Below are 72,089 nucleotides of genomic sequence, written 5' to 3'. Positions count from 1 at the left end.
AATCAGAGAGGCAGTTCACCATATTTCGCGACAGCCTCCTTAAGCATGAACAGTTTTCAGTGACACAAAATCCGCTCTTCAGCTACTTAGAGTTGTAATGAAAAAAAAAAAGCTCGTACGGAGCGTTGGCTCTTCAAACTGCCGAGCTATACACTCTAGCAAAAGAGAATGACCAACACATTACATCGGCAACGGCCATTTGGCCGATGCCGAAGCGAAGAAAGCACGCGAAGAACCAGAGTCACTGCTTACAATTCCGTTTTCAAGAGAGGACGCCAACTGCCTTCTCTCAAGAGTCATCCAAAAAAAACGACATAAAAGCATTGGGACAATAGGGATAATCCCCACAGACGGCTCCAGAGATTGTGCGTTACCATGAAATTTAGGCTACAACCAAAAATTCAACGTAGCTATGGCACTCTGCTGCACAGACTAAGGTGGGGGGTAGCGTTTACGCGTGGGTACGTGCACCTCATGCGACGAACCAAGTCTCCAGACTGTGAGCTGTGCAATGTGAACGAGACTATAGGTCATGTGCTGAGCGACCATCCTAATTGCGTGGAAGAGTGACACAAGTTGAGAAATACTCTTATGCGCGTCCACAGCCCACCGTTATCGTTGGACGTTATTTTGTCCGGACGTTAAATCATGTTTTAAGGCCATCCAGGTGTTACTTGACTTTTTAAAAAATACGGGTCTGTACTGTACGCTTTGAGTAAGCCAAATTGCTTGCTGTATATTTTGTATACTCCGTCTGTCGTCATGGTCACCCATAATGTGCCTATTTCTTCCCTCTTTCTTTCCTTCTTCCCCTTCCGCCAGCGCAGAGTAGCTGGCTAGGGGAATGTACCTCAGGCCGACCTCTCGCAATTTCAAATCATTAAACTCTTCTTTCTCTCTTGCCCTCCGCATACGCCTTATTAGGAACACATTGGCACTTAATTAAACATGATTTACCTTTTGAAGCAGCACACAGGCAACAACTTTCGATGGGGGCGAAATGCGAAAACACCCGTGTACTTAGATTTACGTGCACGTTAAAGAACCCCAGGTGGTCCAAATTTCGGGAGTCCCCCACTACGGCGTGCCTCATAATCAGAACTGGTTTTGGCACGTAAAACCCCATAATTTAATTTTCACAGGCAACAACAAACTTGGCACATCAAATAGTAACACCAACACATTGCTTCAATATATGAAGTTTTTCGCGATTGATTCAGGAACCTTTCTATATAATGTTGCCAGAAATAAGTACCCTCCTGCATTCTTTCACCCCGCAAAGAATAACTTCCAACGGAGGGTTTGGGGACCTACGAACGACACATTTTCATTAACAGAATTTGTTTTGCATAAACTTGACGCAACGCTCATACAATCACCAAACGAGCCCTAATTCATAAAGCTGACGAGAAATTCGGGAAAGTTGGCAGGTATGGCAATAGAATGACATGCCCGCGTCCTTCGTTAAAAAGCTGGCAGGTGCAGGATAACTGCAACCGCAAGTTTTTTGAACGGTATGCTCACGTGGACACTCGTGATAACCCACTGGCGTCGTGCACGCGTACCGAGCAAGGAAATGAATCTGCGACAGATGTGTTACTTTCCGTTCCGACACGTACGAACCGCGGCGAGGCCGCACACCTAAATTACGTGATGTGCAAGGTTTTTCGGTAATTACAAACTTCTGTGACGAGAGTTCTTTCGGAATGCTACACTTTAATAAATGGTCTATAAAATTAACGGCTGTTTCAGGGACATATCGTTTGTGTTTTCTTCTAATTTCAGTTCGTGATTCTGTCTATAATTTGACTAACGCCTTTTTTAATGGCTTTTAACGTTATTTTACAGAAGAAAAAAAAAACGCTTCTATTTCAACCTGTGAAAGTGCATGTACAGTGAAGCTGTTGGCGACGTTAGACGACCTTACACAAGCATCACCACCACAAGCTATGTACATCACGCGCGCACGCACGTGTGCGGAAGTGCAGCATACTTCCGCATTCGTCTAGGCCCTCCACCAAGCGCAAGTGCCTTATTGAACTAGATGAATGTTGACTAGTTAATAGCGCCAGAAAATGCGTAAATACGACTTACACGAAAGCTGCACGCATGATAGCTTCGGAATGTCATTCGAATATGCGGGAAAACCTAAATGTCTTGCGCGAAAACTAAAAGACAAAGCCCTTTTCCCGCAGCCGTTTGAGGTCTGTCTGAGTGGGCGCTAGGTGGCGGTGCCGTTTTACGCGCAAACGTAATGCGCCGTCGGTGAAATCGTCGAAATTACGTTTGCCGCCGCGAGGGAAGCGAGTACCTGAGGAGGAAGGCCCCTGTGGTGGTATTCTGTAAGAGTTCACCAAGTGGACTGTCCATTTCGGCTGTCGCTGATTGGCTGCAGCTGTACGAGCGAGAAGGAGACTGGCCAGCGCACCTGTCTCCTCCTCACTCGTGCAGCTCTAGGAAATCAGGAACGGCCGAAAGGGACAGTCCACTCATACAGAATACCCCTCCTGGAGGTGTAGAAGAGAATCGCCGTGATCGCGTCCTTTCTGTTTGTGCTTAGACACCGCGGTGCTCACTGTGCACGTTCGCGTCGTCTCTTCTTTGCACGTTTTCCCCGTAGTAAAACAGCCGTAGCATCGTCGCACGGTGTAAGAAATGTACTTCAGGTGTTGAGACTCCGCCCCACGGCACGACCACATATTGTTCGGCGCAATGGCCTAGGTTGCTTGGGTTAGGGCTCGGCCTCATCGGCCCTTGAGCCGCAGCGCCCCTCACACCGCTGCGGCCCGCGTATGTGCTACATTTTAGTAATGTAGTTTGCTGCGCCATTTGGTGCATGATGACACTATAGGGGGTTCGAGAAATTATATACACGAGCGCAAAAAAAAAAAAGAACGGCAGCGTTGTCCTGTGCGTTTCTTTTTTCTCGTGGTCGTGACTATAATTGCTGGAAGCCCCTATACTGTATGTGCTACAGCCATGGAAACAGGAAAAAGATAGAAGGGAGCATCGCGCAGCGCGGTTGGAGCTGAGTGTGGTGGCCCAACGCGTGGTGAAAACAACAGCTTGCACCACCTGCCGCTTTTTCCAGCGCAGGAAAATGAAAATTCCTCGCCGTGCTCGGCCCGATCAGTGATGTTGATGTTGCAATAATGGCCTCCCCTTTGAAACGGGGCGGTGAAAAATAGGCACCTAGCCTGCGTGATCTACGTGTTTCAAGACTGAAAGCCGTATTCTGAAACGATCGTTAACTCAGACCATTTCCTTACCTTACGTAGGTGCCCTTCATGCCTCCTTACCTCAAGGAGCTCCTTCAGGGCTACAGTGTATTCTAAAAGCTTCCTTCAACGTTCCTTTGGAAAGGGCCTCCTCAGTGAGGTAACGTGCGCTATTTCACGAGTCTAGGTTCGAGGGTAGATGTGAAATATTAAATAAACGTTAACTTTGAAGCTAGAATCAAGCATATGTGTAATATTTTGTTATGCGCACCGATAAATGCTGACGTGCGCACTGCTATTTTGCTAGGCAGGTGCACATATTGTTCTGCTTTATTTATTATTCTGCTTTTGCGGCAGCCAAAAATGTTGGTCTAGCAACATTGGCGACAACCTTCTGAACATTTCTGACAACGCTAACCACGCTTCTCACTGCTTCTGACCACGCTTCTGACCAACGCGTCATTGTTCTGACAGGTTTTGATAGCCGCGTACGCCAAAAGCATGCCCGGGAAGCTGTTCGACCGCGACGTCGAAAAGGACCTCGTAACAGAGCTTGTACGAAAGTACAAGTGTTCAATCGAGAACAACAAATCCGATACCGTGTCGCTGACGAGAAAGTTCAAGGCATGGGAAGCTTCGACTGCCAAGTTCAACAGCACTGAAAATGTGCGGCCGCGCACTGTCGCCCAACTACGGAAGCTATGGGACAACATGAAACAGTGATGGAAAAAAGAAAAAAGCAAAGGAAATAAGGGATGCCATGGCTACAGGTAAGATCGTACTATATTGGAGTTTGCAATTGTCTTCGAGCCGGTGTCTATCGCAGGAGGTGGGCCGCTGCCGGAACCGATGGTTGATCGGCTGTTGCAGATCGAGGCTGCAGTTCCCGATCTATCGGAACGGGTCAACAACCCCTACGATAGCAACCGACCACCATCAACGCAACCGGGCGATCGCGTGGCTGATATAATTGCCAGAATGACGCAGAGCAACGCGGAGGACTGTGACGACCGGCCTCTATACGCAATATTACAGTGTGTGTTTCTGTGACATTGCTAGGTTTGATAAATCGTTGTGCAAAGCTCACCGCTGTATACGGTGTGTCGAGACAGCTGCAACGCATCTGCACAGAATGCCGCCGAAGCGTGTATTCAATGCTGTTTAACTTCTACTTATGCAACGACCAGTTATTTCATGCAAATGGTAAAGCCTCGCTTTCACTGATTCCCACAGTGTGTGGGATCTGTTCTCTTCACGGTGTTGAGTAAATAATAAAAAAAACATGCAGGCAGAGTGAGGGCAGATGCACTGTGTCACATTGTTGTCACAATGCACTGTGTCACAGCGGTTAGCAGGCGTGCGCTTTTGCAGCAGAAGCTATCCACTGAACTGAACTCCCGGCTGCAAGCGTTGCAGGATGAAAGATGCCAAAGAGCCACAGAGCACACAGCCAGAATGAGAATGATGGAAGAGGAACATGAATGGAAAAGACTGCAATATGCTGACGAGGAGAAGAAAAGAAGTTCTTTGCACAGGATGCAATTGCGGCTTCTGAGGGATAAACTGAAGGTCTCCTCAATGAAAGCGGAAGTTCTTGCCAAGCAGCTGGCTGGTGATGAGGCAAACAGTAGCTCTAAATAAACAAGTTGTTACAGTATTTCGTGTAATGTGCCATTTGAGCCATTGCTCAACAATTATAGATAGGAAACAGGGCATACACATTACATAAGACGACGAATGTTTACATGTCCTGTAATAACACACTAGCGGTGTCATCATGTTATAATGGTCTGTGGTTTGCTCAGTCTATGTCCCCATTCTGGTGAGCTGCAGTGCTCGAAAAGCGTCTCTCAATGAGCCGCCTTCGCAGCTGGTTGCCTCGAGGAGTGTCAGCTGGTGCAGGCCCTGGTTCACTTGCACCTTCTTCTTCATTGCCATTCAACCACAAATCACGCAATTGAGACGCCACATTGTGAAGTGATGCACATGCTGTTATTATTGCACATGTCCTCTCCTTTTTTTGTTCGCAGCTTTGTCTTTAGGCAGCCAAACCGCCTCTTCCAAACTCCAAATGCTCTCTCTATTGAGTTCCTCGCTTTGATTTGGCTCTTGTTTTATCTGCACAAAAGTACACAGTTACAGCAGAATTAGTTCACATAAATCAGTCGGCCTGTCAGGCCACAGATGAGCTTAATTATTCGAACTTGCTCTATACAAACAGCTGTCGTACATTCCCATCAAAACTGTATGTTGAGTAGTGCGTTATGGCACTACATAAAGTGCATGGCAGCTCTTGAGGAACATGTAACAAGGGGTACACTTTCCAGCTGCATTGTTTCGTGCACAAAGCACTTTTTTTAACTGTATATCCTTTAATTCAAGTGGTGCATGTTCTCTATGGCACTCACCATAAGATACCTGTACACCGCCAAACTGCACAGAATCAGTAGAGGTGATAAAGTAAAATATGCATCCTGCCTTTTTTCTGCAGCTGTCTGGGGCTCTTTCAGGGGCGGCATGAGGTACGGCAGACAGGCGTATCCCTGGTCTCCCAGAAGCACTCCAGACACGGGGTAATAATGACAGACTCTTGTCCTTATTCAAACTAAACTGTCCCATACCTGCTTGCAATACCCAAAATTCTGTCCTATGGTGCCAACCTTTTTGTCGCACTACATATCGCCAACAGTCTCCATCATATGTCTTACCGAGGTACCTTAATATTCTTCATGCAAATAACATTTTTGTTGAACAAATTTCAAACGGCATGCTGATTAACCACCTTTATATCTTTGAAAATGTTTAGCAATTATTTCTGTGACCTGTTTTAGCTGATGAGTGTTGCACATGCCATTCCTTTATTTATTTATACAAATGGTTGTAATATTGGCTTACTGATACCAGCACGTTTCAGTAGAAGTGTCTATGTTAGATATGGGATGTATATTTCATTTCGTTAGCTTGTGTTTTTTTTTACCGATGCAAGTATGTGAACTCAAGTGAACTTTAAGTTGTAGTCTTAAACAATCGTTGGTGTTGCTGTTAATCCATTTTGTGCGTACAATGCATCTGTTTGAATGACGTGTGACCTACGGGCGCAGGGCGTTTCTCAAGCTGCAAAAAGCAGCTTTTTGCTCGGCGTCCGCTCTTTGTGTTCAAACTGTACCACAAAGAACAAATAAACTTGTATTGTATTGTATTATAAGTTAATGCCTAGCAGTAGCAGCCAGTAACACTTGAGGATTAACACTTTCGCTGTGCCTATGCTTTGCACGACCGAGCGCAAACTTGCCCGTTTTCCTCAATGTCTACCTTGTACCTCTACCTATGACTAAGCTATCAAATCACATCGTCTCAATCTCTTCCCTGATTTTTTACCCGAAGCCGCAGCGCCCCCAGGCAGCTGCGGTCGGTGCATCTAATACAGCGAACACGATCTGTGCGCGTTCTCCGCCGCGGCGGGCGGCGAGTGTTATATTTTTTACACCGTACACCGTCGAGAGTAATGTATAGCGTCCCTGACCGCGTTCGCGCCCTTTTCGTTTGTGCCTCGACGCCGCGGTCACGGTGTAAGATATATAATATTTAGGTGAGGACATTCGGGAGACGAGATCGACCAGATAAAGTAGCAACGGCGCCCATCAATCGGCCCCATCCCGGCAGCGGTTCCATGTCGGCGAGATGAAGCAACTTCAAGGCAGAAAATATTTTAGCAGTTTTAGTGGTTTTATAGGTTTTTTTCTCTCGGCGCTTCCCAGGAAATCCGAAATATTTGACTGACGCGCAAAAGTAGATCACCGTGGTGAGGGGAGAGCGTTGGGGAGAGGGGATCACCTCGACGGAGCCGATGCGGTGACGTGACGCTGACCGTGCAGACGCCGCTCTCTGGTTGCTGGTGTTATGTGCGCATTCCTCGTGTGCCCAAGTTCTCGCCTACGTTATAACTTAAGTTGTGTCGTCCCGCCGATAGGTATCCGCTGCCGTCACCGGGCCGATGGGCGCGTGCCGTTGCTACTTTATCGTGTCGATCGTGTCTCCTCAGCAAGCCGAGAAGTGTCTCCACGTGAAAGTATATGTTTTACATCATGGCCGTGGTGTATGTTCGCAGCATCCTTATGCTTGCCCGTTACCCGCGCTCACAAAGTGAAATGTCGCGGTTAACTTTTGACAAGTAAGCTGTTATTAGCCCCGAGAACGAACAAGAGGGGCGCTGCGAGAGCCGCTCGCATGACGTCAAGGCAAAGATTCGCGCCTGTCGTCTGCTACTGTTCGGGCTGCGTCCGGGCGCATTCCGCGGTTCCGTTTCTTCGCTCTCGTTCCCTATGCAAGTACACTTATGACAGTCCTCTCAAATATATTTTTACGATATATTCTTTTTTCAAAATTTACTGAACGAGCTTATTTCATGACAACAATATATTTCTCGAAGGCGACGTTAAAGTGCCGGCCAACGGATCTCAGTTCAGAGCGGTGTGAATTTTTCATGCGCCCTTCTACACGCTGCAGCGGCATCTCAGGTGGTTTATAAAAGCATAAACGCGAAGGCATAGCATCAAACAATCCAGTTAAGCGACCATACTTGCAGTGGTGAAACAAGCATGTAAGAAACGCTGGCTATATATGACTTCTACAACATTTACGTTGATTTTAACTCGCTACAACTTGTTTGTTCATGACGAGCTCTTCATAGTAAAATATCTAATTTTCTCATTTATTCACAGAAACGTTCTGCAGTAGCACGAGGACTAAGCAACACTGCAGTATTTAGATTCTACCAGTGCCGTTTCATTTTGAAACTGCTTAGCAAAATGAAGCCGTTCTTAACCGGTTAATTTTAAGTGGCGGTAACTTTAAGTAAAGCTAATTGAGGCTTTAAGCTGTTTGCCGCACACAAAAAAGGCATGAACCAATATTTATTCTCTTTTCAGCGCTACGCGCTGTACTCAATTCAACAATTTACCAGTGATTGTTGCTTGGGGAACGGTTGCGACTGATCTCCTTGGTTAAAATGACACAGCTGCCCGGCGCAATGTTTGGGTGAAATATGTCTTTAGACCATGTGGTTGCAGCCAGCAAGAAGCCGAAGCTTCATTCTTTAGTGGCATACGACACATTGAAAATATCAGAATTCACTGAAGGAGGTCAAAAATCAAGTGAATTCATATGAGTGTCTTCTTTATGAGGCGGGTATAAGAGGTGGTATTTTATGGACTGAGGCAGCTAATAGTTCTCAGCTGGTATAGTTAAACACCATTGTGGTTCGACACATCGGCATGCAAACGGTGGTCGCATTTTCCTCTTCCAGGCAGCCGAATCTGCATCCCAGTACCTCGAGTATATTAGAGGCCTTCCACTTGGGACTGCAAAGCACTGCTTCATGGTTTCAATTCGAGGTTGTAGCGAACGGATGGGTTTCGCGAAGAATGCGTGCCTCGCCATAAGGATAGTCGGTTGCTGCCATTGCGGGAGGCGTCTGCCATTTTGTCCATAAAGACCGCTTCAGGCCACTATGAAACATGACATGGCTCGCAATGGCGTACCTTTTGACGGTAGCCACGATTCGTTTCTTTCAGGTGATTGCTACCTATATAGGCGGACAGTTTTCATTTTTCCGGGGTGGGGGAGGGCTGGGGCCCGACCAGCTTTCCGAAACCTACCCTTTTATATATATATACATAGTGGAATACTCCAGAAAGTGGATGGGAAAACGGCTCCGCGGTGGCTCAATGGTGAGAGCATCGCACGCGTAATGCGCAGACGTGGGTTCTTTCTCCACCTGCGGACAGTTGTTTTTTCATCCGTTTTCATTTTCATTAATTTATCATTTCTTTAATTCAATTAGTAAGCTCAAGTAATTTCCCCTATGTTGTCCTTGGTGTCATTGTTTGTTGGCTTCTTATGATATGATTCATAAAAATCGGGCCCCTCGGTTCCCTTTCTTCTCGTTCATTACACAACGAGGGCTAGAATCCGGCAACATTGATACCTTCAGGTAGCATATGTGGGTTTACTGATCAGTTGCCATCACCCAAAAAAATCACGTGCTCGTGACGCCTGTGGCAGAAAGGATATTTAACATTCGCCGCCATGGTGTGTGAGTGGTGGCGCTGGCTAACACTCCCAGGGTTTGTTCTAGTTGTAAACCATAAATACCCCAGAAAGTGGATGGGAAAGAGACTCCACGGTAGCTCAATGGTAAGGGCATCGCACGTGTAATGCGAAGACGTGGGACCGTTCCCCACCTGCGGACCGTTGTTTTTCATCCATTGTCATTTCCATTTATTTATCATTTCTTTAATTCAATTAGTAAGTACAAGTAATTTCACCTATGTTTTCCTTGGTGTCATTGTTTGTTGGCTTCTCATGATATATACAGGGTGCTTCAGCGAACACTTTCAAAATTTATTTAAGGTTGCCTGTGGCAGATAGCCCAATTCTAGTTAATGAGCTGGTCCACTCGAAGAGGCGGACATAACTTGCATAAGAAATTGAAAAGCATAATCGAATCATTAACAATAATTCACCAATTAAGTTTTTAGCTAATTACCTGATGGCCCATATTGCAATTTACAAAATATAGCCGGGGAGTTCGCAAGGCGGATCCACTTAGAATTAATTCTCAGGATGACACCAGTTTCGAGATATTAATTCCCGAACTTTGCGAAGAAATGCATTGGCGTTCCAGTTAATTTTGTGCATGAATGAATACAGCGAGGTTTTGTTAAGATACTAACTGCAACGCCAATGCATTTCTCCGAAAAGTTCGATAATTATTATCTCGAAACTGGTGTCATCCTGAGAATTAATTCTAAGTGGATCCACCTTGCGAACTCCCCGGCTACATTTTGTAAATTGCAATATGGGCCATCAGGTAATTAGGTAAAAACTTAATTAGTGAATTATTGGTGATTATTCAATTATGCATTTAAATTTCTTGTGCAAGTAACGTCCGCGTCTTTGAGTAGACCAGCTCATGAACGAAAATTGTGCTATCTGCCACAGGCAACCTTTAAGAATTTTTGAAAGCGTTAGCTGAAACACCAGGTATATATATCCATATATATATATACACCCTTTGCTAACAATTTTCTATGTCTCGCTTTATGACGAAAGCAATTATATCCACACTCCAGGACAATTGTCGCTGTTGTCGTCGCCGGGATGTTCCTTGTTACATCCAAAAGTAATATAAATGAGCAACCCATACGCATACGCACGTAACAGTGAGCCGAAAGGGATGGAGGCCTGATGGGCTTTACCTTCCCACGCGCTCAATATTCGGGTTAATTGTAGTTCACGCAATGAAACGTGAATGTGAAGGAGAGCACGCGTCTTGTGCTGTAGCCCTGCCGTAGCTGTGAATGACTGTGCGCGGTTGACGCTTATGCGGCCCAGGTGCCATATCTGATTGTTGGTAATCATTGGTGGGTGCAATGATAAAGGGCGATCAGGGATGGCTGCTAACTTCATACGCGCTGTCTTCCTTGCCAGGCTGTCTTTTCGCGCCCCTAGTGTTGCACAGTTAAGAGACAGAGGCCATTGCAGATCATTGACAGAGGCCGTGTGTAGTGGACATAAAAATAGGCAGATAATGATAATGTATCTAATTTTCGGAGTTGCGGTGAATTGAGCGGCTGTACGAACCGTTCACCCCCGCTGCCGGCGTTCTTCGTAATGCTTGCGTTGTCAAAGCGAGTGCTCGGGGTCATCCAGTTGGGTATTTATATTATCCCTTCATTACACTATCATTCATATTTTAGGTGAATGTTTACTACAATTTATATGGCCACTATAACTAACGTATCGACTCGTGTAAGGGCCGCACTTTCTGACGTGATTTTGACGAGCTTTTCATCGGCCCGGGCCATTTGACCTCATTTTTCTAACTACGAGTATGAAATCCGCCGTAAACCTTCGCGATCGCCTCCTCCCGACATCCAGTACCGACACGCGAAAGAACGCTGCGCGGGACAATTAGCTGCTGAGCCCGATCAGAGTCAGTGAGGGAACGCGATTGCTTCTCGGTTGGATGTCTTTTTTAACACGAAAGTGTTTTATGCCGGGGTCCACCAAGACTTCACTGACGTATTTCCGTCACGGAAATACGTCATAGAACATAATACAAAGGAAGAAACCAGAAGAAAAAGTTCCACAAACATGCAAAATTTGGAAATCGAACCCACGACCTCTCGGTCCGCGATGATAGATCGCCGAGCGTTTAACCCATTGCGCCACAAACGCATTTGCAGAGAGCTACACAGACGCGCCTTATATATCTAACACTCCTCCGTGTACCCGCGCTCTTGCTCGGGGCGGTGCCGCCGCCTACGAGCAGAAAAGAGAAGTACTGCATTATGACACTAACGCGCACCGACAGTGAACGCTTCGGTGGTCTCAGCACTACGACTATAGTGCCTAGAGTATACTTACTAGTGTGCCGACCGCGGGCTTTCCGGTGGCACGGAGAATGATGCCTTCCGCCGGCGGCCACCAGACGGCGATAGCCGTACGGACCGTGCTATGCCGAGCGGCGTCTCTAGCCAACGCGCGCGTGTGCGACAGACGCCAATGGGCTGTCCCAGCCCGTTTCGTTCTGCGGAGCGTTGGTTGAGGTGCAAAGCGTAATCGAAAGAATATGATTTCGTTGCACTTACAAACGATCGTATGCACAGTTATCATTATAACGCTACACTATACGGGGTGTTTCTTCGAAAAATACGTTTCACTTTCGTGTTCTATACCGATTCCTATATAAGAGGGATCAACCACATTTTTTTTAATATTGGCTGTCAAGTTGGGGGTGCAGGCATTACACGGGTGCGATCCTTGCACGGATTTTGACGGTAAGAATATTCCTTCGTGTAATTATCTTCTACTTCACTATCACTAATAGTGCTTCGCCTTTTCGGGCAAACTGCACTTTCTTTTTTAGTACTTTGAGTCCGAGTATAAGTGGTGCTGCACATGTCCTCTAGAGGTCTATTTATTCTCATTTCGAGTGAATACGGCGTGGCATCATTTCGGTTTCTGAGTGAATTCTATATAGAAAATGTTTCAGCGAACACTTTCAAAAATGATTAAAAGTTGCCTGTGGCAGATAGCCCAATTCTAGTTCATGAGCTCGTCTACTCAAAGAGGCGGACATTACTAAGTCTACATATGTCTACAAATCACAAGGCCATGAAATTAAACAGCAAGAAAATGGTTGGAATGTGAGAACGTTCTTTATTTAAAAAACAAAACAATGGGGTTTTACGTGCCAAAACCACGATCTGATTATGAGGCACGCCGTAGTGGGGGGATCTACACAAATTTGGACTACCTGGAGTAGTTTAACGGGCACTTAAATCTAAGTACGCGGGTGTTTTCGCATTTCGCCCCCATCGAACTGCGGCCACGGTGGCCGGGATTCGATCCCGCAGGCCTTGTGCTTAGCAGCCCAACACCACAGCCACTAAGCAACCACGGTGGGTTTTTCAATTCCAATCGTGGCAACTTGCTCGCCAAGGCTGGTGAATGTAGGGAGAAAAGCTCGTTGGAAGATATTATTCATGCAACATGAACTGTGTATTTGTTCCGATGTTCGATACGAACGCTCCATGCACAATTTGAGAAGCAGCAGAAATGCCACACTACCACGAATTGGCATGGCCTTTACCTCTTTGTGCTAGACATTATTTGTGTTTTTGTTTTGTTCTGTGTTGTGTCCGTCCATTTCTTTATTTACGTCTTTTCTTTCCTCCTATATTCATTTCATCTATACCCTACCTCCTGAAAGAGTAGGCAGGCGTTGTACCCCTCTCAATTGTCAGCTTGCTCCCTCCCTATTTCCTTTGTGCACTTGTGTGTATATGTGCACAAACCAAATAATAATAATAATAATAATAATAATAATAATAATAATAATAATAATAATAATAATAATAATAATAATAATAATAATACACGTTACGTTCCGTATTCGGTGGAAATGTTTATACAAACCACACAAAGTTTTGCCATAGCAACGCCGCATTCGAATCTCATAAGAATAAATATATTTTGTGTGGTTATTCAAATCAAATCGCACTGCGCACAAACTTGAAATTACGTAAATAGTTTCATTGGAAACAGTATACGCCAAATTTATGTTTCTTTTTTGTTAGTGACACTCGCAACACGTCAATTTTTATACTTTATACCCACAGCGTACAGCAAATTGTGCCCTTCGTTATAGTCCCTCCCTCCTCCCCCCCCCCAAAAAAAAAAAAAAAAGTTCGGTGTGTTAAATATTGTATCTAGCAGTGGGCAGCTAACAGATTGGGTAGCTTATCTTGAAATTGATAATTTCACCTGAACTTCGTTACGGGTACTATGTCTCAGCATAAATATTATATCGTATATAGTTCTATGTAACACTTGAGGCAAACTATAGCGCAGGTTTCAGGAACACATCGTGGTGAAGAGCGGCGCAGCTGCGGCGGCAACAAACGTTTAGACCAACAGAAACAATCAAGCTTTCATAATAAAGGCTGCAATACAATACACTTACTTGAGTTGTCCACTATTTTCTACACCTCTTGGGCACCTCTGTCAATTTTTTTCATAAAAGTTTGATTTCGTGACGGGTGTTCACGCAAAAAGCCATATAAAAGAAGTGCGCAATATTTGTGACACTCATACGCCAGGATACCAAACTTTTAGGAAAGAAATTGAGTATATACATTTAACAAATTTGTCTCGTGTTCAGAGGCAAACTGAAATAACACATGAGCTGCGCCCGGAATTCACGCCGTAGTTCTCATTTTGACTTTTCTGCAGATCGCTTTGCGCTGCTACCTAATGGCAACTATCGTGGGAAAATCCAGAATGACGAAATCTTGTACATGTAGGTTTTCTGTAGGCTAAGAAGGTTCAGCTCGCGGCTGCTCGTCATCAGGCTGTCGATAGGTGGGACCACATCGTTCCACTTCTTGTGGCTTCGTGCGTCTCCAGTCGTAAACGAAGAACAAGAACAGCACGCCAGCCACGATTGCATTGAGAGCGGCCATCATCCGATAGAAGGGGTCGTATGAGCCCATGGTGTCACGGAAGTACCCTGCAAAGCGAACATCGCGTACAGCTTAGGACAATACTCTTCGTAACAGCTTGCTGTACAAAAACATGTTTTAATGCTTGTTAGCAAAACAGTATTTTGTATCCTTTCATCTCCCAAAATTCTCCGCCATTGCTTTTTGAAGCACTATGTCTTGGTCTACACAGAATAGCAGCCAATAAGGACATGCGCTACATTGTGCTAAGTTAGACATGTGCTTAATTGTTATAAGTTTCTAGGTAATTAAATTAGCAGTATTAAAAGTGAATATATATACATATATATACATATATATATATATATACAGGGTTTTTCAGTTAACTTAGACCAAACTTTAAAAAAATATGCAAATGTCCACGTAGCTGGACTCAATCAAGTAATGTTGTTTGCTGTCGCTTGGAGATCATCAGATTATGTTTTGCAATCCTCCTAATTACATAACTGGTCTTAATTAATTGATCAACTTCTCAAATAATATAATTAGATGAAAAGTGTAAATGAGAAAATTATAGGGCACCATGAAAAACTACCTATACAGCTTTCTGTTCTCAATACGTGCTACATAAAAGTGTTTTTCTGAGCGTGAAATATGCCCCAGAATACATGCCATTTGCCTCGAGTGGACAGTCGCGCGTCAATTTTGCGTGTATTCGCGGGCTTCTTTCACTCTCGGAAAAACACGTTTATCTAGCACGTATTGAGCAACAGAAAGCTGTATCGGGAGTTTTTCATGTTGCTCTACAATTTTCTCATTGACACTTTCATCGGAATATATTATTTGAGAAGTTGATGAAGTATTTAAGACTAATTACCTAATTAGGCAAAATGCAACAAATAATTCGATTATCTCCAAGCAACGGCAAACAACACTACCTCTGTTGTGTCCAGCTACAGAGCATTTGTATATTCATAATGTTTAGCGCAAGTTAACTGAAACACCCTGTATTATATATCAGCATCATCATAGGCCTATATTAATGTCCACTGCAGGACGAAGGCAATCTTTGCAATCACTGCAGGACCTGCAATCTCCAATTACCCCTGTATTTCGCTAGCTGATTCCAAGTTGCGCCTGCAAATTTCCTAACTTCATCACGCCACCTAGTTTTCTGCCGTCCTCGACTAAGTTTCCCTTCTCTTGGTACCGATTCTGTAACTCTAATGATACATCGGTTATCCATCTTACGCATTAAATGACCTGCCAAGCTCCATTCTTTCCTCTTAATGTCAACCAGAATATCGGCTATCCCTGTTTGCTCTCTCATCCACACCACTCTCTTCCTGTCTCTTAACGTTATAGACCTAACATTTTTCATTTCATCGCTCTTTGTGCGGTCCTTAACTTGTGCTCGAGCTTCTTATAATATGTATAATATATATATATATATATATATATATATATATATTACTTATTAAATGTTGCACAAACAGAAATAACATTTTGACTAGGATGACATTTTTGTCAGCTGACCGCGTTCGGGCTTACGATAAGCATATAGCTAAGTTAAAGTATATTTGTGGTGGTTGTAAAAATAAACCGGCTTATATCGATCACTTTTTAACTACATAGCGTTAAGTGCCCCGTATCGCAGAAAATCCGGCGCCAGCGTAGGCATCCACGTCCATGGCGTAGAAATTCACCCTGAACCACCCCGACCATACAGGCCATCCATGCGCCATGTGGCGTAAGGGGTTGGTGAAGAAAAATGGAATTCCTCAAAGTAAAATTCGGCAGAAAAATCGTAAAGTACGACCTAACTACAACCTACAGACATGATAGCATCGGATTGTAACTTGAATGTCCGAGAAAACATAATTCTGTTACGGGAAAACTCAAACACAAGCACCTTTTCCAGCATCTATAACAACAGCGGTACGCTCAGGTATGTTACTTGCGAAAATCCCATCCAGAAGGCGCTCGCCTCCACGGCAGCGTAAAACGGTAGCGGCGCGGAGAGACGAAGGTGAAAAAAAAAAAAAAGCTTGCGTTACGACGCGCAAGGCTTAAGAACAGCGGAGCGACGATCGTGTAGTTGTAGTTTTATCAAGTTTTTTTGCTAGGTTTTGCTAGGTTTTTGGGCTCGAAACGGCCGTACGCTCCTCCCACGGACTTAACAGCTCGGCGTCGTAATGCCTCGGCTTCTGTGTATAGTCTGGGGTTTCAGCGCATGTTCCGCATATCGATCCACCTTCGTTCCCTTTCTCGATCGGCGTATTCGCGATCTTCGACTCTGCGCCTGTCACTTGGCTAAGGCTTCCTCGGCTCTCTGTGCAGGATCAGCTAGGCGTCGGCGATTGTATTCTTGTTTGGCCAAGCGGCGTGATTCCCGGAAAGCGGCCTCTTCCTCGTGAGTGCGGTTCTTCCTCGGTCTCCCCGTGGCTGCTACGACCGCCCGCACACTAGCAACCCTGCATTCACACCAGCTACAGGGGACATTTAAGGCAAACGGAGCAGACGCGCTGCGCGCAATGTCTAGACGCGGAGTCTTGCGAAGCTATCGCACACATGGTATGGAGTTGCTAGGCCACTTTGTGACATCATAACATGGCGAGGTATTGCGTCTCGCGTCACACACTACTACCGGCTTAAACAGCTCCGCTGTTAAAAAAAGGGCTCAAGTTAAAAGAGTGCAAAAATATAAACTATGGATTATTCAAGAAATAATCGGCAAAAGTCACGTAAAAGAAAGCTTATGGCGAAGGAGCAAGGATAACCCGGCAGATTTCATTCTGAAAGTGTAAGCCAAGACAAATCGCGAATAAGCTGGCGGCAACTGTAACGCATTCAGGAAGCACGCTTTACAAAAAGAAGCTTTCTTATTCTAGGCGGCATATAAACAAGTCTTGGAATGCATTGAACATTTTGACAAGGAAAGCAGGGAAGAACTAATATACACGAAATATTTAACGTTAACTTTCGAGGTAGTGAATAAACGAACTAGTAAGCAAAGTTAATATTTGTGGACACAATAGACAGGCTGCAACAGTCATTACCTGAAGCACATTACCTAAAGCTGGCATTTTCCACTACAGACCGATTAGTCTGCTTTAGTGAAATCACACAGCAAAAATTAGGGAATGTTGTTAAAACAATCTCTGTGACCCAGCTACTCACTGGGCTACGGTGGAATTCGCATAGGCGACATTGTTAGCAATTTTGATAAACTTAGGCTGCGGCTTCTACGCACTCTTTCGAGTGCGTATAAAAGTGGGAAGAAACAACAATTGCAGAATTAGAGGTGTATTACAATATTGTCATATCTTACGTGGATTTTCGAATAGCTTCTACAGCGCCGCATGGTCTCTTCTTGCGATAAAATCTCGTTAAATTGAAATGCTCATTATAAGTTCCGGAGTAGAAAAGGTACACTTTTTAGAGGGCATTTGGGATTTCGGGAATGTCTAAATTTCTAAAAGAACAGTTTAATAAGGCCTTTTCATAGACCTTTTAAGTCTATGAAAAGGCCTTATCACTAATTACTCATTTGAAAATTTTGTGTGTATAGTTTTCGAACCGTTTTTTTTTACCATTGCTAGGGATGCTTTCTTGACCGCTACCAAACGGTGAGAATTTCGTAAGGCTTACTGTGAACTCATAACAGTTCAATATGGTGTTACCCAGGGCTCTGTTATGGTGACCTTGTTGTTAAACCTCTACATCAATGATCTTGCTCCCCTACATATAAACGCATCTCTATATTAGTAGGCAGAGAGTACCGCGCTTGTATCAAACAGAAACTTAACGGATTGTGTTCGGTTGATGCAATAGGTCATACCTACAATCATAACTTCGTTTATTATTAGCAACTGCAGGTTAACAAATAAGGAAAAGGACAGCTAACGTGTTACCATAGGAAAATCCTGCTTAATATATATATATATATATATATATATATATATATATATATTGCGAACAAATACCAACTGCATATGTTCTAATATACCCCCCTCTGCAAAAGTCATACTCTATCTCAATAGTTCCTTGCGGCACTATGGAAGGTGCAGGACATTTTAGCCAATACGAAGGCCGAACGCCCCTCAAAATCTGTTCATTCGAGCCGCGTCGTCTGCTCAGCATCGGGTATGCCATCCTCCATGTTTGGTAAATCGACGGAGCAAATGTTTTGGCGTTGTAATAGTAAGCTGCAGTTACTTCAATGGGACAGCGTGGCTCCGCTTCATCTACACACATTTAGAGCATTTCCTGACAGAATATTTAGCCAGTAGTGATGGCGAATGCCCTTATAAATGTTCACCCGCGCTGCGTCATATGCTCAGCGTTTATTTGGCATTCGCTCGCCACCGTCATCACGTACCATACTAGAGCGGCGTAGTAAATTAAGGATGCAGTGAGCAATTCAACCTTTATAGAATTTTGCATCGTCAGCGCATCGCCAGTGCTAACTGTGGTGCGACCTGCTAACTGGAAATGAAACCACTTTTATGGCTGGGCACCATCTGTGTGGTCCTAGCAGCGTCAAAACAAGCGTATGATCTCACTGATAACAACAAAAATTACCGGCTTAACACTCAGCGTGCGATGAGATTAAGCGCAGACTGATTTTACCATTTATTTCTTGCTGTCAGGGCAGATCAGATTGATCAATTTGGATGAAACCGGGCGGTCAGGGTTGTACAGGCGCTGCCATATTTGTACGTAATCGCGGTTATAGGGTGGCTTTTACGGTTACCGGAGGTAACTACAAGATTTATTACGCCGTATACGACGCCCATACGCAAAGGTCTGAACATTTTACGTATCGCCGGAATGTATCATGTACGAAGCATAAATAAGGCTCTCTGGTCCGCCAATATTCAGACAGTTGTACGCCCGCAACTATATTGCGATTCGTAGTGATATCGATGATGTACTCCTCGTAACTTCGACAGTGCTGCAAGGTATTTGTGAGATAGTGTATAGGTATTTAGGGGTAGATTGCGATCAAACATTTCTCTCGGTTCTTCATAAAAATCACGTAGCTATGCGGCTAAGTTTAGTGTTCGCTGTCTTCTACACGATGATATCCACGTGTGATGTGTGCCAGAGAATACTTGTTTGCAAAGCACTTGTAGAATCGGTACTCATATATGGTGTTACAATGTATGGTGAGGCTGCACCTTCTAAGTTGTAACCTATTAAGAAAATGATCAGAAGAACAACATTAAATACTGCCTATGCTGTTGTCAGAGGTGTGACGACCGAACACCGTATTCCTCATAATCGTATCTTTCGCCACGTTTATGTCTTTATTCTCTTTCTTTGAACAGCTTGCCTAATGTTAGCTGGGTCAGACGGTATTTGCTGATGTTTACAAGTCTAACTTAGGCTGCGTTTATTGTTCACTCGTTTGGAATCTTGGTCTTCTTTTCTTTTCTTGCGTGTAAAATATCCCAGAATATAATATATTTTTCATTAAATGTATTTAAAAGGTTGGTGTCTATTCTTGGTTTCTATGTGTGGCACCGGCTACTCTTCTTACATGATGGTTGTCCGCGGAAAGTTGTCAACAATCACAAAACTGGACGAATAAACACATGGATGAACATCCATGTACTAAATCTTAGTACTGCAATATAAATAAATGTTTGCGCAACAGGCGAGTTCTCATAGCATACTCACAAGACCGAACTGTTCATACGCAACACATGTGTTCACACAGCATAAATGTTCACAAAATCAAGGTGTTCACACAGAAGATGATGGGCACTTGTGAATTAGGTCCCTCTTGAATAGCAGACTCTAAATACAACAGGCTTATACGCAGACACAAATGCTACCTGAAATCGAAAGCACAATAAACATGCAGTCAAGAGTGCCTGTTAATAATAACAATACGTGCAATAACTGTAATCTGACTTAGTATTTCTCGGATATTTTTGATTCCTCTAAAATTATTTTCATGCGGTATTTGATTCCTCTAAAGTTTTTCTGCTGGCTGTGGACCCAATATTTTTCCTAAGGATAGTGGCTGTCTATCCAAGTTACGTGGTTTATCGGAAAGCTTCTTACGGGTTTTTTGCTTTTGTTTCATGTTTTTGCAGTGTGGAAGAATGTGTTCAGTATTCTTCAGCCTCTTCAAATGAGCATGTAGCACTGTTAGTTTTTCTTATTTTATACAAGAAGCTTTTAGTATTGGCAGTGCCTAGCCGAAGCCTATGAACTGTGGTTTCCACATATCGGCTAATTTTAAACAGAATATTGAATTATATTCCAGGATCAATATAATGTAATTTAGAGTTCCGCGCATCATTTATGAACGAAGTTTCCTTCGACAATCTACCCCATAGTTTGTTCAATAAACATCACGCATCACACGTCGCTAGAGGAAGTAGTGATAATTCATTCTCTTGGTGCGCTGCACGTGCCATGGGATCAGCCACTACATTTCCTATGATTTCAGAGTGACTTGGAATCCACTGGAAAGTTAGGTCGTTTTGTAGTTATTTTGCTGTGGCGTATGTCTTCTATATTTCGTATGCCAATGTGCTGTTTTTTTTTGATAAGCTGATTTCATTTAATCACAGCAATGAGGCTTGCCAGTAACTCAAAACAACCCAGCGAGGAGGTCCTGACTGCGGACATATGTAACGTAAAGCAGAAAGTATTGCGTAAAGTTTTGCCGTTGTGGATGTTGTAAATTGGCAAAGCTTATACGCTCTTTTCTCTTGGTATGCAGGTATATAAAACGCTGATGTAGAGCTTTGCTTCGCTGATGTAGAGCTTTGATCCATCGGTATATACATGCATGCTATCTACGTACTTAGTGTAATGATGTCACAAAATTATTTGTTTTGTCGCAACATCGCAAGTTACTTATTTTGTCATATTTACGACCTATTCCAGGAAGTGATGTGACTCTTTCTGAAATTGCAAGTCACCATGGGGGATGATTTCAGGCCAGTATTCATAAGCAGGCAGTAAGCTTCGTCGAAGCTTCATCCCTCCCCAGAACGGGAATTGGCCTCCCTGGTGCAGTATTCGGCCACTACCTCCCTCATGACCCCGACAATTAACCCATGGCCCTCAGTCCCCAGCGGCTGCGGAGCACCTGACCAAGGCGGTGGTCAGACCTGCGACGCGGCAGAGGGTGCCAAGAATCTCTGGGTCCGGACAGGCCGCCAATGGAAACTGAACCTGGCAACGTTCAACACGCGCACCCTCTCGACTGAGACTATCTTAGCAGGACTATTTGAGGAATTATGAGGCATTGCCTGGGATATTATTGGCCTTAGTGAGGTCAGAAGAACTGATGAGGCTTACACAGTGCTGACTAACGGCCACGTCTTCTGCTACAGAGGTCTTCCAGATAACAGAGAATCCGGGGTAGGATTTCTAGTCCATAACAACATAGCGGGCAACATTGATGAATTCTACAGCATCAATAAGAGGGTAGCAGTCATCGTAATATAGCTAAATAGGAAGTACAAAATGAAGGTAGTACAGGCCTATGCCCCAACCTCTAGTTACGGTTTGAAGAAATAGAACAGTTTTATGAAGATGTTGAATTAGCAATGAGAAAGGTGCAAACTCAGTATACTGTAGTCATGGGCGACTTCAATGCAAAATTTAAGAAAAAGCAGGCTGGCGAGCAAGAAACTGGCAACTACGGCATCGATTCTAGGAGTGCAAGAGGAGAGATGTTGGTAGAATTCGCGGAAAGGAATAGGCTCCAAATAATGAATACATTCTTCAGGAAGCGCAGCAACAGGAAGTGGACCTGGAAAAGCCCTAATGAAGAAACAAGGAAAGAAATAGATTTCATACTCTCTACCGATCCAAGCATAGTGCAGAATGTAGAAGTGTTAGGTAAGGTAAAGTGCAGTGACCATAGGCTAGTGAGGTCTAGGATTTCTCTCAATCTGAAGAGAGAAAGAGTAAAATTAGTTAAGAGGAAACAGGCCAACCTAGACGCAGTAAGGGTAAAAGCAGATCAATTCAGGCTGGTGCTCGCGAACAAATATGCAGCTTTAGAACAGGAAGATGAAGACAACACAGAGGTGATGAATGAAACCGTAACTAGGCTGATATCAGAAGCAGCAATTGAAGTGGGAGGTAAGGCACCAAGGCAACCTGTAGGTAAGCTCTCCGAAGAAACAAAGGACCTAATAAAGAAACGACAAAACATGAAAGTGACCAACTCAAGAGATCAGATAGAATTCGATGAACTGTCAAAACTGATCAACAAGAAGAAAGTAAGGAATATTCGAAATTATAACATGGGAAAGATTGAGGAAGCCGTAAAATATGGACGCAACCTGAAATCAGTAAGACGAAAGCTTGGCATAGGACAAGGCAAGATATATTCACTGAAAGATAAGCATGGTAATATCATCAGCAATTTCGATGACATAGTCAAAGGAGCGGAAGAATTCTATATTGACTTGTACAGCGCCCAAAACAGCCAAGCTACTTTCATTCGAAATAGCGAGGAACCGCATACAGAGGCTCCTTCTATAACTAGCAATGAAGTTAGAAGGGCCTTGAAAGCCATGACCAGGGGAAAAGCTGCTGGAGAAGATGGAATAACAGTAGATTTAATCAAAGATGGAGGAGATATCATGCTTGAAAAGCTGGCGGCCCTTTATACGCAATGCCTCACAACTTCAAGTGTACCAGAGAGCTGGAAGAACGCCAACATTATACTTATCCATAAGAAGGGAGACGTTAATGAATTGAAGAATTACAGACCCATTAGCTTGCTTTACGTATTGTATAAAATATTCACCAAGATAATTTCCAAAAGAATCAGGGCAACACTTGACTTCAGCCAACCAAGCGAACAGGCTGGCTTCAGGAAGGGATATCCTACGATGGGTGATATCCATGTCCTCAATCAGGTGATCTAGAAATCTGCGGAATACAAGGAACCTCTCTATATGGCTTTCAAAGATTATGAAAAGGCATTTGATTCAGTAGAGACACCAGCAGTCATAGATGCATTGCATATTCAAGGAGTGCAGGCGACATAGGTGACTATCGTAGCAAATATCTACAAGTATTCAACAGCTACCTTGGTTCTCCATAAGAAAAGTTGAAAGTTATCTATCAAGAATGGGGTCAGGCAAGGAGACACAATCTCTCCAATGCTATTCACTGCATGCTTGGAAGAAGTATTTAAGCTCTTAGACTGGGAAGACTTAGGAGTGAGGATTAACGGCGAATATCTCAGCAACCTTCGCTTTGCAGATGACATTGTCCTATTCAGCAAAAATGGGGATGAATTACAGCAAATGATTGAGGAGATTAACCGAGAAAGTGTTAGAATTGGGTTGAAGATAAATATGCAGAAGACAAATATTATGTTCAATAGCTTGGCAAGGGAACCCGAATTCAGGATTGCCAGTCAGCCTCTAGAATCTGTAAAGGAGTATGTTTATCTAGGTCAATTACTCACAGGGGACCCTGATCATGAGAAAGAAATTTACAGAATATAAAATTACCATGGAGTACATACGGCAGGCATTGCCAAATCCTGACTGGGAGCTTACCACTGTCGTTGAAAAGAAAAGTGTACAATCATTGCATTCTACCGGTACTAACATATGGGCCAGAAACTTGGGGGTTAACAAAGAAGCTCCAGAACAAGTTAAGGACTCCACAAAGTGCGATGGAACGAAAAATCTTAGGAGTAGCGTTACGAGACAGGAAGAGAGCGAGATCTGAAGTGAAGGCGCGAAAAAGACAACGGACGAAGAGAGAGCACACACACACAGGGCGCCACTCCCAACAATGTTTAATCAGAAAAAACGCCACTATTTTATACAGGGAGCGCAATCACAGTTTCTCAGTGCGCATTCGCGTTCAGGTAAGGTTGTTCTTTGCGTGATAGAGATATTGAGGCAACACTTACGCACTTATCACCTGCCTCGATGATCCTTTTGGCCTCAATTATTAAACGAACCCATTTGTCACGGCTTCTGGCAACCACAGCGCAGGCGTAGAAGTCTAGCTTACATTTGCAGTCTCTACAATGAATTGCCAGGTGGCCCTCTCTCCCAATGTTGACTTTGTTTTTATGTTGCCTCAGCCTGTCATTCAGGCACTGCTCGGGTTGGCCCACGTAATTTCTACCGCAATCTAAAGGAATTTCGTAAACTACTCCTGCCTGACAATCTACGTATTGGTTCTCGTGTTTTGTGACACAGGCCGGTGCCATGCTCAGATCATGCTTAACCAACACGCCCAACTATCCATCCTATTAACAAGGATGAGAGCGGTGTGGATCAGAGAACAAACGGGGACAGACTATATTCTAGTTGACATTAAGCGGAAGAAATGGAGCTGGGCAGGCCATGTAATGAGTAGGACGGATAACCGGTGGACCATTAGGGTTACAGAATGGATACCAAGAGAAGGCCAGTGCAGTCGAGGACGGCAGAAAACCAGGTGGGATGATGAAGTTAGGAGATTCGCAGGCGCAAGTTGGAATACGCTAGCGCAAGACAGGGGTAATTGGAGATCGCAGGGAGAGGCCTTCGGCCTGCAGTGGGCGTAAAATATAGGCTGATGCTGATGAATGATGATGATGAGGTTTTTGCACCGCCCTATATCGTCATGAATGCGTGCAGCGGTTCTATCCTGAAGGTCTTGGAATAATGTATGATTAGCGTGTTGTGTTGCCAAACAAAAAAAAGTGACAAGTTTCCGTAAATCTTAGTGCATGAAAAATTGGTTGGCGGGACTCGGCAATTACCAAAGCATTGGCAGATGCACGCGGAACGCCAAGACATATAGACTACTGGCCATTAATCTTTGAATAATTTCTTCCAGATTACGGAATATTTCATGTAACACAGGAGCAGAGTATGCTATTCTTCGTCCAATGATCGCCGACTGAACGCGGAATAAAGAAGAGGTTGAACTACCCTATCTTACTCCAACAAGCCGACGAAGAATGTTGATTAGAGAGTTGACTTTCTCCTCTAATGCTTTTATTTGCGGAGGCCATGATAGCCGTCTGTCTACAATAATACCCAAGAACTTGGGTTCTCGGACAAGTTGCAAAGCTGAGAGTCTAGCACGAACTGAAATCTCTTGAGGCATTTCCTTGTAAAATGAAGTACTGCAGCTTTCTGTCGTGATATAATCATACGCTACTTTTCAAAAAAACATTAATTATTATTAGGCCAGCTTGTAGCTTTTGATGAGTGTCTTGAGTACTCGAGTCAGAAGCCCATATGCACATGTCGTCTGCGTATATAAAATAATTGAAGGTAGCAGGCATGATATGGGCAATTCAGTCATCACATAGTTAAAGAGAAATGGAATGAGTACACTACCTTGTGGAATGCCTTGATTTATTTTATTCTGTGTGCTTTTGCCATTCCGCAATCTATCTCAGTGTTCGGCCAACTATGCCCAACTGAATTAACTCATGTAGTAGGTGAGTGTGGCTGGCTGTGTCAAATGCACGCTTCATGTCTACAAACACTGCACTGGGGATTCTTTCATAGCTCCTCCCATGATATACGTATCTAACAAGATCTAAAATAACATCCATCGTGCCACGGCGCCTGCGAAAGCCAGCCATATATTCAGGCAGTGCGTTGGTGCATTCTGTCCACCACTGTAACCTAGCGTCAATAATCTTTTATATTGTATCGGTTATCGCATGTATAGCGTATCCGTTAACATGCATGTAAATGGTTCATTCGGCGACTGTGCGGTTGAGAACTAAATATAAAATATTTTATAGTAAGATTATAGCTGATTACTACAAGTTGTAAGCTTTCTGACTTTCTGCAAGGCACAACATTGCGGGTTGCCCTGTCCGGCATACTATCATCAATGCTTCTCTGATCTGATATTGTATATTTGCTGCAAAAGAAGCCTTACATAAATGACAATCAATCAACCAATAATCTGTCAGAGAGTCAGTCAAGCGTTAATTACGCTTTCTATGCTTTACAAATGCACTTCGTTTTTCGTTCGGCATTCAAACCGAAGCAAATTTATGAGGAATGTTTTGGGGTAGTGGGGCTAGTCAAGCTGCAGATATGCAGCTTTTACGCCCTGCTATCCTCACCATAAATGGTACACTCTGTTGTGTTACAAATGTACTAATGTGGTGAAATAAAGCAAATCTCAAAAAACGCCTATGTAGAAAAGTAGACGCCTGCATAAATATTTCACCTAATCTAGACAGCGACTTCCCGAAGGGCCAGAATATTAAACGGGGGTTAAATACAACCAGTGCTCAGCTAGCGTCTATTGATTTTTGGATTCACATTTATGAAATTGGTTGCATTTTTCTCCTTGTGATAACCTGCCTAATGCTTATACTGTATGTATGTTTACTACTTCTCCACTTATGCCTATCTTAGTCATGCATTTCTCAGCCTCATAATTATTTTGCAGAACACCCTTGGCAATTTCCGCTGAGCTCAGATAGAATTATTAAACTCACTTCAGTGTCATAACCAAGAATGTCTTTGTATTTGTGTGAGTAGCAAAGCACTTAAGAAAAAAGACCTTGCTGTGATGGCATTAGTGTGATTGTAACTACGTAAACTGAGTCGTGTGTTTTCGAAAGGGCATAAACTTGGGCCTAACGCCATTGTCTTACATTTCGGCTCGACTTGCACTTGACCAGTGTAAGAAAAATTTGTATCTGGAAACACATTTATTCAGAGATATTACGGAAGCGGCTGATATCGAAAAATGAAAAGCTGTTTGCGTGAGAACTCCGTGAATATTATCATGAAAATATTTTTGTGGACTTTTTGTAGACAGCATTTGCTTGTGTGTGAGTAAATATGGTAGTAATTATTGGGGTGACTATGATCGTCTTCATTATAATGCTGGTGTTCTTTATAAAACATAAATATACGTTATGGATTCGCCAGTATAAATTTTGGATTTTAGCGTGGTTTGTTTGCGCGCTTAGACTTTCTCGGCCGCTACTCATTTTTCTGGATTTCTTTCTTTGCCGCAACCAATAACATACTTACACTTGGTCACTATGAAACGCGATCTCATCATTCTTGAGTTTGATATATTCATGAAATGTGTTATTTGCACCTTTGATTGCCCGTTCGAAGCATGTAAATATAGAAATAACAACTGCTTGCTGCTTTAGGACATGTAATAAAGGCTATTTAACACGATGAACCCCGTAACCATAAACCAATCGCAAGCCAAAAAGAACTCACTGATTGGTACAATAAAGGCGGCACACAACCCATTATACTCTCTTTCAGAAACATTTTCCTACTTGTTTCTCAGTGATGCACGCGGTATTGGACATTAAATTTGGCTAGAATGATGACAGATTCAAATTGACATCGCCTGCGATTTTACCATTCGATATAACGACCGGATTACCATTGCAATGGAGGCATGAGTGCAGTACGAATCAGTCGATATCATTTGTTTACTCGTCTGTGACAGCCAATCTGTCAATTCTGCGCACAGTTTGACACTCGCTAGCGAAAGGTACGTAGCGCAGTAAATATTCTCAGTTAGAGTGCCTTGTTTTCCTGCGGGGACGTGTAATTCAGGTGCCATAAATGCTGCGGTATCGTGTATATCAGATGTCATAACTTTATAAATTCTGTTGGAATGGTGTCGTCGCTGTTATGACTTCAATGCATTTACTGCGTCCCTTTACGAAGGATCTCCTGTTTGCAAGGCTAAGCAAGGTTGTTCCTTTGTACAATTACCGTGATGTGTCCCCCTCCAACCAGGAATGATGCTGATAATGTGACAATTTGGAATTATAAATATGCACATTTCTTATGAAGTTACCAGATGTAATCACATGCCCAACAAAATATTGGCGAGCTCGCGGCTGGTTGAGCCGCTCCTCCAAACGATTCTTGACATGCATGTACTAGCTATACAATCTGTCCTTATTCGGGGTGACATTCGTTGAAGCTTTTGCTTACCGAGTATTGTAGGGCTGCTGAGAGACACCGGGATCATCGTCAGTCCAAAAAGGCCCGAGCAGGTCGCCACCCTTTCGATGCCCAAGTATTGAGCCAGCAGGATACCCCGGACAGAGATGACGAACCCTTGCGCCAGGGATTCGGCGATGCGCAGGACTGTAATGATGACCATTGACTTCGCGTGCGGCATTGTCATGGTGGAGGCAGCTTCGACTGCAAAGGCGCAAGCGTACATCGGTAACCGACAGGCTGTCGCGCAATCAGACAGGGGCACGACACATAGGCGCGCTAGTATGTGGCCGACTGCGCCGAAGATCACGAGCTGCACTGCAACGGACAGTTCGATGCCCTTGTCGGTTGCATAGTCCACAATGGTTGTGCCGAAAGACACAAGGGAATATTCGCTGACTACAGTTGCAGCCAGAAACACGTAGAATGCCGGCGTTCTCAGCAATGCTACTAGAGAATTGAAGAGGCTGCGCGTGAGGTGACGTTTCGTTTTAGTCGAAACAAAAGATGAACAATCTTCTGCCACGGTTCCACGATCATGTAAGTCGGTGCCAGCTTCTTCGACGTCTTCTAGGTTTGAATTGGCTGCCCTATGTAGATTCGGATTCACGATATCGGCTTCGCTGTGCATATTTCCTTGAATGCTGCTCACTGCGAAGTCTGAGGGCTCATCGAGGGGAAGCGGTGCTGCCTTGACCGATTTCGAAGAACTGGCGTTCCTCCGAAGCAAGAAGTTGCTGATGGCATATTTGAGGCTGTTAAAATTGATGCTTGAAGGCCTTCGTAGAAGCATGCCCAGTGGTACAGAATTTAAAATTATGCCACCGCATATTAGTAAGGCTCCTTGGAGGGCGTAAGTGTCTCGAAGCCTGGCCAGTAAAACGGGGCCATAAAGTCCAGCGACGCCCCAGGCAAGGAACGTCATTGACATGGCTGTGCCTTTGTACTTCTCAAAAAGCATGAGATTGTAAATGGAGACGGACATGAGAAACATTCCCATGCCGAGACCTGAAAAACAAAGAAAAAAGAAACAGAGGGTGTGACATTAAAGCAGCTGCTAAACAAAAACAAAAAAGGTATGGTACGATGTAAAACATGTTCCACTTAAAGCAGATCGAAGCCTCGTCCTTGTTCTTATGCAAGCGCGTAAGTTTCTTCTTCCAACCACGTTAGTAACTACCCAATATAATAATTTTTGTAGTTAAGTGTGAGGAGTTATTTTTAACAATGTGGTTAAAATGAAACTCGCTTGCCCTCCAGAACACATGCTTCTACAATTTCGAAGATATATCAAGGCGAGTTGAATGTGTAAGCAAATTGTTTGGTCATACCTCAGACAGTCCAGCACTTTGATAGCTTGGAAAGCGTTCAGTGCTCCCGTTTATGGAATAGAAAAATACGAGTTCCAGTCTTGCAGGGCATTTTTTTACGTAAAACGTCATTTAGTTCATTGACTAGGGTGGCTTGCTAAAACAGCATGTAACGAAACCTTGTTATAGTATTATCGCTTATATCTTTGCAATCGTACTGCCCACGCGCCTTACTTAGGTATCTCTCTGTAGAGAAACGACGCCATTAGTCGAATATGCATGGGTCGCTGGCACAGATGTCGCTTTGTCGTGCCACCCATGAAGAATTAGGAGATCAATTCAGCCTCTGGCACGGTGTTCTGAGATGCATAGATCGGTAGTACATTTGTCATTACCAGCAGAAGGAGGCCCGTTGAAAGCACACTATCTCACAGTAGGTATAATTCATCGAACTAAAACAGGCACTCATGAGGAGTTTCAAGTGTTTACAAGTCTGCGATTTGTTGCAGGAATTTCACGCTTGCTCAGCTATGGTAGCCCTCCGTTCTGCACAGAGGATGAACAAACGATGTCAAGAGCCTCGGACAGCAAGACAGAGTTATACCCAACTCCTTTGACCATGGCGGGACCTGTCTGTCTCCATAGGAAGCGCAAGCACTGGGGATGAAGGAAGCTCAAGAGCTCGAACCAGCTGAGAATGCGGCAGGCTCGAGCAATGCAGGGCACTGTCGCGCGCCGCTAGTAGAGAGGTAATTACTGTGCCCTAGTGCTCAAATACCTTCTGCAAAAGAAACGGGCCTGCTACGAATGGGGCGCGAGCGCGGACAAGTTTGACGGGTTATTGGGATAAGTACAATAAATTTCACTAGAAGTATTTCAGAGTAGGGCGATGTTTAAACTGGCGCTTAAAATCTTTTAGCTAAATTATCTGAGATGTAGATAATTGTATTTCAATGAAAGAAGGGGATATTTCAATCCGTAACTGCCTTGTGGTGTAGGCGTTTTGTCGCTTTCAGGTGCTCTGGAGAACACTGATTTCGGCAGGTCTAAATCGAGAGCTCCAATTATATTCGGATGGTCCTCTCGGAGCGCCAGCCTACCATTCAGAGCACCCCGTACCGCTCTAACTTGGCAGTCCGAGCGCAAGCGAGATCTGACTGCGAGAGTGGACACCCACCGCCTCGTCTTCCGCATTTCGCGCTGGTGTAGCTGCTGCCGCCGCCCCTGTAAATGGACTGTAGGCCAAGGAGGTTCGGAGATTCCCTCGTCTCCAATTTCATTTTTCAGGCCCACTTGCTCTGGCTGGCACAACAGGTACATTTTAACAAGTATATGGATGCTCCAAGCGAATTCCGCCGTCGTCGTCGTCGTCGCCGCCGCCGTGATGTTCCTTGCCATAACCTCGCCGCCACGTGCAGTACGCGGTCAGTGCGAATGAAAGCGGGCAAGGGTGAGCCGTCAAGGATGGTGGTTCGATCTCACGCATGCAATGCGGCAATACGGGCAGGGAGCGCATCGTCTTCCATCGTGCACAAGACAGCAGAGGGGTGTTGCACTCTGGCGGAGACTGCGCATGGCGCGGTTCAGCGCAGCCAGGCGATGGTTCGACTTTCGGTCGAAACTGGCAGGTTTTTTTTAAAGTTTGTTCTGCGGGATAAAACATTTGGTGCGCGCAATTTGTACAGTTGTATACACATATAGTTGGTTATGTCAGATGGAATCTAACATATATCTATGGTGTGTACCATAGATACATGAATGGTACTTAGTTGAGCGGTTTGAATGTGCCCCACATTTGACAGATAGTGGCGCCATGACGAGTGCAGTCCGGGGAATTGCACACGAGGTATAGTGTATCTTTGAGGGAAGCTGGGCGAGAGCTGAGGGGACAGGTCTCGCCGAACGCTGCCCGATCCGGAGCCCACAGACCGGTTCCAGATAGTGTTAATGTTGCGCCCACACGTATACTTTTTGAGGCAACCTCCTCGCGGCAGTACAGACAAGGCGGGAGGTCTCATACACACGCAATTATTATTGCTCGTGTGGAGCGTAGAAAAACATCCTTTTTTGATGGTAGGCTTAGGAGTGAGAATCAACGGCGAATATCTCAGCAACCTGCGGTTTGCAGATGACATTGTCCTATTCAGCAACAATGGGGATGAATTACACAAATGACTGAGGACCTTAAACGAGAAAGTGTAAGAGTGGGGTTGAAGATTAATATGCAGAAGACAAATGTAATGTTCAATAGCCTGCCAAGAGAACAAGAATTCAGGATCACCAGTCAGCCTTTAGAGTCTGTAAAGGAGTACGTTTATCTAGGGCAATTACTCACAGGGGACCCTGATCATGTGAATGAAATTTATAGAAGAATAAAGTTGGGCTGGAGTGCATACGGCAGGCATTACCAAATCCTGGCTGGGAGATTTCCACTGTCGTTGAAAACAAAAGTATACAATCATTGTATTCTACCAGTGCTAAGATATGGGGCAGAAACCTGGAGGTTAACAAAGAAGCTCGAGAACAAGTTAAGGACCGCACGAAGAGCGATGAAACGAAAAATGTTAGGCCTAACGTTATGAGACAGATAGAGAGCGGTGTGGATCAGAGAACAAACGGGGATAGCCGACATTCTTGTTGACATTAAGCGGAAAAAGTGGAGCTGGGAAGGCCATGTAATGCGTAGGATGGATAACCGGTAGACGATTAGGGTTACAGAATGGATACCAAGAGAAAGGAAACGCAGTCGGGCAAGGCAGAAAGCTAGGTGGAGTGATGAAGCTAGGAAATTCGCAGCCGCAAGTTGGAATCAGCTAGCGCAAGACAGGGGTAATTGGAGGTCGCAGGGAGAGGCCTTCGTCCGGCAGTAGACATAAATATAGGCTGATTATTATTATTATATTATGATGATCATGATGATGATCATGGTCATATCCATGGAGGTTTGTGGCTCGCTGCGTCTACCTGAATGTATCCTGGTGAATATGGATGTGGTATCCAAACAAATGGCCCCATGATCGTGAACGCCGACACTTCGTGTTGCTGGTTAACGGCAAAACGCAATCTATTCAATACCTTGCGAAGGTTTTTCATCGCTTGGACCAAATTTGTATATATAACTAGTTTGATAACTAATTACTCTGCAGTAGTTTTGATCGCAAGGTGGTAGATGCATCAAATATAACCTGCAGCTCGGCGAATAGATATGGCGACACAAGTGGAACGAGAAGGTGGCAAGTGTCACTGGCCAGGTAATCGCTGCAAAGAAGGTTTTAAAACCATTTTGGTCGCTATTTCCCTAACTTGTCCGGCCTTAATCCCGTCTCAAAACAAGTGCAGTGTTCATAGTTCGCGAGAAGCCTTGTGTCTGGGAGTTACGCCAGCACTCGAATTGCGGGCGAAATTCGCGTTTGCCACCATTGAGCATGGAGGTACCAACAGAATACGCAATTAATATCAGTCGCCTTGACCGCTTTGAGTTTGCAGATATACTTCAATATGCTTCATAAGCACGTCAGTATATAATACAACTCGCAAAAATAAATGCGGGCAGCTTGCACTAGTGGTGCAAGGCTGGAGTAAACAGCGGAGCTGGTGATCGACCTAGCTACTTCCAGGTTTTACTAGGCTTGGCTAAGTTTTGCAAGGAAGTTTTAAGTGCCGCTAGGCACGGTTGGCCGCCGAATCGGTTGGCCGCCGACGCGCAGATTCTCGCTTGGCCGCGCGACCCGCTTCAATATGAGCGGCTTCTTCTTCGGGTATCCGGATCTTCTTCAGTCGTCCCATGTCAAGGGTACATGTACACGCCATAGAGACAACGAGACTTCTGCAGCCGTCGCGGCGGCTCTGAGCTTCATCGCCCTGGTGACGTCACGGCCAAGCTGCGCCTCCACACTTGCCGGGCCGTGGCGTGGCCTCGTTGGTGCTGCTACAATTTCTTTCTTACTCTCGCTCTCATTTTCTATTTCTCACTCCCCAGCAAGCACGCGCCGCGCCCACGCTCTCCTTCCCTCTCCTTGACGTCCTATGTCAAGGCAACATGTGCGTAGCACTGAGAGGAGGCGAAGCACACGCCGCTCCGCCAGGTTGTTTCTAGGCAGGGCGCGGTGACATAATCGCCAGGCGCAGTTTTCTGTTCGCACTACGCGGCCTAAACTAGTGCTTGAACAGCTCAGATGTTAAAAACTATCCTATAGGACTACTTGATTTCAGAACCAAATTAAGTTACCTTAGAAAAAAAATAGGAGGTTTTTTTAGTGCCAAAACCACGATCTGATTATAAGGAACGCCGTAGTGCGGGACTCCGGGATGATTTGGACCACCTGGCGCCGGGATTCGATCTCGCGACCTCGTGCTCAGCAGCCCAACACCATAGCCACTGAGCAACCACGCCGGGTAAAGTTACCTTAGAACCTGCGAAAGGTGAGTACCATAGTAACAGGGAAAGTAGGTAGAAATAGGCTTACAAGTGCATGGATTTGAAATGTGTTAAATCAATGAAAACGAGGATATTCCGGCTCATCTGTACAAGAGACGCGCAGCGGATTACGGCGACAAGCATAACCTGGACCTGTTAGACCAGGGGGCGAAAATACGCGACACAGCGCCACCCCAGAAAGCAGCATCTTAACCATCAGATGCCATGAAGGTCTCACGTAGCAACACGTGCGTCTGAAAGAGCTAGTTCTACGCCGCTTGTCGACTCATGCATCATTCGCATAATGGTGTCAGAAGGGATTGTGCGAGAGCTTGAGGCAAAATACATCGGCGATCACACACGGAAACAAACATATATACCAAACTATAGTTGGAAGCCAAATAAAGGCCTCGATCGCCCATGTGAAACACCGGAAATCTGGACAGCGCTTCATTCCCTAACTCGTAACACAACACCAGGACAAGACGGTTCCATAAATAAAATCCTCAGAAACCTGGACGACGACTCGATAGCAGCCCTAACGATTTTCTTTAATAGGGATTGGGAAGCGGGAACCCTACCAAAGGAGTTGAAGTAGGCGCATATAGTACATATACCAAAACCGGGCGAGCCTCCAGGCCTCACCAATATACGACCCTTTCCCTGACGTCGTGCCTGGGGAAACTTTTCGAAAACGCGGTGCTCATTCGCCTGAAGCCTCACGTGAATGACACGGGTTTCTTTTCTGACACGATGTAAGGCTTCAGGCCGCATTTGTTGTCTCAAGACGTACTACTCCAATTGAAGGAAGAAGTACTGTTCCATGTCACCACACATGCAAAATGCAGAATCGCACTGGTCCTTAAAGGAGCATTTGACAACGTAGCTCATGAGGCCATCCTAAAAATATCGAGGTAGCTTGCACTAGTGGCGCTAGGCTAAAGACAGGGCGAATATTATCTGTTCCAAGCTGGTCCTAGCTATACGAACTGATGCTAAGTTATACGAAGTAATGCCAAGTGATGCTAAGTTATGCGAAGTGTATAAGCATTGCTTTGTGGTCTGTGGCATCGGGGAACGCCTCGCGAAGCACTTGCAGACCCAGAACACGTAGGGGAAGAGGGGCGAAAGCTATGCACAGGATACGGATGGCGCGCAGCAGACGATACGCTGGGATGACGTCACGGCGGATGCGCAGTAGCGCGCTGCTGGAGGGAGCTCGACCGAGCCGCCGCCAGAGGCGCCTGTTGCAGTCACGGACACCGCGTCGGTTCGGCGCTAATACGAGGAAACGGAGAAGCGCGGATGGCGTCGGCAGCACCTCTGCGCGTTGTCTCGTTGGTGCTGCTACTATTTGTTTCTCTCTCTCTCACTTTCATTTTCTCTTTCTCTCTCGAGCATAGCGTGCGACACGCGCACTCTCACTCGCTCTCATTTTCTCTTTCTCTCTCCCGAGCATAGCGCGCAACGCTCTGCGAGGTGGTTGCTAGGCTACGCAGTGTCAGGCGGCACATATTACGGCCGGCTTAAACACCTCTGCTGTTAAAAACTTATCGCAACTAAATTGAGGCGAAAGAATCTACAGCTACATTCGATCATTCTTAACGGACCGTACGGAAACGGTACAAGTACCCTGAGAACAAAAGAGAAAAAAAGTTCCGAATAGAGGCACTCCTCAGGGATGAGTCACCTTTTCTCTTCAATTTTGCCATGAAAAACCTCCCAGAGCATCTAGAGAATATTACGTACCTTCGTAACGCAATATATGCGGACGACATTACCATTTGGAGAACTCGAGGCTCGGATAGAGAACAGCAGGACGCCCTACAAGCGGCGGCAGACGCTGTCACCGAATACGCCAAAGAGTGCAGCCCGGAATGCTCCCCATAAAAATCCGATCTCCTCGTCCTCAAAAAGAAGTTCAGAAGGAAAAGCACAGGTAGAGAAGGATAATCAAGGGTTCGACGAAAGTTCGTCTGGTCAGGCATGGAAATGAAGTGAATCATGGTCACTGACCAAGTCTGATGAAAAATCAAACGTTTCGGAAACACGTACTTTTCCTTTTTCACTGAGTTGGACAGGAAATCGTCGTCACTTATGTAGCCAGCACGTGACGTAACGAACGTGCGTAAATGGCAGGCATAGTCCCTGCTGTCCGGGTCATCGTAGCTGGCGTCGATTGAATGATTAGCGATTCTAGCAGCCGCGGGGATGGCATGTTCTTCTCTTTGGCTATAACACTGGCATTCTCCCAGTCAATCTTGTGACTATGTTCCTGCGCATGCTCGGGAATGGCGTTCGTCGTGTGACTGGTATTTCTTACGTCACGTTGATGGTCCTTGAGGCGTCTGGAGAACCTCCCCGTTTCGCCATTGTATACTTGGTGGCAATCAGCGCATCGTATCTTATAGACGACTAGTCGGAATGATTCAACAGGTAACTTGTTTTTCACATTCATTAACTGGTTCCGAAGCTTGCTGGTCAGGATGTGGGCAATGCGCAAGTCGTATGTTGAAAATACACACGAAAGTGCCTTGCTGATTCCGTGGACGTAAGGGATGGCTGCACGTGCACAGATTGTCATGTTTGTCTGCGAGTTTGGCTGCAATATCCGCTCCTCGTTCCTGCATATGAAACGACTAGGGTAGCCGTTGCGAGTTAGCTCACGGTGGATCGCCCGTAATTACTTTTTCAGTGCACCGTCATCTGAGCAGACGCGTACGGCACGTGTTATCAAGGACGATACTACGGATATCTTGTGGCTGACAGGATGACAAGAATTAAACCTGAGGTAACGATCTTTGTGCGTAGGCTTCCGTGAGCGCCCTCATCCCGACGAACGAGTACATCCAAGAAAGGCAGCAGGTTGTCGTTCTCGTGTTCAACGATGAGCTGTATGGGCGCATTTTGGGCGTTCAGGCAGTCTAGGAAGCGTTGGATGTCTTGCTTCTTCAAAATACAGAAGGAGTCATCCACGTAGCGATAAAAACTTTAGATGCCGGGTTGAATGCGGCAAGCACCTTTCTTTCCAAGGCTTCCATTACTAGATTGGCCGTGGTAACCGATATTCACGCTCCCATCGCCGTGCCATGAATTGCTGATAAAGGCTGCCACCATAAGAAAAATACGTGTTCCTTAGACAAAACCACAGCAGCCCGCTAAGTTCGGGGACATCAAAGGGCGTGCAACCAGGAACACCACTGTCTGCTTCCAGGGATTATTTGCACGTGATTACTGCCAAATCCACTGGGACACTAGTGAGAAGTGATGTCATGTCGAACGAGACCATGGCGTCGTCTTCACTCAGCGTGATGTCCTTTATCTTTGCTGCAAATGCGGACGAGTTTTCGACGTCCGTTGAGGTCTTACCGGCAAGAAGGCTCAACAGCTGGGGAAGGTAGCCCAACAGTCGGGAGAGCGGTGATCTGGTGAAGTCGACGATAGCACGAAGTGGGACGTCAGGCTTGTGGACTTAATGCCAGGCCATAGATTGCAGGGGCTGATCCGTTCGTGCAGAACAAATGGTGATAGAGACCCACGTGGCGCGGAGGGACCAAATTGAACAGCCTGGTCGGTAATTTTTAGAGTTTGGTGTGCAGTCTACTTGTAGGGTCATAAGCTAGAGAAGCGTACGTATGAGGGTCTTCGAGAAGAGGCAACATCTTTTTGTGGTAGTCGCTCTTATGTAGCATGACCGTAGCGTTGCCTTTGTCGGAGAGTAGGATGGCGATGCTACTGTTATTGCGTAGGCTTCGAATGGCATGCTTCTCCGCTACCGATGAATGTGTTCTTGCACCGTGTTGCCGCATACCGGAAAACACACCAATGGCACGGATGCGGGCTTCTTCTTTCACTTCAGAGGTAAGTTCACTGAACGCACGTTCGACCGCACAGACCACATCTCTTGGCCTTGGTGGTGTTTCCGTGTTCAAATTTAAACAACGGTACAGTATACCACAGCCTCCTTCTCGGTAGGTGTGTACTAAGATAGGTTGATGACGTCTTGTGCGTCTTGTGACAGATCCGGGCGTAGTGCCTGTAGTTTGCTGTCTTGCAACGTTCTATGAAGACGTTTTCTCGTGGTTGTCGTGAAGTTTGCGTGCAGTTGCACCTCTGGAAATTTCTCTGGCATCAGGTGCTCAAGCTGCCGACGTGTAAAAAACTGTATGCGTTTCCAAGCTCCGGAGTTTTTCACGGCACTCAAGAATACGTGCTTGTAGCAGCTTCCGCTTGGCCTGACGAATAATCTGGTGGCCCCACGACGTGGTAACTGGTCTTCCCAATAGCAGACTCCTCGGCGTTAAGACCTCCCGTTTATACGTGAGGTTGAAATCTAGGTGTGGCTTCCGAGATCGGCAGGCATTCAGATAGGTCCGGCCGGTAGGGCAGAATGGTGTCAATTGCGTGCGAAGGATGACGGCCGTGAAGAAGGTAAAATGGCGAGAATCCGGTAGTGGCCTGAGTCGCCCTGTTGTAGGCGTAGGTGACAAACGGAAGAACTAGATCCCAGTTAGAGTGATCAGGTGAGACGTACATGGCGAGCATGTAACCAAGAGTTCGATTAAAGCGTTCCGTGGTACCGGTAGTCTGTGGGTGATATGCAGTGCATTTACGATGAACAATAGCACATTCAGCAAGCAGTTGTTCGATGACTTCAAATAAGAGGGTGCGGTCTCTGTCGCTAAAAAGTTCATGTGGACCTCCATGACGAAGAAGAAAACGACGTAGTATGAAATTGGCGACCTCGTGCGCTGTAGCGTTTGGTAAAGCAGCAACCTTCGCATAACGTGCTAAGTGGTCTACCGCAACGATTATCCACCTGTATCCGGTAGGAGTCAACGCAAGTGGCCTGTAGAGATCTATGCCCACGCGATCAAAGGGTCGGTCAGCATGGGCATTGTAAAGGCTGGAGTTCACCGGTGGAGTTGTGCTGTGGCGCTTTGCGGCATTGGCACTCATGACAAGAGCGGATGAAGTTTCGAACGAAATTGTACATTCCCCGCCAGTAATAGCGGTGTCGAAGTCTTTCGAAGGTCTTGTAGTCTCCCGCGTGGCCACACTGAGGGTCGACGTGGAACGAGGAGCAGATCTCCGACCGCAAAGTTCTCGGAATGACGAGCAACCATGTGCGTCCATCTGGAGCATAGTTGCGCCGATAGAGTAGCTGGTCTATTCACTTCACTTCACTTGATTACCTAAAAACCCATTGGAGGAACTTGGCGCCGAAGCGTTCGTCACGCTGGAACTTTCGACGTATCCGAGAGAACCTCGAACACCGATGCAGTCTAAGGATCATTACGCTGTGCAGCAGCGATAGTGTCCAAGTGGAGAAATGACAATGTGCACTCGCAGGAGGAGTCGTGACTGGCCTTCGCGGGAAGCGGTGATCGGGATAGCGGGTCAGCGTCGGTGTTTTTTCGGCCGGAACGGTAAACCACGTGTTGTCATAGTCCTGAATTCGCTAGGCCCAGCGGGCAAGGTGGCCCGATGGGTCCTTTAGCGTCCACAACCAACATAGTGCGTGGTGGTCGGTCACTACGTCAAAAGATCGGCTGTATAAGTATGGGCGAAACTTACGAAGCTCCCACACAATGGCCAAACACTCCTTTTCTGTTACGCTGTAATTGCCCTCCGCCTTGGTTAACATTCGACTGGCCTATGCGACGACGAATTCTGTGTGGCCAGGTTTGACGCTGTGCCCGCACCGCGCCAAGACCTACACCGCTTGCGTCGGTATGGATTTCGGTTGGCGCTTTAGCGTCAAAATGGCGAAGAATGGGTGGCGTCGTGAGAAGATGGCGCAAAGTTCTGAAGGTGTCGTCGCACTCTGGAGACCATAATGAGATCTCTAGTACCACCAAGGAGCTGCGTCTCCGAATCGCCGGAAGTAAGAAAAGAGGGTGATGAAACTGCGTAGCTCTTTGATAGTGGTAGGTGTTGGGAACGCAGTAACAGCACGCAGGTTCACGGGGTCCGGGTGGATGCCCTCCTTTGAGACGACATGGCCTAAAATTGTGAGCTGACGAACAGCAAATCGACATTTCTTCAGGTTAAGCTGCAACCCGGCATTGGTAAAGCAGGTGAGTACGTACTGGAGGCGGAGCAGGTGCGTTGCAATATCTGCCGCGAACACCACAATGTAGTCAAGATAGAAAAAACAGATGTTCCATTTGAGGCCATGCAGAACATTATCCATCATTATTTGGAACGAAGCAGATGCGCTGCAAAGAATGAAAGGCAGGACGGTGAATTAATACAAGCCGTCTGGTGTAACAAAGGCAGTTTTCGGGCGATCGACGTCTGCCTTCGGAACCTGCCAGTAGCCTGACCGCAAATTCAGCGAAGAAAAGAACTCGGCTCCCTGAAAACAGTCCGGACCACACTGATGCGTGGTAGTGGATAGACGTCCTTCAGCGTGATCTTGTTGAACCGCCGAAAATCAGCACAGCAGCGGATGGAACCGTCTTTCTTTGTGACGAGTGCCACGGGAGAGGCCCATGGGCTCTGTGAAGGTTGAAAGACGACTTGACGGAGCATGTCAACGACCTGTACTGCAATGACGCGACGTTCCATAGCGGAGACGCGATATGGTCTTTGTCGCAGTGGTGAGTGAGAGCCAGTGTCGATGTGATGCTCGACTGTCGATGCACGGCCAATGAATGAATGATGAAGGATCGTGAGAAGTTGTGGATCGCTACCAATGTGTCATATCTTTGGCGATGAATAGGCTGAGCACATCTGTCCGTGTTGAGTCGGGTACGGTGAGGGCACTAAGGTCATGGATGGTAGTAGAAGGCACTTCGTCGAGGATGGAGACAATTCGTGTTGAATCGACCGACTCGACGTAACCAAGGCATTCGCGGCGGCGCAGCTATAGCGGCAATGAAAGATGACTGTAAATGGGCATCGTGCTGACACCGGCGGCGAGGTCAAGAGCTGAAAAGGGCAAAGGAAGCGCTTTTCGAGTAACAAAGTGATGAGAGGGCATGAAGAAGACCGTCCCGTCGGATAGTGTACTACACGAGGCTGCTACGAATGCTGAAGAGCACGGGGGAATACCGGTGTCTTCTTCCACGACAAGTTTAGCGGCAGGATGAGCATCGACCGAGGCCAGGTCACCAAGTTGGGAAAGTTCAATCTCAGCCCGAGCGCAACTGATGATGGCATTGTGGCGTGAGAGAAAATCCCATCCTAGAATAACAGCGTGGGAGCACGATGAAAAAACTATGAACTGAATCGTGTACATAGTGTATGGTCACACGGGCTGTAGAAGGACCGGTCGGGAGAATGGGTCGAGCACTTGCCGTTCGAAAAGACAATCCGTACACAGACGTCGTCACTTTATGAAGTGAGGGGCAAAACCTGGCGTCCATAACTGACATAGCGGCACCGGTATCGACGAGGGCGACTATAGCGATATCTCTGACAAATACATCAATGACATTGACAGGTAAAGGATGAGGACTTCGGCATGTCGACACTTGCGTAGTTTTTACCTCGGGAACTACGTTGTTTAGTTTCCCTCTTCGTTAGATACGGGTCGTCGCCGCACAAGGGAAAGCGAACGGCGACGACTGTGGGAGCGAGCTGTTATGGGATGAAGGGTCCCTAAGGCTTGGATCGGGCGGCAAATAGGGCGCTCGTCGATTGTCATCGAACGTCTGCGATCGGCGGCGGCAGAACATTGTGACGTGACCAGGGATACCTACATGCAAAGCATATAGGGTGGTTGTCGGGCGTACGCCACGTGTTAGCGACGGCAGTGGTGGCCTAGAGGACGGGAGGAGGAGGGTGGTCCACAGGCTGCTAGAAACGTCGTACGGGTACACTGCGAGGAGCCATTGCAGCAAGCGTAGCACAAGTGACGGGTGTAGCCACGGCACCCTACTGGTGGACAGCCGGCAGCGCATCCGCAACCTCTTCATGGATCACGTTACGGAGAGGAGACGGCAAAGTGCTGGCCTGGGTGATGGACACCAGAATTAGCTAGCCGTGCGACTTCTTCGTGGACGAAGGCGTTGATTTGGGTGACGCCGAATTTGGTGTGTGACGTCGCCTTGTCAGAGCTACCTCCTTAGGTAATTCATCATAGCTCTGGCACAAGCTGATAACGTCCCCAACAGTGCGCAGGTAATTGGCCAGAAGCATCTGGAGCGCCTCATCATCGATTCCCTTCATGGCGTGCTTGATCTTTTCCGCTTCCGTCATGGCAGCGTCCACGCGCCTGCACAAATCGAGAACGTCTGCACGTCTGTGACGTCTCACCCGTGTCCTGTGCGCGTGTACGCAAACGCTGCTCGGCTCGGAGTTTCCTTGACAGCGGGTTGGTCAAAGACTTCTGTTCTCGGCATCTTGAACGCCGACCACGTCCGGATATCCCTCTCATAATTTCTGAACCAGAGACTGGCCACACCCGCGAGATAGAATGATACGTAAGCCAGCTTGTTCGAGTCATTTCATTTGTTGTGAACGCTCATCCGACAGCCACTCTTCAGCGTCGTTGTCGTCGGTACCGCTAAAGATGGGAGGCTCTCGCTGGCGAATGGGGCCAGCGCAAGAGACGGGTGGCGATGGAAGAGTCGGCTGCTCGGCGTCCGGCATGACAAAGGGTAGCGTCCGCGAAATGAGCTCCAGGATGGTAGAGTGGAACGTTACCCAGCACGACTCCACCATTTATAAAGGAGATTTCTTGAGATTACTAGCGACAGCCGGTTGTAGGATGCACCTAGCACAGTTCCCTAGCTCGAGTCTCTGCTGCATGCTTGATCCTGCCGATTCTGCGGACTCTGCACCGACCTACTATGCTTCACTCAGGCTCTTATTATCCGTAGAGCCATGTACGCGATACCTTATCTCAACCTAACTTCAACAGAAAACGCCCAAATAAACGTGTTACTACGGAAAACGTACAAAGAAGCCCTCGGCCTTCCTCATGGCACCGGAGCCACGAAACTTCTATCCCTGGGAATCCACAACACCTCAGAATTCATAGTGAAGCACACCGACATGCGCAAATCACACGCCTCAACCTCACTAGAACAGGCAGAGTAAATCTTAGAAAGTTGCAATACTCCGTGACGACAACCAACCGCCACAAGTACTCCTGCATTCCCTACGTGAGCAAATAATGGTGGCCCCTATTCCGCGTACCATGCACCCGGATTATCACTTGGGCAGGAGAAAACACGAGGCAAAACAATAGAAAGAAGATACGGCACCCTCTACAGTGCTCGCTTGACAGATGTGGCCATGTACCCTAATTGGGAGTGCATGGTAATCAGCATGGCAGGACACGGACAGCAGGAACCGGTATCCGCCTCCGTTCGTACGCAGAACGTCGCTGCAGCAGGAGAGGCCGCCATTGCCCTCGCCATCTCGGCATCAAGACAAGATGATGAAATGTATATTCTTACAGATTAGCAGTAAGGATATCGAGCCTACGCGAACGGCCATATACATAAAGCAGCATGCGATATTCTTAATCGCCTCAACGAAATACTCCGCACCACGATAATCTGGACACCGGGACCCGGCGGGACACCGGGACACCGAGACACCAGGACTCAGCGGAAACCATCGTGCACACACGACAGCTCGAGGTCACTGCAACCGGGCACTGCAAGAGACGCCAGAAGACCCCAGTCCACACTTACTATGAGATAATTCAGCACTAGCGCCTTTCAAGAAGAACGATGTCGCCACCACACCCATCCCTGGCCAGAGCTGATGCCACGGCCTGGAGACAACTCCAGACCAGAACCTATCCTCACCTCACGCTACTCCACGCGATGTACTCCACCCTTTATCAACCCCTTTGTCCTTTTCTGTACAGAGCGGGCTACCCTCTACCGTACCACTTGGCCATGCCAAAAAATCCCCAATAACTCCCCAACCAAAACGGAACGCATGAGCAGTGAGAGATGGTGCTGACAAGCTGGGCACTGGAGCATCAGCGAAAGCTGATAGCCAGAGCCCAAAGTGCTGCGACCGCCGCTGGGGCCCTGGACTGAAGGCTCCACCCATCACGGTGATCCACCCCTCTCAGTGCCCCGACAAAATAAAGTTTTGTCTTTTTCTCTCTCTCTCCATATGGAGCGTTTGTACTGGAAATCCTGTGTTCGATTCCTGCCGTCGGACCATATTATGGTTTTTTATTTATTTCTAACGTCGGACCTTGTTGAAAATGATGAGTTGCCACAGTCACAAAGCCGTCTGTAGCCAATAGGATGAGGCTTAGGTAATTCCATGCAAAAACTGCTATTCCCATTATATAGTGATATAGAATGTTCTAGTTCACTGTGATTCCCACGCTGGCTGAATCACAATGCTTCCCCTCCCGTCTACACTTGCGTCCAAGCTTCCTCTAATAATTATTGTATAAAACTCCATGCTTGAAACAGTAAACTACTTTATTACTGCACATTTCCTAAATGGCTCCACCATTCCCTTAAATGCGTTCGGCATTACAGGGCAGATACGTACGAAAAACTGCATCGAACTTAGCAAGAAAGCTTCGCTTTAAAACGTCCGACCAGGTAAACAGGGAAATAGAAAAAGAAAGCCAGTTTTTTTTTGTTAACGGAAGAGGGAGTCAAAGGAGCCAATATTTCAGTTTATTAAGGAAAGATGTGCTTGACGGCATATATTTCTTGCGGTGAGTTAGCGTTCGCGCAATTCCGTGAAAAACAGAGGCGTTGACAGGTGCATCTCTGTAGGGATAGTACAGATGGTTATACGTATACGCCGACTCAATATATGTGTGCTCTTCTGTGTTAAGCCATATCGGGCGAAGGTGTAGTTTCCGTGAAACGAAAGCCTGAAGAAGACCTTGTACAGAATCGCTACAGTGGAAAACCAATTTTACCCGTCCAAGCGTCGATGTACGAGTGAGGGGTGCGTATATGCTGGTCTAAGTTGCCTAAAGCAGTGTCAATCGAAGGTAATAACAAGTGCTTGCCGGGGCCTGCGGCTGAACAGAGGCCAATTTCTCGACAAAGAAATGGTGGCGCCATCTCCGTCTGTCACCACGCAGCGTATTTCACTGTGTTTTGTCGTAAGGCTGAAAGATGGCACACTGTTATGTTGCAGGGACCTCGCAAGTTAGTGTTGCGATGACTCCGATAACTGCGCTGCTGATAGGAAAATTATTGGTTCCTCTGATGTGGATCAGCTGTAGAATGACGTAGAAAGTAATTACAAATCCTGTAGGGTGTTAAGTATGCATCTGAACACCAAAAATCCAATTGTAAGTTATTCTGATAAAAAATCAAAAACAAAAACTGACATATATTACAATATCATCATCATCATCATCATCATCAGCCTTTATTTTATGTCCACTGCTGGACGAAGGCCTCTCCCTGCGATCTCCAATTACCCCTGTCTTGCGCTAGCGTATTCCAACTTGCGACTGCAAATTTTCTAACTTCAGCATCCCATCTGATTTTCTGATGGCCTCGACTGCGCTTCCCATCTCTTTGTATACATTCTGTAACCCTAATGGTCCACCGGTTATCCATCCTACGCATTACATGGACTGCCCAGCTCCATTTCTTCCGCTTAATGTCAACTAGAATATCGGCTATCCCCGTTTGTTCTCTGATCCACACCGCTCTCTTCCGGTCTCTTAACGTCAGTCCTAAGATTATTCGTTCCATCACTCTTTGTGCGGTCCTTAACGTGTTCCCGAGCTTCATTGTTAACATCCAAGTTCCTGCCCCATATGTTAGCACCGGTCGAATGCAATGTATGTACACTTTTCTTTTCAAAGACAGTGGTAAGCTCCCAGTCAGGATTAGGCAATGCCTGCCGTATGCACTTCAACCCAATTTTATTCTTCTGTAAATTTCTTTCTCGTGATCAGGGTCCCCTGTGAGTAATTGACCTAGATAAACCTACTCCTTTGCAGACTCTAGAGGCTGACTGGCGAACCTGAATTCTTGTTCTCTTGCCTGGCTATTGAACATTATCTTTGTACTCTGCATATTCATCTTCAACCCAATTCCTACAATTTTTTGATTAAGGTCCTCAATAATTTGCTGTAATTCATCTCCATTGTTGCTGAATAGGAGAATGTGATCTGCAAACCGAAGGTTGCTGAGATATTCGCCGTTGATCCTCACTCCTAAGCCTTCCCAGTCGAAGATCTTGAATACTTCTTCTAAGCATGCAGTGAATAGCATTGGAGAGATTGTGTCTCCTTGCCTGACCCCTTTCTTGATAGGTAAGTTTCTAGTTTTATTGTGGAGAACCAAGGTAGCTGTGGAATCCTTGTAGGTATTTGCTAAGAGATTCACGCATGCCTCCTGTACTCCTTGATTACGCAATGCCTCTATGACTCCCATATATAAATATATGGGAGTGCAATTTTCTTCGCAATTTACATGGAGCGCACATGTGGATGAATTCGTTGCAAGAGATGGTAAGACAATAGGCTTCATTTGCCCGAACCTGAAAAGCACTGAGTTTTCTTGAAAAAATACTTAGTATTTTACATGTGCTCGGCCGATAATGGAATAGGCTCGTCCCCTCAGGGATCCATCAGAGGTAACATTGATTGGCCGTTTAGAAAAGGTGCACAGCCGAATGACTAGGTTTGTGTTGGGGCTATATGACAGAGACGAGAGCGTCACTGCAATGGAGCATGAGATTGGCTGGGAGCATCTCTCTTTGCGACGAGGGAAATCGAGAATAAAATTATTTTTCCAATTGTATAACGGCAATTGTGGAATTGACAAAAAGAAATTTACGAAACCACATTTCCTCCCAGAGCGTAAAGTACATGCGCTAATAATTAAAGAATAGCGGTCTAGGAAAAATCGTTCTCGAGTTCTTTCTTGTAAGGCGTATGACTGAGTGGAACGGTTTGCCTGAAGAGCAAGTGTGTTGTAACAATTAGGACATTTTGTTTTTGAAATGTTGTAACCCCCTGCTACACTACCTTCTGGCAATTCGAGGCTATATCTGAATAAGGATGAAAAGATCCTGTGTGTCACCATAGGCTACTCCTTCGCTCGATATCGACAACGAAGCTCAAGAACGCCGCCAAGATAGCATCCGATGTTTGCTGCCGAGTTTAGGTACTGCGTAGTAAATGTCTGCAACAACATTCACTTCCCGTGGATGGACCAAACTTATTGGAAACGGCTACCACTTCTATTTGAAGCAAACTAATCGAATGCCTGCCCTGCCGGATAATGGAGCCATTTCTTTTGCAACCCTGAATGGAAGTCTGCGGAAAAACTCAGAAGAACCGCCTCAGCAGCAAAACAAAAAAGTATTGTCACTTTGCGCACTAATGCTTTTGTTATTAATTGACGAACAGAAGAGATAAGAACATCAAGCCCATTATTCAGCACTAAACTCAAACACCTTGCGGGGCAATAGGAAGGCGTGGGCGTTTGAAGCAAGACATGGTTATGACAACTTGCGTCTGCTGTACAGTACAGATAACCGCTGTAAATACCCCGACTCTATGTTCGTACTAGCCCGCCATGTCGAGAATTTCATGAAAACTGATACTGCTGTCGCGAACAAAATAAAATTATCTATAAAGGTTCAAGCAATAGAATTCAGCGCAACCGTCATCAAGCATGAGGTTTTTTCTTTTAGTAAAGTGACACGTCAGGCCAGAGTGCCACGAAAAGTGTTCTATTATAGGGAAGCAGGACCACAACACGGTTCCACAGAAAATAAAGACATTATTCAGGCAAATTTAGGCTATATGACATATAAAAAACAAATCAATATGGCCCATGCAGGACTCAGTTGTGTACCACACGTAAATCAGTTGTCGGCTTCTAGAGGTAGTCTTGGTTCTTAATGTTTTGTCTTATGTATGCTCATACTTATACATTGTTTATGCATTTCTTAGATATTATCATGTAACGGTATTATTTATTGTTTCTCTCAAAGAATTGCGTAAACCATTAGCAAATTTCCGATCGCGATAGTTTTGTTTCTAGATACATCGATAAATGTCCTTCGGTTATCGTCAATGCCTGTATTCAAAGTGTGCTATCGAACATCCTCTTATCAAAATAAACATCTTAGACCGGGAATATAATGGAATCATAGCGGAAAATGTTTTACACCTGATTGGCAACAATAGGGTATTTTGACTTCAAAGTCTAATTTTAATAAATTCGGTCTAAATGAACCTAGCGAATCATTTTTATTGCTTTGGACTAAATGTGGAAAATACAGCAGACTTATTTAACCAAAGAACAGAACAATTCTTGCCGTATAAAGCACCAAGAGTCACGGACACCAAGATGATGTCCTTGGTAAATGCCGACGCAATCATGCCGGTGGATGCGACGAAACAGCTCAATATGCCTATCCTGGCAACAGAAATTCGCCGCTGAAGAGCACCCACCAGAAGCCCTGAAACGAGATAAGCGAGAGCAATGACATTTCCTTAAAAATGCGTAATTAATTGATACGGCCGCCTTTCTTGCTTTCGCATACCACAGCAATTATTCAACACTAATGCATCTCTCTATCTCTCATGTGTTGCAAACGTATCTGTCACGGCGTGACAGTGACAAGACATATCGATCTATTAGCCTTGCCGCAGACACGGTGCTCAGAAACCATGTTGTCGTAGCGCACATGTTTAGTTAGGATGTCACAATCTTTCGACTATTTATGGATCGGTAAGTGTAAAGAGATAAAGAATAGGCAAGATTATTTTCTTTCCATCACGAAGAGCATTTCCGTTATATGGTTCTTTTTTTCATTTATGAAGTAAAACAATTTAACAAACAAGTAAACAACAGTTAATACTTCTTAATGGTTATATGTTCCGCGAACCGCAGTTTCCTTGAAGCGGATTCCTTGAAGCAGTTTTCTTGAAGCCTTAATGCTTTTCTTTCTGCTGTGGTCGCCAATACAATAGACTAATAGAATATGTTCAGCACTATCTGCAAAACATTTGAAGCTTTAACAAGTGCATTGGCCTGACGTTAATGACATAACAGCGCTCATCCGGGCACATTCGATGCAGTAATAGACTGTTCTATATGCGAAAACGTGAGCGTAGCGCGATTGTCATTTTGGTGCGCAATGAAAACAGGTCAGCGGGTTTAGCGTAACATGAGTGTGTAGCTTTTACTGCGGCTATGGCATCACTATTGAAGTTAAAGGTATGGCTTTGTTATAGGCGTTGAAACTATTTCGGGAGAGTATTATGCCCAAGAACATTGTTCATGCTGTTACCCTGTTCGTTGTTCATATTGTTAACAGCAGTTTTTGAGCCATAGTTTTCACCACACTACTGTTTAATGTAACCTAATTTCATTATTCATATCCTCACCACTTCCTTGTCTACTACTTCGACGCTTCTGCTAAGATTAATATTGGGGAGAAGTTTAGCTTACCAGGAACATTGTGCTTCAAAATTCAACATAGTGGTGCCCTCAAAACGTGAGCGTGCGGACTATACGCTCGAGTGAACATCCCAGGTAGAGAGTAGGCACCAAACTGACTGGTGTTAAGGACAGGGAAAAAGTTATGGTATTCAGCTTTGGAAGATTTTATCCTGCTACCGACTGTAGGCATACCTATAAACTCCATTTTTCATATCTTGAATTTACAAGTGGGAACCACCAAGCAACGAGAATTGCTTCCTTTAATTCCCACACTGCTTCAAACTTTCTGAAACTATATTATCCTCCAAGTACTCTTTTTGGATGCAAGGGAATTGTCCCACCGTTTGATCAACAGCTCGAAATTGATCAGAAACTGTTGCAAACTGACCAAGCTCGGTGCTTTCGTCGTTTCGTTCTTTAACGCCTCCACATGTCTAACATGCTTTCCTTTCAGCTTTTATTTCAGTTTGGATTTTAAGAAACTGACCAGGGCAATGTACCAGAAGCAGAGAGAGTGGGCTAATGTGATTTCGCCGTCGCATTTTATTAGCAAAGTGCTGTGCAGTCAGCATGTGTGGGTGAGGGACAGTTGTCGGGATGCTCGCCTGTGTTCCACAGCCTGTGAGCTACAAGTTTTTTGCTCATTACGGCATTTCGTTTAACTGCTTCACGCAACCACTCGGGCATTTCAACGCAAGAAAGGCGGGTTGACTGTCTCACCTTTCACTGCAAATATAAACTTAACAAGCTATCGTATATCAATGAAGTTTCCATGAGGGAAAAGAACTTGATGCACACACCTTCTTCTTTGACATTCGTCATCGCAAGATCGACGCAGGCGGCAACAGAGGCTAAAAATTAGAGATGCAGTGATCAGACGAGTTTTCGCAAACCCGATACATGCACAACTCAGGGACAAAAGTGTTATACGCGCACCTAGAACGCGTGCTTATTAAGTATTGCACCTGGTATGAAAGATCTAGTACCTTCTTGGTTCCTCCTCGTACAGAGCACCAAGGCCGGTACTACATAGTGAAGGAAACTTGAGCGATTCAGTTAACTTGCCTGAAAGGTGCACCGAAACGAATAGTGCGTTTTGTGGCCACGATGCTCGAGCACGGCTCACGCCATAGTCCTCGACAACGAAGACGAACACCAGGCCCATGTATGATGATGGCATGCAGACCAGGAGAGTCATTAGCGCGGACAGAACAGGAACGCTCCAGCAGGTGTCCATGGGAACATCGCGCTGGCGGATAGTCCCTGACGTCATCCCTTATGCTTCTGAAAGCGGAGCCTGACAGAGTAAAAGCGAAAAAAAACGCCACATTTTGTCGTACATGCAGACCCTAGTAATCAAATATTATCTTTTCTGTGTTAGAAACTTGCAAATTTGGATTTGAAGCAATCATTATTACATGACGTATTTCATCAGTCTGCTAAGGTTCATATTCCTAGTAAAAGCATTTGACCTATACACATTTCTCAATATTTAAAAACAATGAGCGGGTTCCACGATGTACGACTTCGATCCAAGCCTGTCACATAGTGCAACAATCGGCAAGGACAGACTGGCTCTATACTTTCTTTCTCAGCAGTCAGTTAATTACTATGTAAACCAAGACCAAAAACAATAAGTTTGTATAAAGCCTCGTATTTCCGAAGACGCAGCGACTGAATACTAAAAGAACAATAGTGCAGGGCTTTCTGTCAGGCTACATAAAACTAAAAAAGATCTTCGCTACAAATTAAAGCAGCAGAAAACGCTTTAAAGTTTTGTTCAATTACATATATTGTCTAAAATACAGTACTCGAAAATACAAAACCCACCCGAGGCACATCTTTCAAAATGAGTGATATGACAAGCATCTGCCCTTTTCATTTTCAAACGCTTTCATCTCCTACTTTCAGTATACTTCTCACAACCAACCTGCTCCTGTTTATGCTCGTGATGCACATTCCCACACTATTCACGATATATTGTGAACAGTGATGGAACACTCCTAAACTTAGCCTCCAAACTGGATACAAAGATGTGGGCGGTTTCAAGCAGAACAGCTAACTATTTTGTAGGGTAAAGTGGAAGCTTGGGCGAGGTGGTGATTCAATATCGACATGTCTGCACAGCGCAAAAGACTAGGACTGAAGGAAGAACACAACACAGGCGCTGTGTTGTGCTCTTCCTTTCGTCCTCGTCTCTTGCGCTGTGCAGACATGTCGATATTTTGTAGTGCCTAGTTTTCGAGGCTATTCCAGCTCTTAGTGTAATTTTTCAGAAATCTTTACACTCCGACAAAGTGGATAAGAATCCTCCGCTGTGTAAACCAGGTAAAATAACGCAACACTTTAATTAGATACGAATTTTCTCAACAGCATACACACACACACACACATTAAACATTTTTGACAAACATGACCAGGTACTTCATGACACAATCTACCTCGTGATATTTTTTCGGCATGGTTTCTATTGTGCATTCTGCAGTGTTACCAATCCTATTGAACTTTCTGGTGATACAGCTCAGATTTGGTAATAAAATAGAAGCCCATTTATTGATTTTTCTCAACCATTTCTAATACGTGCTTCATTCTAAGTCTTATTTCATTGACTGGCATTTCTAGATAAGGCACATCTAGAGTTTTAGATGAAGTTTTCTTCGATATCTCTCCAACTTCATTTACATTATTCCCATCCCATTATCTGGTAATACTGTTACGCCAGGTGGGCCACTCGAGTACGTGTTAAAGCATCTATCCTGCCGTAATATTAGGCGCCAAAACTTGAACTCCGTTAGTATATCTCTTTCCTCGAATGCCATTATAGGCAGTGCCTAAGGAGAAATACGTAGTCAATATTTTCTCATAAAGAGCGTCGCACAGTGAATTTGCATATAGAGTTCACTTGCAAAATTAAGTTTCATACGCCGGATGCTGTCAAAGACCCTTTACGACAGGAGCTGTCATTACGTAATATGTCCCCCAGTTCTAGGGTAAGCCTGGGTAGTATGGTGCCGCCACAAACACGGTGAAGTATAATTGAAAAAATGTACCATGCGGTACAGAGAAGAACAAATTATAATAATAGCACTGCAATCACTTTTCATCCAGGCATTGCTATTTGAGTTTCACAATGTTATTATGGCATGGCCTAATTAAATAGAAATTCGCCTAGGCGTTTGTGATGGTAGTAAGCTTGAAATGGCTGGTCAAAGATCTGCTCGTATTTAAAATGCTCTCATCGCAATTCCCTCGCCATGCTGAAATTATTTACGCCATATCCATTTTTTTCGCCACATGAAAAAGGCTTAGGGCTCGCTTACCCCCACTGCTCATTCATTGATGTTTGAAAAATATTCATGTGGTATAAAGAAATAACTATCGCACATCTAGGCTTCCTTCGATTGATTATTACTGCACATACACATTTACTTTGATACATTTTAAAAATGTACAGTGTTTTACTTCGCCTGTTATCGCGGGAATCAAATCCCGGCCGCGCCGGCCGCATTTCGATAGAGGCGAAATGCAAGAACCCGTATGCTTGCGTTGTAGTGCACGTTAAAGAACCCCAGGTGGTTGAAATTAATCTGGAGCCTTCCACTGCGGCGTACCTCATAATTAGATCTGGTTTGGGCATGTAAAACCCCAGAAAGAAGAAATAAGTACCCCCCCCCCCCCTTCGCCTGTTTACTTCCAATTTCAACTTCTTGTTTTGTGTGCTAAATATATATTTTTATTACACATAATATAAAGTCATGAACCAACTAGCTGAGCAAGAAGTTTTCTTATCTTTATTGGGCTGCAAAAATGCAAAGGTTGCGATGGAGTAGCATCCTAAGCGGCTAAACCGGCGTTCACAGGAAACGATAAATGCTATGGATGGGAGCTTCAGTTAGGGGAGAGTATTCAGCATCTCCATCAGAGAAAAAATCAGGAGAATAACCTGCGCTTGCTTTTTCTCGTACTGCAATCATAATGTTCATTTAACACATCTGTCAGGCATTAATGTGCGTCTGGTGTTTGATTGGTTGTTTTGTTTATGGAATCATTTATACGAAGTGGATAGCACATTTGTTTCACAAAATTGTTGGGTGTATTTATAAGCGCACAAATCCGTAGGAAGATGGGGACAACACGCAAATCAGCAATGATGCAACGTTAAGCTTAACCATAGAGCGAAAACGTTTAAAGCATAAAACAAGTGTCCCTTAGATTCTTTACCTGATGGAGTGACCCTGCGAATACACCAGCAGCTTGCGAAAAAGCTGATTGTCATTGGCCTGTGCTTTAGACTCAGAGAAAAGCAAAATACTTGACGTGTGCTAGTAGCAACAAAATTAGCTAGGCCCTCGCACGAAGGAAAAAGCACTGCGCCTGTCTCCATAAACGGCTTCTATTTGACAAGTAAACCTCGTCGAACTCGCTCGTAGCTATCAAATGAATACTCCATCGAGATCTTCATATTGTTACCGATAAGAACGACTAAAAAGCCGTGGTACTATTGGCGCGACGGTGAAAAGTGCATTCTTATATGTAAGAAATCGAGAACGTGTGGGCACTTTTGATTATGAGTTAAGAAGCCGGACGGGGCAAGATACGGAGGGTATGGAATATATATATATATATATATATATATATATATATATATATTTGTATCTTTTAGAACGAATGAACTGGTTATTAGTTACTTGTCCCGCAGTCTCTCTGTTCCTCTTTTTTTAATTTCATGCTCGCTTCTACAGCTTTCAACATGGACCAACTAGACCAACATACGTTCAACTAATAAAAATACAATTTTGTGAGCAAACATAATTTGCGTTAACCAGAACTTGTGCTTTCTGCATACGTGTATCTTAGCGGTAGTGAAATGAAAAAAATGTTGCGTACTTGTCACCTTATGAGAGGGCCAGCTAATGTATTCGAACGGCATAGCAATTGGAATTTGCGAACACACACCAAATTATTCCAATGAAACGCTCATCCTCACCGATGTAACAGGAGCTGGAGTCATAAAGTTGCCAGCGTGGCGCTCGCAACTTTGCGCGCGCGCACGCACGCGAGCTAACCCTGGGTCGTTGATTACTACCACCAAGAGACTACTTTCAGATTTAGCGCAAATAAGTACACATACACAGGAAGAAGACACGCCAGACGCGGACGAGGGCTCTCCTTGATGTAAAAGTAACAATGTTAGACCAACCAGCCCAACTGACGGACCTTTTCAAGAGACCAACTCCGTCCCGTACCTACGTCTCGCTACTAGAAGATAGCGAAGCGCCGTTTTATCGCATGCTTAAACAGCGTCGGTCAGTATGCCCCATACGGGCAGTGGAATTCTTTCCATTTGAAAGAGGATGTATACGGCATACAACAAAAAGGCGAGCGTGGCAAAACGTTTTTCGAGCGTCTACTCACAGAGCGTCGTTTGAGGCCGTCCAGCAGCTTCCACACTAAGAGCGATGTCCGATGCGTACCTATGGTGGGAATGCAGGGGCGGATTACTCCGTGGTTGTCACATTGCTCTTTCTCCTTCATACATGAGCTACGGGGAGACAATTGGCAAAACAATAAACAGAAGAAGACCGGACGCTTTCACAGCCGTGTCACACAAACTGGATTCACGCGAGCGAATGTCACAATCAGAAAGCTGCCAGTTCTAGCTTTGCTATAGCAGACGACCGCAAGTGAAAGGAGTTTAATTGAGCTTGTCAAGGGCAAGGTTCGCTGGTGCATGAAGCGTCATGCTCAAAAGCGCTTACTCGTGGCCGCCGCTGTCTTCCTAAATCAGAGAGCGAGACGGTGCCATAAATCTACGCAGGAATTTCTCGCCAGAAGTGATTTGGAAGCTATGGTAAAACAATGAGCAAGTCTAAAACGATGTTTCGTAAAATATAAAATGCATACAGGACCCGTAATCTATTTGGGTCTGTCTGAAAATTACACCAGTTTGCAAAACTTTTGAACGCCAGAGATATCTGCTTTCTCTTTTACGTGGGTTCACTCGGAGTGCCAGCTAAAACAGCTTCCTTTATAGCAAATCACAAAATTGAGGCACATTCTGAAGGTGTACCAGCATATCTACACTTGAGGCCCAGATCAAAAGTTTTGTTTCCTGTGCCGCTGCGTCAGACCACAGAAATAACGTCTAGTGCAAAGAACTATAAATGGGCATCGTTACTGTGGAAAGTGGAGTTATGCGATGTTGAATTCTCTGGTGTGCCATTCGACTAATGGATCCGAGAAATGGGCTTGCTCCATCCCGACAATGCATCACAAAGTGACACATTTTTTGGTTATGGTGCATGCAGTAATTCTTATATTTTTGTACTCTTTGTCGCCTTTTTTATTTAATGTTTCTGGGCTTTTGATACGATGCGGTTTTAGAAATGAAAGCCTTCGAGCGCGTAGGAGCTTGTTATGTTTTTGTACTTTCTCGCATCTCTTGCAGTTCTTCGATAGAAAGAATGGAAGGTTGTTTTGTTCGCTGATTTTTATGGCACAGATCTCGTATACACAATAAAGAATGTGGTTTCTTTGTAGCTTTTTTCACTTTTGGGGAAATAATGAATTTTTTCTTAAGGCTAACATAAGTAAGTCACTCCACGAGTAATTACGACACGCAGTATTGGCCTATTTCTCACTGCTGTCTCTCCTGCTGGCGATCACTCCTACAGCGAAAACACATTGTTATGCCAGGGACTCAGTACCGAGACCTATAAATTATCTGAGAACTTGACTGAAGTCGTTGACTTACTCCCGGACCAGGAGGTATTGCTGATAACTTCTTTGCGTACATGCATTCCCTTTACTGATTCGTTACATTGTTGCAAACCGAAATGCTCGCACTGTCGCTTACTTGCTCGCTTCAAACGCCCAGTCCCAATAATTGAGTTTTCCCAGTGTCTGCTAAAATGTTCAGCTGATCGTTTTAACGTGGCCACACTTGATGGTTAATATAAAACGTTTTAGCTAAGCTGATTTCAACACTGAATTAGCCTTGAGTTGTTCAATGAGGATTCGTAATAGTAACAAAAGCACCGAATACACGGGTACTTCATGCGGGTTTGTAAAAGGACTGCGAACACAGAAGTCGCACCTGTTACAGCTTCCCCGTCCGGTCTGACTTGACTGGCTGCGATGATAATAATATTACAAATGATGGCCTTACATCAGACCTTTTGCGGTAGGTCTATAGGTAGGTAGTCGGGTTCCTCTCTCAGACTCTCATCATAGAAGCCCGGTGCCCAAGCGCGTCTGTCCTTCTGCCGTGCGATGGTCTACTGGCACCGATGATTTGTGCGTGTGTTAATTGGCGTAAGAACAACTTACTTAATCAAGGGAGAGCGCAATTTTTTCTTCATCACAGTTGTAATGAATAACATTTTTCTTTCTTTTTTTAAGGGACCCTGTATAAAACTGGTGTGACACTGCTTCTACCAGGTGTATAGCGTTGTTTTGGGAAACATGAACTCTTGCTACCTTTGCTTTAGTCGTGTTGCCCTACTCAAGAAAACAGCAGTGCAGTTGCGAATGAACGGTTTGGTAATAAAGTTTCTTTTAACAATTGTGGAAGCAGTTGTCATTTGCTAATACCTATAGATCTTGAAATGCTGGAGCGGACGTAGTTCGTGCGCAAGGACCCTGAAGTTCACTGGATAACGTAATCAGGAAACTTGTGCGCAGTGGCGCGTTCAGCTTTTTGAACCTCAAAAGTTATGTTAGCTAAATTTATGACAGTCTTGTTACGTGGGCGGAATAAACATATTTCGTTTTATATAAGCCTTTATTTGAAGCCTATTATTTTACGGCAAGGAGGTAGATGTTTCTAGTAACGATTTGCGTGTTGTTCAAGAAGTCTGAGCTCATTGCCAGAGCTCAAACTTTTTGAACATTGGTGTCAGCAACGTACAGAACTGTCTGTCATGAGTGGTTTGTTTAGAATGTCATTAGCATAAATGAGAAAAAGTAAAGTGCCTAGGCTGGACACTTGTGGAACGCCACATATAAGTTTGCCAAGAATAAAATTAGTGTTACCAACATTTGGATTTTGCTGACGATTAGTTAAACAGGCATTTTTAAGTTCCAAACCTATTCCTATAATTGCACTTTCATGCAGTTTCAGTAATAAATAATGGCGCTTAACTGAAGTTACACCTTCTTGAAGGCGGGAAAGACACGTACAGTAAGTAATTTATCTTCAAAATTGGCAGGTATTTTTTTCAACATCCAGCAAGGGCCATTTCAGTACATTTTTTTGCATAGAAATCGTATCGTTGTTTTGTTATTACATTTTCCTACAGTAAATAATTATAAAGTAGTAAGTGTGTAACCTTGTTGAAAACTTTAGAGAATATAGGCAATAATGAAGTTGAGTTATAATTAGTAAAATCAGTATTATTGCCTCCCTTAAAAATAGCCGATACCCCTGCAATCGTCAGGAAAAATACAAGAACTGAGAATTTGTGATAGCTGCTAATTTCTAATGTGGGCAAATGCTTTGTTAGGCGGAAGTTAGCATAAATCCACGCCTCATGCACATTTATTATTTAGTTTTTGCAATAGTGCGCATATTCTCTATTCTATTTAAGGGGACATAGAAAATGAGAATACAACATTTTGAGGGAAGTATGAAGTGTAACTGCCATTTCCGTCGATAAAGGCCTTGGAACACCAGTTCTGACGAAATGTTAATTAAACTCATTGGCAAGCAATGCACCCAAGATGGTTCACATTCCGTCAGGTGCTACAATATAACAGATTTATCATTTTGAAACGTCAGGTCATCTGACCTTTTCCATACCTTTTCAGAGTCACTTGATATGCTGGCGAACACATTTTTGTAATGTGCATGCGGGCATGCTTTACATTGGACCCTGCATTATTTTTATTGCTATCACATTTGGCTAAGGTTTTGGCGTATTAATTAAACTGAATAGATTGTCGCGCTATCTTATTTCTAAGACCTCTTGTCCATATATTAGACATTGCTTTAGTATGTTTTTTTTTACATTTCACTCCGAAGCGATTGCTCAAATTATTCATTTAGGATGTGAAGCTCGTGCTCATGGAAGTGTGCGGCACTGGTTCACTCATATTCTTGTCATCCGCTTGGGAGAAATTTGGCACTAAATTAACCTAGACCGTGTTGTCACAGACGTTGGAAAGTAACATTGAAATGTGCTTCTTATTCATTGAGTTTGCGTGAAAATCTTGGATGCAGCAGCAGCAGCTTCACCTCTGTATTAAGCAATAAAATGCAGTTTTTCTCATACCAGACATGAGAAGATGATTTCTGTTTCCACGCAAACTGGAGGTGCAGCTTTTGGAATCTAACCGTGATATATCAAAAAACAAATACTTTTCGAGTTCCCAACATGCCAGCAGACAATAAAAGCAAGGTTGAAGACTCAATCATGTCCCATACCTGTAAACAAGTATCAACAGGTTAAAAAGACCAGAATGTATCGATGGCTGCCTGGATTTCTGGTGTTGAGTAACCTCAACCACAGGAAATGCAAAGTCATAAGGGTCTTTGATAATATGTAGAAAGGAATAATAGAAGCCATGAAGTCTTTTATCTGCATAAAAATGCTCCAATTGAATACCCCTACTAAACGTTAAAAAACCGCAGGTTTGTCCGCAGACAATATTTTGCATGTGACGGATGTATCCTCTGTAATTTGGCCACGTCTGGTCAAGTAGGACGTAAAAGAGAAGATAGGTAGTCGCCGAAATCTGCTACCACTACGCCTACATCACGTTTACCTGGCTGATAGTTTGTAAAACACAAATTCAGCAGTGTTTCTCAGGCATTCAAAATTCTTGTCCGTGTGGATATTATGTTGTGGGATTCAAAAGCAACTAAAATGTCAGAATAAATCAATATTAAAGTCACCACAAAATGTTGAAGGTAGACCATGCTGAAAACAGTATAGTGGAGAACACTTTCAAGGTAATTTATAACGCGAGAACATAACCAGATGGGGGTGTGTAAATAAAGCCAATACCTTTGCCCATGCATTTAATCATTAGAGTTTCGTAGTTAAGCCTAAATTGAAAATATTCCGAGATAGTTTCATTAGTATAGTTCCTGTATGACATAGCCTTACCACATTCCCTTCTGTTTTTCTGCGAAATCGTATAACAATTATAACCAGAGAAATGCACATCGCAGCAATCATCAGAAAACCATCTCTCTGTGAATGTTAAAATTGTGAAATTGGGATCAGGTGTGTTCATGCTCATCACTGCGTTTTGGTTGCGTCACGTCGCATTGCAACAATTTCCTCATTTATGCGAGACGCCTGCAGTGTTTATGAGAGAGCGCTATCAACACTTTGCTTATCTATATGCGAGAGCGCGCCAGACGCTCTATTCTGGACATTGCATCATTTTTAAGCGTGATGTGACGCCTACTACATGGCGCTGATGGCCCCTATTTGCTTCTGTAACATGACGAAAATTGGACGTTTTGCCTAAAAAACTGAAATTGAGGTAATGAAGCTAACGTTCTCGATAAAACAAAACAGTTTTCGTTCTCAGCAAAACTACAGGTGCTAACTCGAACCGTACGCTTTTATCGTGCAAAACCTATGATCAGAACGCACGATCGTAATTCCGTTTCCCGGACACACGAAACGGTTGATTCATTCGGTTTCGTGTCCCCGAGAAACGGATTGAGTATCGTCTATGGGCGTCAACGCACTTGATTTCTTTCTTGAGAGAGTATACACGACCAAACAGTGTTGATGAGCGCACATTCCAGGGCACTTTATCGCTATCACGTGAAACGCAAGTGACACAGGCCGACTCAGCCGGCTCAGAAATGGCAACACCAAGTGCACCAATTATGAAAGAAAAAATGTTCTCATGGCGCTAAATGATGGCGAAAATGCGGTGATACGCACATCTCTAGGCCTTTTTGCCTATGGCCGCTCATTAGCAAATTTCGTGCTGATTGTTCTAACACAAATTATGGCGAGAAATCTCTGCAATGTCAGCCCGGCGCAACGTCACTGACCATCGAATTGCCATTCACAAAAAAGTCATTTCTGGTGACTCTACTCACGTGATATTTCTCAAGTCAATCAACAAGCTGACATGGAGGCTATATCGGAACGCCACCACATATACGCGAAATTGCACGTCCATTGCAAGGGCTTCTGCACGCTACCGTTCAATTTCGTTTTTAAGCGCTAACAATGCAATATAGCTTCCAAGGAACAGAAAATGCTCGATTTGGCAAATTCAGCTGCTCCACATCACATTACCTCAACTTTAATAAAACGCAAAATTGCGTTTCACAATACTTCCGCTTCACGGCAGAAATTTTAAATCACGTGATCGTTGGACAGCCAGTCAGAGAGGCAACATAGTGGATAATGGGGGCCGTGCAGCCACCATGGGTGTCCACAATAGAGCCTCAGGTTCCCGCAGATACACATCTTCGAGATCGGCACACGTCTAACGGAACAGGTTGTAACGTTTCTTTGCCGGAGTACGACAAATATTTGTACATTGCACCGCCGTCGTACTATAGTAGTCGCTTTGTTGCTGTCTCCCCACACATGTTCGAGTCACACACACATGTGCTGGCCATCCGTCGTGCTAGCTGAAATGATATGGTGTTGCACTTCAGATTTATAGGTAGCGGCGTCGATCTCGGGCGTAGCGGCCGCATTCCGATCGGGGCGGAATCCGCATGTCTGCCGTACGTAGGGCGTACGCTAATGTTTTAACGGGCAAAACATTCAAAAATTTGGGCATATATTTCTTCTATTGCTTTATGTATTTTTTTATGTTCAATGCACTTTAACAAAACACGAACCACGTCCTTCACGGTGGGTCGCTCGTATAGCTATGAGAAAGTAATCAATTTTAAATTTCGAATGCTGCTTAGCACTGCAACCAATGACTCCTCTGCCCAATAATTTTGCCCGCCCTTGTACTAGGCATTCCATACATTTCATGACTGCCCAAAACGGGAATTAACGGACGGGGCGGTTCACAATGAAATATAAATGATGGCGCATCAACTACAGTTTGATTGACTTCCTGCTATGAAAATGTTTTGACTGCAGGTATTGATAACTGCTTCTACATCGCTTATTCTTTCTTCAATTCTTTCATTTTTGAATGAGAAAAACGAACTATCTTCCTATTGTTAGTGAAAAAAGTCCGAAATGTTAGGCAAACCTGGCCTCTATTATTGAGCCCCAAATTTTCTGTTCTTACACTTTTTTCGTGCTTTCTGGGCACGCTCTACTTCAGTCATTAGGGACAATTTACCGACACTGATCCATTACCTCCCGTATGCCACGTTTCCTCAAAGTGTCATATTTTCCAGCACTACATCTAGAGCGCTGCATACGTTAACACACCGCAGCGACCACTTCGTTCCCAGAAATGGCGTCAAACGTGCTTAGTCACATGCTTAAACAGCTGGGTGACAACCAAATTGAAAGTTCTGTGGACAATGAAGCTTGCGACCGACCCTGCAGTGTACCGACACAGGCAGGCATTGAAACTATTACAGCGTTTAGACATAACCGCCGCATGCCTGATGCTGCCATTTAATGTCAAAATAGGGCCAGTGTGCTATATGAGCACGCCAAAAAGACGGAATGGACTTCACAAGATACCTACGCCGTACATGCACGTATGCACATTGGCTCGAAGCCGACTTCAGGAATAGTCTTTGCTAAGCACAGTTGCGTTAGTGACTCCTCTCGGTTTCGCAAGGAGTAGCGTTGTAGGAGATTTTGTACACTATACTACAAACATGACCGAATGAGGATGTTTTCAAAACATGAACAGGGAAAGTCGTCCAACTGCGTCAAGCCGCCTTCAAGTAGCGAAAGTATGCACGCCGTGGCAGCGCGGAGTCCTCCAGCAGACGGTATACAGGTTCACAGCTTTTCAATACACTTTACCAGCCTGAAAGAAAGGTCGTAGTCTTTTGATGCAGTATAAACGCTGAGCGCTCGTCTAGAGAACCCAGCATCCTATCTAGTTTGACACGTTTCTGACGGGAAGAAATAAAGTCTGCGACAAATAAACTTATATTCAAATGCCAACTCAAACTTTCCCACCATAGCTATAAGCATAACGTCACTTCAGTGTATGTAGTTACTATAATTGGAAGCAGCAACCAAAGGGGGGGGGGGGGGATACTAACGTCAGGATGTCTGAAGGGAACCGACACACACGCACGTAATCACGCACTCCCGGACAGCGCACACGCGAGCGATTTGTTACCTAATAAATTCTGAGGTTTCACGCTCCAAAACCACGATATAATTTTGAGACATGAAGTAATGGGGGACGGCGGATTAAGCTTCACCAACTGGGATTCTTTAATAAGCACATAATGCACACTACACGAGCCTTTTTGCATTATGCTCCCATCGAAATGTGGCCGCCCCGGCCGAGATTCGATCCCGCGCCATAGTAGCGCACAGCCAAAGCCACTACGCCACCACGGCGGGTGCGCAAAGTGTCATTAAATTCAAAACCAACTGCGAAAAAAATACAACTGTTTTATTTCTATCCAAACTAGGCAACCACTCAAGAGAAGGTCGGTGGGTCTTATAGGAACAACGGAAGTCATCACGAACAGGTGCACAAGTACCACCTGTTTGGCGATGGCCCCAGCGTATACGAATCCCGCAAATGGAAAAATAAAAAAATATATTTATGATCGCGGCGCCTCTTGATCCTGCTTATGTACCAGAATAACTCTAATAATGAAGACATCTGCGTGCAATAACAACATTTTCGCAAGACAAATTTCGTGTTTTTATATGAATGCACAAATGCCTAAATAATAGTCGACGATTGCGATAACTGGCTTAACAGAGTGGCGATTTGGGCGGAGTTACAACAGTTCAGTCATGATGGCCGTCAGCGCACTACGCAAGACAAGGGACCAAACAAAAACAAAACAAGAATGTTACGAGGACACAGCGCTAATAAGCGGGATTCGCGTATATTTCTCATGTCATGCCATCCTGTCATCTAGTGGACGGTGTTTCCTCAATGGTCTCATTCATTTATAGAAATGTGAATGGAGCAACCACTTGGGCGGCCGTACGGCATGCTTCAAGATAAACGGTTGCATAACTCCCGCCTGCTGCGGGTGTGGGTGTCGCGATAAGTCTGACAGATTTATAATAAAGGCGAGTCAGCCATAAAAGTTTGGCTTGATGAGACACGCCGCATAGGGGCGGCGTGTGAGTTCAGGTTACGTAATGTGGCGCAAAAGCCAGGCTGTCGTGGTCATTCATGTTCGCGTTAAACGGAACGCCGACATCACTTCGTGAGAAAGCACACATACACGACAGAAACAGAGATTGCAGATAAGCAGGGCCAGCAAGCTATACGACTATAAATGCAGTCAGCCAGAACGCAATGTAAGGTATATGTAAACTGGTAATGTAGCTTTCATAGGAGCCCATTTGTTAAGAAAATGGCTGCTCGTTGCAACCGTCGCCATCTATATGTACCGGGGGGACAACTAACATCAAGCAAAAAATTAAAATTAAAAGTGTCGTCACAACCGGAACTGGCAGTGACGTCAAGATCTTATGCTGCTTGGGTGGGCGCAGAGGGAGGCATAGCTCGGCCGTTCCGACTTGGCAGGACAAAAGTCTTTAATTAGCCAGATCAGGCAGGCGGCAGAGGCCGCTCCCTAAAATGCTTTCCAGTCAAATAAAGTGTCTATATATATATATATATATATATATATATATATATATACATGCTGCCTGGCGCGAATGTTTGAATTTCTACAGCGTCCTCATTTCGACTGCTACGCCAGCAGCTATTTTTCTTTTGAGGCTGAGGCGAGCTTGCGACTCGCCTCAGCTGAAGCGCCAGCGTGTCACTAAACTATAGGAGTGGCGTATGTCTTCATGTCATCATAAAAAGACTGTTAATGACGGTAATTGATCCAGTAGGTTCCTTAGGAAGGCGAGCGAATAGTTTGGAAATAAGTGACAGAAAACCTCACTTTTGTTCGTCTAGAATAACGCAACCAATATAATTCGCCAAGCAAAAGTTGTTTCAATGGATCAAAAGTAGTACGGCCAGCACACAGTCGTAATGTACAGCAACGTATGTGAAACATTTTCACAGAATCATTCGCAATTCCGTGTGACACCATGTATTCATATCCAACAGTTATCAGACAAGACAACATTGCCCCACATTATCATTTAGAAAACTAATTTTGCTTCCCGTCGGACACTCAGAGCCTGTGTTACGGAGAGTGAACGAACATTGCGGGACGTTTCTTCGCGGAGTGTTCCGCATATATCGTCACGACGAGAGACAGCGCGTCCGATGCCGCAGTGTGAACTTGCACGATAACAAAAAACCTGCACTCACACCTTTCGCCAATGAATGCCGTGCGCTAGGTCACGCAAAATTTGAAGTGAAGCGCACGTCGAACTTTGAACAAACATGCAAGGAAATAAAAAGAACGCGGATTAAACCACCGCCTTCTAGTGAGCAACGCCATTCCGCACGCCATAATAGCTGGTTTCCGTAGTCTTGCCAAGTCTTGCGCCAGAATCACTGGCTGGTAGGGGTCACCAAGAACGAACGAATAAATTGTGAAATTAACATTTGTTCACTGTTTGTTAACATTAACAAAATTAACATTTGTTCCTTTAGTAGAGCAAAAAATATTTGAAATGGAATATTTGTTTGGTTTGTTGCCAAACGTTCACCTAGTCGTGCTAATATCGTGCACCACTAACTGATATCTCTGGCGATAGGTTTTGGCACGATTTTCGTTCCAAGCTTCGCAACCAATTTAGATGGACCTTGCGCAATATGTGCCACGAGAACGTTAAGGCACATGTTGCAAGAGGCATGCAGGAACCTTCGGGTTGATCGGAACAACAGACCGAACAAGCAGATATGCCAGGAATGCCAGCGCAAATCACGGCAGGCATTGCTGCGGCATACGAATTCCTGGGCACTGAAATCACCCGGAGAGAATTAATTTGTGACGGTTTCGACATCAGTGCTGCTTCATGTCATACGCGTGCTGTGCTCGACACTAATCGTTTACTCAGAAGCTGCAGAAATGCGCGACCTTCCTAAAAATGACAAAATTAGCAAATTCCCTTGACGAAACATGAATACTGAGGAGTTCGTAAAAAAAAAGCCTCATTAAGCCCTCATTTCATCGTTCAAGGCAACATTTCAAACGTGTGTGTTAGCCACTTGTCTGCTGCATATTTTTTCTTTACTCTGTATAATGCGAACATTGCTGGTCAACATTGTGCTTATGAAAGTCGAATCCCCCACTATTTAAATGCGCCCACCTAAGCGTAGCTTCCTTTTGACGTTCTCATGAAATGAAATATTGTGTTATTTTAGCGCATTATTTCTTATCTTGTTAGTGTAAGGACAAAAATGATGATGCATCTAGCTACAAGTAGATGTAGCTTTGTAGCGGCATGCCTTCAATCGAAGCTTTGCTCAAGCGACTCGATTTAACGTGTTTAAACATGTGCGTATATGATGAAACGATAAGAGCTTTCCACCAAAACTGATGGCCCACTTGTCTACGCGCTTACTTGCATGAAATCAGAAATTACAAGCAGATACACACTGTTCACTCGCTTTCGTATTTGTGTCCCTAGGTATTTGTCAGGAACTCACTCCGAAATGCCCCCGAACAAAGGTTTCATATTACATTAAGCTATTTCTCTTTCCACTGGTACCTCTTGATGAAGGTAATTAGGAATGTCATGATGCTACTGCTACTGCTACTAAATACGGGCAGTCGGGGCAGCATTTGTTTTTCAGTCTTCAGTCAAAATTTATGCGGATCCCGCGCGCTGTGGAGGTCGATGTAAGCGAAGCTTTCTTTGCTCTTTGCCTTGACTGACGATTACTAGCGATGGTGTCGACGGCGAATGTTCAGTTTCTTCAATGTTTATTGGAATGCGAAATTTGTCAGCTGATGTTAAGCGTCACTTTGCATGCACCGCTGCTGTTTGTTTGCAGTGGTGCACCCAGAACCCACATGGACACCTCATTGGTTGAAGACCTCATTGGAGGCGTTCTTGTGCGTCATTGTTCATAACCACTGACAGAATTGACCATCGTCATTGTCTCAGATGGCACATCGCATCGTAGCAGAAGTGTTAAACTTTAATGGACAGATACGTGCCAAAGTCACAATACGGTTATGAGCCACGCCGCAGCGGTACACTCTGGATTAATTTTCACCCCCCCCCCCCCCCCACCCGTGTTTTTTTTTTTTTCAACGTTGGCCTAAATCTAAGTGCCCAAGCGGTTTTTTTTTCGATTTCGCTCCCACCGATAGCGACTGCCGCGGTCGGGATCCCACCCGTGACCACGAGCAATGCCACAGCCGAAACGCTACCGCGCCGGCTGGTTATCCAGTGCTGATTTCATGTGCGACTGCTTCCGTAGTGTCGCCTAGACGCTACGGTGATTTAATGCGGCTTTGCGTCTGCATGCCCTGCGTCAGATGTCCACTTGACAAATTTGCATTGTGTTTATTTTTTAGAAATAGCAGAAACGTACCCGACCGTACCTTGAACATAAAGTTATCCAGTTTGTCCGCAACCAGTGCCGTGTCTAGTAGTAGCGTTTCCTCGCTTTCTAATGTCACCTCCTGCCTCTCCATCTCTCCGCCCATGTATGCGAGTTGCGAGCGAAAAGTGGCAAGGCTATTAGTAGGAAGCTATAGGTTAGGGGACGCAAGCGTTGAGGGACGCAAACCGCCGGGTGTACAAAAGAACGCAAAGTGAGCAGCAAAAAATTGGCGGACGCTTAAGTTTCGCCATCAAGAGTGGAACGCGATTGCGTTATCGGGACCCGTTCGCGTGGCATTTTTGTTTGAGACAGTTTCACTGCAACACAGAACGCGGGAAAGCCAGCTTACAAAGACCAAGCTTACACCGATCCTTTTAAAGTGGGCTTCACTTTTAAACAGAAAAGCATTGCTGGGAAGAAATTTTTCCAGGGGCAATATAAGTCGTCTTATATTAAAACCTGAAGGCGCTAGGACCTTTTTTGATTATTTTATTAATTGTTTACTATTGTCCCGATGCCCGCGCGTGTCCAAAACGCATTAGGCCGGCCAAGTCCCAATTTGAGCTGGCGAGGATGCGAGCGCCATCTGGATAAGGTTTTCGAAAGTAGCATACCCGAGCACGCCGCTGTTGGTATGATAGAAATGCTGGCAAATGGGGTTTCTGTTTGAATTTCCTTATAGCAGAATTGTGTTTTCTCGTACATTCAAATAACACTCCGACGCCACCATGTCTGTAGGTAGTGGCTAAGTCGTACTTTATCATTTTTCTACGGATTTTATTGTGAGAAATTCAATTTTTTTACTAACACCTTGCACCACGCGGATGGCCTGCGCGGGCGGTGTGGTTTGGAATGATTTTCCCCTGCACAAACACTTTGGGCCACAACAGCAGCAGCAGCCGCGTAAAAGTCGAAAGAAGAGGCACGGAAAGCTCCGCTTTAAAAAGGGGCTATGCGAGGACTCTGTTGTCCAAATCATTTTCACGTGCACTAGATCAATTCTCCTGTTTTCTCACTGCATGCGTCTGCTTCTGCGGCACGCAAGGTTGGACAGCTTTGACGGGCTAGGCGTTTCTACTCCGGATCGCGAGCTCGCAGGATCGCTTCCGGGACTGAGCGTAATGCTGCCTCCATGGTATTCCATGATATTGCGGCCGCAACCGGTTGGTCTATTGGTGGGTTTGTCTTTATGAATGGCTCACACTCACAATGGAGGGATTGGCCCAACTCAGCGGTGCGCGAAGTGCAAGTCCACCTGGTTGTGTGCGACGGAACGGACATTTGCATCAGCGTGACCGAACTGTGCCCTCTCGGTGATGGAAGCGCACAGTTCAACCTGTGGATGCACCTTCTGGCCTGCTACCAAGGTCTGCGCCGGTGTATGGCAGCAACGGCGTGAAGCTTAGGAACTAGGTAAGGAAAGCTAGCGCTTTTAAACAGATTTATTTTTTTGGCAGGAATAACGTGGGCAAATATCCTAATACACCTCAGCACTTCATATGAGTCGTGAATGCGAAAGCTATATAGTCCAACTGAACGCCGTTGAGCGGTCCTTCGAGTTTTGCACTGCGAGTAATGTTTTCCAGTTTCGCAGCGGGGTATATTATCGAGTTTTGCAAATAAATTGGTGCGGGTTATTATCTTTTGTGCAGCTTCTACGCGTACGTTAGCATGTTGACTGTAGACCAGAATTAATTGGACGATATTGCTGACAAATCAAGGACACGGCATGCCACCGTCATCCTGCACGACGAGAGACAGAGGAAGCAGCGGCGGTCAGCAAAGCCAGCAGGAGCGCGCAGTAGCTAAGCCCAGAGTGCGTAATAGAAAGAGAGCGCGATGGCGGCACCCGCACCTCACCTTGCCCCGCCGTTCTCCAGTGAGACTTGGTGCTGACGCCAACAGCATGCGCTTACGCTTCATTCTTCCTGAGATCTCAGTAACAACCGCTCTTCAATCACCGCTGCCCACCCAAGATGACCGCTGGTGCCTCGCCGGAGCCCCGTCTGCCGAGCGAGGGCCACCAATGAAAAGAGCACATGAAGCTTTGGACTTAGCTGCCACGCCGTGCCTGACAGCGCGGAGCAGTCTTGACTGTCAGAGGGCAGCACCGGCTGATCTTCAACTGCAAAAGCAGCTGAACCGCCGTTCTCCAGTGGGACTCGGTGCCGACGCGAGCCGCATGCGCTTACGCTTCGTTCTTCTTCAGGTTGGTGTGCCGTACCATACCGTTCCTAATGCGAAGAGACGTCGTTTGCTGTTGGCACCATCCTCCTTGATTCTCATTTCTTGCTGCTCTGAAACTGTTCGGTTTGTTTGGTTTCTTTCCGAACGTTCTGTTACGCATTTACTCCTGATTTTATCAGGTGACGTAGAGTTAAACCCTGGACCCTTGACTGATGAGTAGATTGGAAAACATCTGAAAGCTGTCGATGTTATTTCTTCCCTTTAGATAAAACAGCAGCAGTTGCTAACCGAGGTCGTCAAGAAGGCTGAGCTTGATCAGAAACTAAGTACTATGACCAATAAACAATGTGCTACATAAGAGGAATTGTAGCTAAAGACCGGTAAATCGGACGTGCAGCTGGTTCAGTGTCGCTTTAAGTCCATCACAATAGAACCTGACTACGCGTTGTGATGATCTAGAGAACCGCAGTAGACGTTGTAATCTTGTCGTGTATGGTATTGCTGACACTGAGCACGAGACGTGGGACCAGGCTGAGGTGCAAATACGCAAGGTTTCTGACGATCTTCTTGTTGTGCGACTAAATGACCTCGACATAGAGCGTGCGCACCGCGTGGGAGGTTTCAATATAAGCAAACCACGCCCGCTTATTGCTTGCTTCTCTTCCTACAAAACAAAGCATGGTCGCAAGCTGAAAGACACTGGTTATGCTATCAGTGAATATTTATCGCCACGCGTGCGTGTGGAAAGAAAGCAACTTATTTCATTCGCCAAACAACAAAAGCGCCCTTTTAAGCTTCGTTTCAACCGTCTTTTCATTGACAATAAGACGTACAGATATAATAAAGATAGCAATGAAGTCGTGTACTGCAACACGTAGCTAGAAGGGCCCAAGAAGCTCCGAAATTTGGCTCACGCTGACCTAACAGTGATAGTGATAAATTGCCGCAGTGTCAAATATAAAGTTTATGACTTCACTTTTCTTACAATACTGTATCGCCCTAACATCATCATTGGTACCGAGTCCTGGCTCAATTATTCTGTGCGAGATGCCCTTGTCTCTCCTTTGGGATACAGTGTGTACCGAACTGACAGAAACACGCATGGTGGGGGTGTTATCGTGGTAGTAGAAAATTACTTACCAAGTTGGCCAATCTACAATTCATGCCGGACATTTGAAGTCGCACTGTGCTAGATTTCGCTGTCAATTTGAACAACGCTTACACTAGGATCATTTTGCAGTCTGTAAGAACCCATATTTTTCACGCACTCATCATTGCATGACGCCCTGGGAAGCTTTGTTAACGGCTTAAACGTATCCCAGCATGTGTTAGAGCCGACAAGGGTGTGCTCTGGCTCATCCAGTGTTCTGGATCTTCTATTCACAAATGAATCCACCATTATAAAGGATAGTACGTGTGTGCCTGATATAAGCGACCACGAAATAGTTATATCTTCTTTCAAGTATCCGCATCGGCATAAATGTAAGCAGTCGCAAAGAAAAGTGTACTTCCAAAACCATTGCGCATCTGACCGCCAAAACCGAGAATATCCTCAGATTAATCATGAGAGTCTCCAATAAGAAGGGGGGCCTAGGCGAGGACAACCTACTTAGGGCGCATCACGCTTTTCTTATGAGCCACATCAACTATGTGGTTTCGGCCCTGCAGTGGACTAAGACTGAAAGGGACAAGCTTGATACGTTGATGCGGAAAAGCGTCAAGAAGGTACTGGGTATTCCGGTCACGGCGAGCACGGACAGGCTAATGCAGCTCGGCGTTCATAACACCACCCTCGAACTAATAGAGGCGCAACAAGCGGCGCAGATCACGAGGCTTTCGGGCTCCAGCGCGGGTAGGCGCCTCTTGGATGCGGCGGGCTTGCGGCCGCGTTACAGTCACAGTGAGGCGGTTCAGCTGGACGAGAGCTCCAGAGGGACCTACGTCGTCGGTCCCTTCCCTAGAAACGTTCATCCACAGCATAATGCGGGCAGGCGAGCAGCTCGTGCCAGGACGATTTTAAAGACAACGGTCGGCCTGGAAACCTTCGTGGACGCAGCTCAATATGGGCGCTCCGGTAAATTCGCGGTCACAGCGGTCAGCGAGAAGGGCGAGCTCCTATCTGCGGCCTCGGTAGGCGCTGTCACGGCCGACGTGGCAGAGCAGGTGGCGGTAGCGCTGGCGATGCAGGATTTTAAAAGGCCGTATATCTTCACTGACTCACGCGCGGCCGTCAGGGCTTTCGCTTCGGGAATGGTTGCGAGACAGGCGGAGGCGCTTCTGAAGAGCAAGTCAAGACCTTATTCTGACCCCGTGCATTACATTACGTGGTTCCCCGCTCACATGGGTGACAACGTGCTGCCGGGCCGTCCGAATCCCAATGAGATTGCTCACCGCCGTGCGCGAGAATTCACGCGCCGCGACGGGCGGTGAGGCTTCATTGGATCCGGAGGAGCTCGGCCACAGCGACCCGTTATTAACATTTCATGAAATCGTCTCCCACTATAAAGAGGCTACAATCAAGGCAATTACGAGGCAATCCGGGGCGAGTTAGACCTTTTTTTACTCCACGTTTGACGCAAAATGCAGTCATCGTGACGTCAACAATGCATGGTTGATCCTGAGATCTAAAGTCCTAACGTTGAGCAACACGGCCTATCTAAAATACTGAGCTCTAAGAGACGAAGGGATAGGGCACGGATGACGCGTGAAATTCGCAGCATTATGAATAAAATACGCCACTTATTCGTTCGCTTTCGTAAGATCAAATCAGTTGCCATCCTAGATAAAATTTCCGGACTTCAGTGTTCTTTCAAGAGGAAAATTCGTCACGCCAAAAAAAAAAAAATACTTTTTATGAGGGTGTGGTTAAGCCCCTCTATATAAAAAGTAGCGACACTCTCCTCCTCCGCCTACTCTCCTCCTCGTTTCTCCTCTCTTTCACGCTCCTTTCTCCACCGTGGCGCCGCCTACACCGCTTGAGACACGTGCACTTGTTTATCTTTCACCGTTGACCGCTTTTCACCGGCTAACAAATGT

The 72,089-nt window shown here is 45.2% G+C and overlaps 1 protein-coding gene across 1 annotated transcript; it reads right to left on the bottom strand.

Annotated features, from left to right (window-relative positions):
• Window positions 1-13,482: 13,482 nt before the first annotated feature.
• Window positions 13,483-29,198, bottom strand: LOC119445738 (uncharacterized). The gene is made up of 2 exons (XM_037710025.2): window positions 28,180-29,198; window positions 13,483-14,295 (listed from the first exon to the last, which is right to left on the bottom strand). Exons 1-2 carry the CDS (start codon window positions 29,186-29,188, stop codon window positions 14,102-14,104), a joined length of 1,203 nt encoding a protein of 400 aa, XP_037565953.1. The 5' UTR covers window positions 29,189-29,198; the 3' UTR covers window positions 13,483-14,101.
• Window positions 29,199-72,089: the final 42,891 nt, after the last annotated feature.

This window comes from Dermacentor silvarum, chromosome 3, assembly GCF_013339745.2.
Source record: "Dermacentor silvarum isolate Dsil-2018 chromosome 3, BIME_Dsil_1.4, whole genome shotgun sequence".
Classification (NCBI taxonomy): domain Eukaryota; kingdom Metazoa; phylum Arthropoda; class Arachnida; order Ixodida; family Ixodidae; genus Dermacentor; species Dermacentor silvarum.
The sequence above is the reverse complement of the archived record's forward strand: the minus strand, read 5'-3'. Positions and strand labels throughout refer to the sequence as shown.

Bases quoted from the DNA above. Each gene is read 5' to 3' on its own strand.
- LOC119445738 (XM_037710025.2), bottom strand. From the start codon at position 29,188: ATGGGAATGTTTCTCATGTCCGTCTCCATTTACAATCTCATGCTTTTT. The intron at 14,296-28,179 runs GTAAGCAAAAGC...TTCGCTTTGCAG, and splicing joins CAGCAGCCCTACAATACTCG to GGTACTTCCGTGACACCATG.